Source organism: Ailuropoda melanoleuca, chromosome 16, assembly GCF_002007445.2.
Source record: "Ailuropoda melanoleuca isolate Jingjing chromosome 16, ASM200744v2, whole genome shotgun sequence".
In the NCBI taxonomy this organism is placed as follows: Eukaryota; Metazoa; Chordata; class Mammalia; order Carnivora; family Ursidae; genus Ailuropoda; species Ailuropoda melanoleuca.
This window is the reverse complement of record NC_048233.1, coordinates 59,636,058-59,708,146: the sequence shown is the minus strand read 5'-3', so window position 1 is coordinate 59,708,146 and position 72,089 is coordinate 59,636,058.

Sequence of the window (72,089 nt, the reverse complement as noted above, 5' to 3'; positions counted from 1 at the left end):
GTGATCATCAAGTGCATGAGGGGTCAGAGTTACATGATTCCCTGCCTGTTCAGCAAGGAAGAGAGAAGCATACTTTGTGAAGGGAACATGGGAAGCTCTCTAAAAAGGAACTGAAGGTATAAATGTGTGTGTGTGTGTGTGTGTGTGTGAATATAATTCAGCCATAAAAAAGAATGAGATCTTGCCATTTTCAACAACATGGATAGACCTAGAGGATATTACTATAAGTGAAATCAGTCAGAGAAAGATAAATACCATATGATTTCATTCATATGTGGAATCTAAAAAACAAAACAAATGAACCAACAGGATTTAAATACAGAGAACAAACTGGTGGTTGCCAAAGGGAAGTAGGTAGGGGGATGGATGGAATAGATTAAGGGGATTAAGAGGTACAAACTTCTAGTTATAATATAAATAAGTGACAGAGATGAAAAGTATAGTATAGGAAATATGGTCAATGATATTGTAATAATGTATGGTTATTGGTGCCTACCCTCATTATGGTGAGCATTGAGTAATGCATAGAATTGTTTAATCAATATGTTGTACACCTGAAACACTGTTTGTCAGTTATACTTTAATTTAAAAAGGGGACGGAGAGAGGAGACATCATTAGTACAATGGGCATCTTCACCCATTCAAACTTTATATGCCATCTCCATCATTTGTACCCTTCATGGAAAATACTCAAGGAAAATACTCTTGCACTGTTTATGAATGCCCTGTGAAAGGACACACTGTCCTAGGATTTATCATTCCTGCTCGCTTGTAACATGTTCAATATAAATCATCAGATGACCCATCTACATACAGACACTACCCTTTAGGACTGCCACAGGTAAATCAGCATGAAATGTGGCAAAGAAAAAGGGACGGCATTTATGTCTCTAATTTAGTGTTCACTAAATGAGCAACTACAGTGAAGAGAAACAGATCCAATAAAAATTCCTGGCATTCTTCCATACACCTGTACTGCAATTAAAGGTACCAAAAAATCTCCTTTAAAATATAGAACCTTTAAAAAAAAGGGTGGTTCATGCTGAACCAAATATAAAGATGTCTAGGCAGCGCCTAGGTAGCTCAGTTGGTTAAGCATCAGACTCTTGATTTTGGCTCAGGTCATGATCTTAGGGATGTGAAATTGAGCCTGTTGTCAGCTTTCACACTCAGCAGGGAGTCTGCTCAAGATTCTCTCTCTCTCCCTCTGCCCCTCCCCCCCAAACAAATAAATCTTAAAAAAAAAAAGCTGTCTGGAATATGAGTCATGTGGTGCTCAGTAGATTATTGATTCTTGCCAACGGTGGTAATGTTCAGAATTTTTAAAAATATTTTGATTTAGTTCATTTAAACCTTGCCTTGTAAGAGCTGAAAAGAGGCAGAAATCTGAGGGGGGAACAGATCATGTGTAATGGAGCCAGTTCCACTGTAAAAAAAAAAAAAAAAAAGCCTCCCAAGATACTTCTAACCATGATAGGTGTCAGGATTAGAGGAATTAGAAACGTGAATAGAGAGAATGGTCTTTATATGTGTCCCTGCTTCTCAGAGGAGTCTTATAAACAAATGGGAAGTAGGCAATCAAGCAGGAATGGAAGGGTTTGATGAACCTCATGTGGAACAGAAATGGCAAGGGTGGACCACTCCAACCACCACCCAATCAATCTAACCAGTAAAACCTTTAAGACCTTCCAGGAGGCAATGTACACAAATATTTGTTTCCTAAGGATTCATAGAAACAGCAGCAACCCTAACCTTATCAGCAATAGCTCCCTCATTTTACAGGTAAGAAAAATTGAGACCCAGAGAGATGAAAGAACATCATCTAAGATTACAGGTAGTCACAGGTCAGCCATGAGAGCTGAATACAACCACTAGATCTGAATACACCCCATGGTAGGCAGAACTCTGAGATGACCCTCTATGATCCTCATCATTATATAATTCTCTTCCTTTTGATTGTAGGTGGAGCCTGTGGATACATAGCACTCCTGTGATGATGCTACATTTTATAACAAATGGGAGATTATCCTGGGTGGGCTTGACTTAACTAGATAAGTCCTTTAAAAGGCTGTTCTCTGCCTAGTTGCAAAACAGGAAGTCAGAGAGACACATTCCGGCTTCCATAGAAGAAAGCAGGTATCTACTTTAAGAGCTGCCTGACAGCACCATGTGACAAGGAATGGTGGTCTGTAGGAGCTAAGTGCTATCTCTGGCCAACAGGTAACAGGAATATGGGAACGTCAGTCCTACAGCTGTAAGGAAATGAATTCTGCTAGCAACAAGTAAGATTAAAAGAGGACTCTGAGATCCAGATGAGAACTGAAACCAAAGCCAACATCTTCATATCAGACTGACAATACATTGAACAGAAAATCCAACCATGTCATGCTCAGACTTCTGACTTAAAGAAATTCCAAGATTACAAATGGGTAATGTTTTCAACTGCTAAGTTTGTGGTAGTTTGTTATGAAGCCAATAATAATAATAATAATATAACAAGAAGAATAATTAATAATAATAATAATAATAAATTCCCCAAGAACTTCTCTGGATAAGGCTTTTTTTAGTTAAATTTTTTTTAAGATTTAATTATTTATTTTGAGAGAGAGAGAGAACACGTGCCCACATGAGCAGGGGAAAGAGCAGAGGGAGAGGGGGAGAGAGAATCCCAAACAGACTCCCCACAGAGCCCAACATGGTGCTGAATCTTACAACCTTGAGATCTTGACCTGAACCAAAACCAAGAGTTAGATGCTCAAATGACTGAGCCACCCAGGCACCCCTAAAATTTATTTCAGAGTTGAAACTTATCACGGGCAACTGGGTGGCTCAGTCAGTTAAGCATTCATCTCTTGGTTTCAGCTCCAGTCATGATCTCGAGTCAGAGGATAGAGCTCTGCACGGAGCTCCACTAAGTGTGGAGTCTACTTGTCCCTTTCCCTCCTCCCTCCCCTTCTGCTTCTCCCTCTCTACTCCTCCCTTGCCCCACTCCCTGCTCCCTTGTGCAGGTGCACTTTCTCTCTCTCCCCCTCTCTCAAATAAATAAATTAATTAAAAAAAAAAAGAGTTGAAAATTATTAAACCAGCTTAAGTAGAATAGAAAATGGTGGTAGGGGAGGAGCAGTTATAATAAAGACACAGAAATCTCATAGAATCCAAGAAAAATAATATCAATAAAAGACTAAGCTTGGTTTCTTGTAATAGCTTTTACAACTGAATCAACGACCTCATCCACTAATTGTACTATGAACCCCATGTTCCAGCCACATGAACTATTCCCAGTCATTTAAACATACTTCCCTGCTTCTATGATGTAATAGTAAATAAATTTTGTCTTGTATACTCAGTCTGCTAGACTGGTCATAGCTATCTGTAGTGTTGTATTGAGGAAGGTTTTGAGAGCAAGGTTTGGGATCAACGAGAATAATGAAACAAGATAAAATAACAGGTAGTGAAAAAAAATTTTTAATAAAAAAATAACAGGTAGTGGCTAAGCCAAGGCAGGGGATGATAGCCCATGTAGCATCTATTTGCTAACTCCATGTCTGCCATTGCTTATTCTGTATCTTCAGCTTGAACTAGCTGCTTCTTATCCTAACCTGCTAGCCCAGACTCTACCCATCATTCAAGACTTCTCCAAGAAGCCAATCAAACTCTCTTTACTTTAATCCGTTCACAATTAAGAATTACTCTCTTCTTCCTCTTGGTCCCAGAATACTTTCTCCCTACCTCTATTTTCAGATTTAATATTATTATGAGTTTGAGTTTTGTCCTCCACAAAGATATTTAAATTCCTAACCCCTTGTACCTCAAGGGTCTTTTCACATGTGATTAATTAAGGTGAGGTTATACCGGACTAGGGTGTGCCTTTAAACCATTATGACCAATGTCCTTATAAGAGAAGAGACACAGAAACACAGATACCTTGTGGAAAGACGGCCATGTGAACACAAAGGCAGAGAATGCAATTATCCTGCACAAACTGAAGAATGCCTTGGGTTAACCGGAAGCTAGAAACTTCAGAGGGAAATTGATTCTGCTAACACCCTAATTCTGGACTTCCAGCCTCCAGAACTGTGAAAGAATAAATTGCTTTTGTTTTAAGCCATCCAGTTTGTGATACTTTCATATGCAGTCCTAGGAAACTAATACAGGTATTCTGTCGGTTTTGTTTAAATTTCTGTCTCCCTCCTTAAATTCTAATCTCCCTGAATACAGGGTCTTTGTTCTATTAATCGTTTTATACTTCATGACAGATATGCTCAGTAAATTTTGGATAGATGGATAAATAGCAGATGGATTTATTTATTAACCCATTAATTAATTCAAATATATACTGAGTATCTACTATATGTTGTCAGATACAACTCTAGGCCTTTGGGTATGTAGCAAAGAACAAAATTAATTTTTAAAAACCTGACCTCAAGAAGCATATAAATGAATGAATTAAAGATGGATGGATGGATGGATGGATGGATAACGAACAACTGCCAAAAGAACCTTAGATCTTCTCGTCTGGACAGGATTGGTCCAGACGTCTGAAATAACTAAATTTGCAGAATGAGTTTACTAAACTCAGTTTCTAAAGTTAAAGCATTTGTTCTGAACTGGGAGCAATTTTGCCCCACCCTCACCTCACCCCAGGGGGTGTTTGGCAATATCTGAAGACATTTTTTGTCTTTGCATCTGGGAGGGAGGGTTACTGGCATCTAATAAATAGACGCCAAGGTTGCTGTAAACATCCTGTAATACACAGGACAGACCCCACAGCAAAGAATTATCTGGCACAAAAGTCAATAATGCTGAGGTTGAGAAACCTTGAGTTAGAGGAGGCCAGGGAACCTAGGGAAAACAAATCTATAGCTTCTCCCATCAGCTAAGCACTGTGCTGAGATATTTACATATGTTAATGTTTTTAATCCCATTTTAGAGATGATGAAACCAAGGCTCAGAAGTTAAATAACATTCCCAAGAATAAACATTGAGTAAGTGGTAATACCACCATGAACCCAGGTCTGATTTCCCCCCAGTGTTATTTCCCCCTTAGCACAGCTGCTTCATTCAAAACTTCCCTGATTTGAAATTGGAATTGAAATTGAAGCCTGGGGCTGGGGGAGGGAGGAAGGGTATTAAATCCCAATGAGTAGACAAAAGTTCTGGGGGCATTGTTATACTGCTAGGTCTTTAAGAGAGCCCTGCAGGGATTCGGGCATCATGGAGTGGGCAACCCAGTGGTGAGGAGGAAAACAGTCTTGGAAACAACAAATGAAAGGGAAAGTGTGGAGACTGAAGATCTGCCCTTCCCCTAAATCCATGAACCAGATAGAGACATAGGTAATGAAAGGTAATTTTCTAATAATACAGAAGTTCTATAAAACTAATGAGAATAATTGTTGGAAGAGGAAGAGAAATCGTGAGAATATAAAAGCTACAGCAAGTAGAAAAAGATAGACACAAGAAATAATTGGGAAGAGGGGTTGGAAACGCAGTGTATTTGTCCATTCAATTGATGTCTAGTAAGTGCCTACTTTGTGCCAAGTAATATGCAAACAGTGGATTATATATTGGTGAACAAATAGATGTGATCCCTACTATTATTAAGTTTATTGTCTGGTAAAATACATAGATCCACTATCCCATAGTAGGTGTGTGTGTGTGTGTGTGTGTGTGTGTAAATATATTTAGTCTCAATTAGATTTAGTGGCAGTCAGGAGAAGCAAGAGGCTATTTTGCAATCTCGAGTTTTCATGTTTTCTTAAATTATGCATCCTCTGTCAGTCTCTTTACATGCTTTCTTCAAGGGTAACAGCATAATGATGATAATAATCTTCTTTCTTGTGTTCAAAAAGATTGCTCAGCAGCCTCTGATGAGGCTTAAGGAGTTGGGGAAAAAAGAAAAAAGAGGACTGGATATGGAGTGGCACATTAAAGGAAATTATCTAGGCGGATTAAGCTCTTCAGAAATACAAAGGCTCTTTCTACAGTGACCTAGTTGAAATGATTTAAAACATAGTTGGCACTCTAATAATATTATAATCCTAATTTTCTTGTTGCTTTTCCCTGCCCCACATCCTCCTCCCACAGAGAGCTTCATAACATTCAGTTAACAAGTGATTAAGGAAAATTACAGATTATTTTGGGGAGGTCTTTGATAAATCTATGAGGCAGGTCAGTTGTATCTTCAGAGGCCATTCATGCCCAAAGCCTGGAAAGCCGAGTCCACTTATGCACTATGCCAGCCCATAATAAGTACTTGCTGAATATTTGCTGAATGAATTAATTAGTAAGTATTCCTTTCCTTCAGGAGCTCCTCTTATCCTTGCAAGATATTCACTTCCCTCCCATTCATTGATGACTGGAGGGCGACTTTGTCATTCCTGATACCAATCATTCATTTATGTATTTAATGAGTACTTACTGTGTGTCAGGAACTTCATGATAGAAGCATTATTACGGCTATTTCTCCTATTAGGTTATTTAGCTGTGTCACCTAGGAAATGATGTGCACTCAACAATGGAAAACATCCATCTTCTTTAAATGTAATATATTTCAGGGGCACCTGGGTGGCTCAGTCGTTAAGCGTCTGCCTTCAGCTCAGGGCGTGATCCCAGCTATGGGATCGAGCCCCACATCAGGCTCCTCCACTGGGAGCCTGCTTCTTCCTCTCCCACTCCCCCTGCTTGTGTTCCCTCTCTCGCTGGCTGTTTCTCTGTCTAATAAATAAATAAAATCTTTAAAAATAAATAAATAAATGTAATATATTTCAGCAAGAGGTCTTCCTACTAAAAGGAACAGCCCTCTCCCTTGAAAGAAATACAGCAGAGAATACATTCTGCCAAAAGAACACATCCCACAATTACCCACTACCCCCCCCCCACCTTCCCCAAAGTTAATTACAGGAGAGAACAGAGACTGCGACAACCTGGAAAGGACTCAGCCTGGAGCATGCCTTTACTATGCAGGCTAAATTATCTGGACCCATGCCTCCTCTGTCTGGCCCACATACCACAGGAGGTAATATCCTCTGCCTTACACATTCCAGGGTCAGGTATCTAGCAACTAGGGACAACCCCTGTAGCCCAAAGCCCACTGAAATTTTTCAAACTAGCCAGTACCTTGCCCTGTCCTGCCTTGTCCATGGAAATCCCAATAAGGGCTCTGACCTAAACCTTTGGCTAGTTCTAGTCTTCTGCCTTCTAACCACCCTGATATTTCCCCATGTGGCCCTACATAGTGTGCCATGCCTCCTGTCTCTAGGTCAAAGACATTTGATTGACATTATCATAAAAGCATACAAAACATAGAACTCAATTATTTATTTCTCTGATTTTTTTTGCTAACTACTCTCCTCACTTGAACTCTTCTCTCCAGCCCAACTGAACTACAAACAATGCCCTGAAAGCACTGTGATCTTATTTATATCTTAATTTCTGTACCTTGTCTTGGAATTATTTCCCTACTGCTTCCTCTTTCCCCATCTAACACAACATAACATCTCCTGCTTGTTCTTAAAATTCTGGTTAGATATTAGTGTATTTGGAAGACTTTCCTGTTGCACTACTCTCAAGTCTGGGTAAGGTATCCATCCTGGGTGATGCATAATAATCTTTTATATACTTTTCTATAGCACTTATCATTGAACTATAGCTGCCTGGCTTAATTTTTCTGTTTCTTGGGGCGCCTGGGTGATCAGTCAGTTAAGTGTCCAACTCTTCATTTTGGCTCAGGTCATGATCTCAGGGTTATGAGATCGAGCCCCATATCAGGCTCTGCACTGGGTATGGAGCCTGCTTAGGATTCTCTCTCTCTCCCTCTGCCCCTCCACCTTCCACTTGCCTGCAACCACGTGAGCTCAAGCCCTCTCTCAAAAAAAAAAAAAATCTGCTTCTTGCATACATAGGAAGTTCCAAGAAGGCAGGAACTGTGTCTTATTCAGTGTTATATCCTCAGCATCTGACATAGGGCTTGGCATAAAATCAGTACCTAATAAGTATCTGTTGACTACATGGTAAGTGGTACAGTAATTTGAAAAAAAAACATTCTATATGAAAGTTGATAAATATTTTCTCCTAAAGATGAGAGTCAACCTTAGCTGCTGCCTCCCCCAGAGCTAAGATCAGGTCTCATTGCAGTAAAGGGAAAAAATAATCAGGAACAGATGATGCAGCATATGCAGCTCCTTGCTCTTTTTCTGCAGCAAAAATTCACTTTCACTTTCAGGTAGGCCCAGGCTGCTGTGCAGTCTATTCCATGGACTCCTCCGGGAGCCCAGAGAGAAGACAACTTGGCACTGAGTGAATGAACTGCATTCTGATGAAAAAGGGGGGATTTTCCATCTCATTGTCAGTCTAGCCACACTGCCAAGTACCCGAGTTTGTTGAGTGATGGGGGGTGTTGTAAGAAAGACTAACAGACCAGCCCTAGCAAGTGGTACAGTACAGCTTCCAGGAAAGAGAGCAACAGATTTCCCCTGACCACACACAGAAGGAAGTGGGTAGGGGTGTAAGGTGGGTTCTTTAGAGAGCTAATCTTATCTGCTCTCTGGGCAACATAAGCCTTTCCATGAAAGTCTGTTCAGAGAGTGCCCTTTGTTGAGAGCCTACCCTAAGCCCACTGCTTCCATTAAACCTTCCCTAACTCTCCAGCCTACAATAATCCCTCTGACTCTCTTTATCAATTACCATAGCACTGATTGACCATACATCCATTGCATTGGTACTAAGAACTAGACACTTTGCCACACAGAGTACTGGCTGAGTAATTATGTGTGAGTAATTATGTGATTTAACCACTAAAACAGGTTCTGACTTACCTCCCCAACTAAACTGAAAGGTCAAGGACCATACTGTGCACTTCTTTATATGTCCTTTAAATATTCACAGCGTTAAGCATAGTGCTAAGTTTGTGATTAAAATATCAAAAATCACTCAAGAGATGAATGAATAAATCAGACTGATTTATTCATTCATTGAAAGGTTCACTACAGAATATTCTACTAAATGGACACAGGAGAGGCTTTCTATAGGAATGCAGCTTCTCCTGACCAGAAAACACAAGAGTATCAGTGGCAGATATTCACTTCACCCTCAACCAAATGACATCTGATAGACTAGATCAGGTGCTGGAAAATATGAGCTTCTCCATGGATCCTGTATCATATGCTACCTATATCCTCTTTTGTTGACAGTTTGTTCATAATCTGCAATGCTATCCCCAGAGCTCCTGGGGTTAGGGTTAAGTGCCACTGCTATTAGTCCCTACCTGACTTGAATGGGATCAAGATGTAGGTTTCTTTTTTTTTTTTTTTAAAGATTTTATTTATTTATTTGACAGAGATAGAGACAGCCAGCGAGAGAGGGAACACAAGCAGGGGGAGTGGGAGAGGAAGAAGCAGGCTCATAGCAGAGGAGCCTGATGTGGGGCTCGATCCCATAATGCTGGGATCACGCCCTGAGCCGAAGGCAGACGCTTAACCGCTGTGCCACCCAGGCGCCCCAAGATGTAGGTTTCTTAAGTCACAGTGAGATGTCCATTGGTCCAGAGAATGAATTTGAACTCTGTTCACTTGTCAAGTGCAAGTGGGCCCCACCTTCCTGTGATACAGGAATCAATGTATAATATTTAAGGCTCCTACCATATTCAAAGAAGCATGTTATAAGACCTTAGGGCTTCAAGGACAATCAAAATATTGGTCTCCACTCTCAGAGAAATTATAGTCAAGAACTTGTGCTTAGCGAAGAGTGAGTTGACAATAGTTCAGAAAAGGGAGCAAGCACTTCAAAGGGGAAGGGACTGGAGTTGAGCCCCAGTAGATGCATGGGATTTAGTTAGTGAAGTGGTCAGTAAGTTAGTGTGAGGTCATTCCAGGCCAAGAAAACTGAGATAGTCAAGGTTTAAAAGCAGAAATGTGTTAGACTCTTCAAGAAATAGTGTGAAAATTAATCATTTGCAAAACATATATGTAAATGGTTAGTTATTCCTGCAACAAAAATCCACCATAGGAGTCTCTTTAACAGAATTTGAACCTACTACTTCAGCGGTTTCAGGGAGCTGTTGGAAATCTACACTTCATCTTTTAGGTTTTACAGTAAATTTGTGAGACATGGCATTTAGTGCTGAGAGTCGGAACAGTGCAACTTGAACTTTAATACATATATGAGTCATCTAGGGGTCATGTTAACATGCAAACGCTTACATTTCTAACTAGCTCCTAGATGATATGGATGCCCCTGGTCCATAGATCAAAATTTGAATAGCAAAATACTACAACATCATTCATTTTGTTGAAGTAGCTCCTGTTTTTTTTTTTTTTTAAGACTATATTTGAGAGAGAGAGAGAGAGAGAGAGAGAGAGTAGGGGGAGAGGGAGAGGGAGAATCTCAAGCAGACTCCCTGCTGAGCGGGGACCCCCCCCCCACCGACATGGGGCTCAATCCCAGGACCTTGAGATCATGACCTGAGCTGAAATCAAGAGTCAGATACTCAACTGACTGAGCCGCCCAAGTGCTCCACTCCTGTTTATCATCACAGATTTCTCACTAAACAACTAAGTGATAGAATCTTCAGGAGAAAAGATTAGATCTTGTAAATTGTATACAATGATAACTATATAATTAACTTTAAAAATACATGTACAATAATAATTGTAAAATCAATGTTTTTAATGGCTGCTTACCATCAAATATAAAGTTCAATCAGAGCAACAATGACGGATTTTTATGGCCTATAACAGAGCTCAGCAAACTATCACCTATGGGCCAAATCTAGGCTACCAGCTTGCTTATAGTTTTATTGGAATACAGTCACACCCATTCATTTACACAATGGCTATGGCTGTTTTTATGCTACAATATCAGTTAATTACTTTAGACAGAGACCATATGGGCCTCAAAGCCTAAAATATTATATGGCCCTTTACAAAAATGTTTGCTGACCCCTGGCCTATAAGATTGAGGACATGATATTTGAGTATCTCACTTGTTCTGAGCTTAGGCACCTACAATGCTCTTAAAGCTTTCTGCTCTGAAATCCAAATGTCTTTCCCAGGACACTGCTTTGAAGGAGCATGAAGTCCTCTCAAATTCTCTTGATAGGAGAGGAAATGGAGTTGCCCAGGAAACCCCCATATCATGTGGCAAATGGGGAAGATCTTGGAAGACCTGAATTAGGAGGGCTTACATGAAACTCTCAGCAAAAGTACAAAAGCCTTGCAACACACTTAATCCTTGATATCAGTACAACTTGTTCATGGCTGGTGTGCTGATTCAGGTGTGTGATGGCTCTCATCCTTCCCAGAATCCAGACCAGACTTTGCGATCTGGCCCACCTCACTTAATAGAAAAGCCAATCCTCCTGAGAATCCTTGTTTCAGATTAGATAGCATCTCTTCTAAACTTGGCATAGAATTGTAAAAGCTTCAAAAACATAGGAAGCAAGCCCCTGCCAAACTGCTTGGGAATTTGAATTGTCCCAGAAAGGAGGCATTGGTCTGAACTAGCCTGCGGCATTCACCTAGATTGGTAGAGGGTAGAGATCGAAAGAAAATTAGGAAGGACACATGTTAAGGTGGGATGGGGACAAAAGTAAAGTTCCCCTAAGAGCTTGGTATGAGGAGAAGTAAAGGCCTCCTGAGAGTTGAACTATAAAACCAACAGAAAATGAAGCAGAGTAAAAATGTGAGAAGTCAATTAGAGATTCAGGAGAGTTCTTCCAGGCCTGTACTACGTGACACTAGCCCACATGAAATTATTAGCACTTTGCATCTGGTAACAGATGGGCTGCTCAGCAATAGATGCAGAGAGGGGAAAAGGTATGAGGGGTTAATACTGGTGGTGCCCATCTTTGCCCCTACCAGAGAAGAGGGTGCACAAGACAAGGGGCTTAGTGTATCTTTTTTGGAAATTTCTTCTTCCTCTCTCCCTTCCTCTCTCCCTCTTCCCCTCTCTCCTCATTTCTTCTTTCCCTTTCTCCTATCCCCCTCTTTCTCTCCCTATCTCCTTTCCGCAAATATATATGAACTATGCATTCTGCATCAGGCCCTATACTATAGAGTCTGGGAACACAATGTTCAAAAAAAATTGACAGTCTTTTCTCTGAAAGCTTAGACATCTAGTAGAAGAGGCAAGCATTAATAAAGTAATAGTACATATAAATATATAATTACCAGAAATAATACTTATGACACATGTTACAAAGCAATAGACAAAGCACAACCCTACCTCAGGGACAATTTTCCTCCTGATGAACTTAAAGTCTTCTCCTCACTTTCTTCAGGTCTCTGCTCATACCTCTTTCTATCAGGGAGACTTTCCCTAATAACCCTATAAATAAAATGCAACTTTCCCTCCCCCATTATGTTTTCTCTATCATACTTATCAGTTTCAAAAATATATAAAATATATTTTTAATTAAATATTCAGGTATTTTATATATGTTTTTATATATATATACATTATACATATATATTTATATATACACATTTATATTTGTGTGTGTGTATGTGTGTATATATACACACGAATGCTGTGTACGTAAAATATATTTTCTTTTGGTCATTGTTCCCTATTGTATGTCTGTCTTCATAGAAGACTAGAATGCGTGGGGCGCCTGAGTGGAACAGCGGTTAAGCGTCTGCCTTCCGCTCAGGGCGTGATCCCAGCATTATGGGATCGAGCCCCACATCAGGCTCCTCTGCTATGAGCCTGCTTCTTCCTCTCCCACTCCCCCTGCTTGTGTTCCCTCTCTCACTGGCTGTCTCTATCTCTGTCAAATAAATAAATAAAATCTTAAAAAAAAAAAAAGAAGATGACTAGAATGAGAGCGCCATTTTGGGGCCTTTTGTTCACTACTTTGCCGTATCCCCAGTACCCACAGTAGGTACTTCCCAAAAAAAAGCTACTAAAAAAATTTATAAAACAACGAATGATCTAAGAGCGTACATCACACACATTTATGTAAAGAATGGTAGGAGTTAACCAGACTAAGGGAGAGAAAAGCCAGGCAGGAGGAGGAGAACAGGAAAGAAGGCCTTAGAGAGTAAAAGCCAGCCCAGAAGCTAGAGTAGCAAGAAGGTAAAATCACGTTGGAACAAATTACATATAAAACAAATTATTTTTTCCCTTTGATTCCAAGAGCAATTGAAAAACACTGAAGTTTTTAGGCCAAGAGATGATATGTTCAGATTTGCATTTTTAAAATACATCCTGGCTACCCATTGGATAGTGAATCGGAGCTATCAGCAAGGTGTCATACAGCATTGGAATCATGCAGCAAACTGCGCTTTTTCTGATCCATGCTCACTAAATTCTTTTCTGATTAGAATTTGGCATTCTTGAATTTAACACAGAGACTATGACACATTTTCTAATATACATGAAAGATAAATGTGTCAATACAAATAAATGGATATTTCATGTTATCTCTCAGTCTCTTTGAGCTTAGTTTCTGTGAGACCCTCCTGAAAGAAGAACCCTGCCTCTTAAGGCTGACAAACCAGGACTCTAAGGCAATAAAACTGAGGGTCAGACCTGGGACCTCAGCCACTTGGCCAAGTTGAATGTTCATCTGGCAGGCCCTTGGTGGCCCACCAGCAGGCCTGTCTTAATAAATCCCCAACCTCCAACCCTGCCCTCCACTCAAACCTTTGGACTTCCAAGCAGAAAATCATTGTGAACCAGACTTGTGAGGGCTTCCATGAAACTCTGAGCCAGTGTAAAACTCAGCTTAGCTGGAGGCTGCCCCCAAAGAATGAGAAGCCATGTTGAAGAAAATGTGGTGGTTCAACAACTGTGGATATTTTGGGGGGAGCATCCAATGAGCGCCTATAAATATCATTATTTTGGGGTGATGGAAAGGTAACAAATAAGGCATTTATGTGGTAGCAAATTAAATTAGTCACTTTGAGGCTCTGCAGAGCTTATTTGGAAAGACATCGGTATGCTGAAAATGTGAAACCCAGACAGTGAACTACCCATACCCATGGAAGCAATGAAAGAGCCTACTAGACAACAATGTACAAATGAAAGTTTTGAAAAGCAAACAACTTATTAATGCAGTTCCATCCCACTAGGTTCTTCCTGCCTGAGCATCTAAAGAGAAGAGCGACTGCACAGCTTCCTAGATTCTCCAACATAAAACACAGCCAAAGTGTTCCCGGTCAGCAGGACAACTACATGGTCTGCTACACCAAAGTAACCAAAACAAAATGTAGTGAATTCTTTTCACATGACATCCATGACAATCATGTCTGCGTGGTTTTGTGTTTGTGTGTTTGTTTACTTCTAATTACTAAAGAAAAAGCTATTTCTTCCAAGACTGGGTATTAAAAGGCATTAATTCTATCCCCAGCTTTGCTACTGGCTGGCTATGAGATCTTGAAAAAGATCTGAGCTATAGTATGTGATATTCATTTGTTTATTCATTCACCGCCTTTGATTCTTTAAACAATGTCGGGCCCCATGCTATGTTCTTAGGAAAGAAAGATGAATAAGAGAAATCCTTCCCCTCAAGTTGTTCCAAGTTCCTTTGAGGTTTTGAGGAGATAGGCAAGGAAAGCAAGTATAACAACAGTAGCACAATAAGCTCTATACCAGAAATATGTACGGGGTATTAAGTGGGCTTAGAGGCCAATGCAACTCTGCCTGCAGGAGGCTGGGAATGCATCCAAGGCAAAGTTGTAGCTGAACTGAGATTTGAAAGAAGAGTTGAAATTCACAAGGGCAGTTGGGTGGGCCTTAGGGAACAGAGGATATTCCAAGGCAAAAGACACAGAATGGGCAGTGGTGTTAAGATAAGAAAACAAAGGTTTTATTGAGAGAGGCTGTAAATCTTTAAGAGAACCAAGGGTATGATGAATTGTGCAGAGTGACAATGAACACAAGTAAGAGGCCAGAATGTTGCACCTTACTTCTGGGCACCCGACCATATCCACTTGGTATTCATTATGCCTATACATACTGACTACTGTTTCTGCCCGTACCTGTGAGTCTGCCTGGGTGCTTTCTCTAGGCTCAGAAGCATGTCCTTTCCATATACAAGATGGGGAAGTACTGAAATTTTAAAGCCACCAGTCTCAGCCATGCACCAACGGCAGATGGGAGCTGGCTGATAAATGCCCAACCAAATCAGTCTCTGAGATTATCTCTGCATAGTGCCTTGTGGTCTTCAGTGTGGTCATAAGCACACATACGATTTCCTCCTTTCTGTCTCACTTCCCTTCTTGCCTAGCATTGCTTCCTGGGATCACTTCCCAAATAAATACATTACTCTCACTGAAATCTTCATCTTACTTTGGGGTTTCTGACAAAGATTTCAGTGCAAGACAAAGATTTCAATACAAGTAGTTTATTTGTTGATACCCATAGCCTATGTAGCACCACAATTATTGAAATGTTCACCTCTTGAGGATTGGGATGGAATATAGGTAGAACACTTATGCAATAACTCTAGTATTTCAATGACATGGAGGCAATATTAATTACAAAGATGGTGAAATTGTTTGGCTTGTTTTATAGGCAAATTTCAGAGAGCCTGAAAGAACAAATGACACATCATCAGCCAACTATCAACTCAGGGAATGATGAGGGATTCTAGCCCAGGGATGTCTCCATGGCAGCATTTAAAGAGACTTAATTCCTTTCAGCCAGAAGGCAGACAGTGCTGAAGACCAGGCCCAAGATTTGATTGTAAGAATGACAGAGTTACAAAAGACGCTGTTCAGAGATCCAGCAGGTTCCCTATGTGAGGGTCAGGGAGGAGTGAGACCCTGAGAACAGGAATGAGGGTACCTGGGTGAATCTGCTTGAGAACATTTAAAACTCAGATTCCCCTCAGCCCTCTGGGCTGGCAGAAGAAGCCACTTTCTTATGGATAGAGAAAAGCCTGGAAACCCTTCCATTGCCTGGAAACCATGCAAGACGCCTCATTTAAGGTAGACTCCTAACAAGATGATATCCTCCTCAAAATCTGCTCTTCTCTCCCCTCATTGCTTTTAAAAGAATGAGAAATGTATTTCACTAGTTAGAAGATTTAGTTAGATTAGTTTTTACTATACTTATGACTTTTGCTGTATACAACTAAAAGAATGGTTTTTAAAAATATTCTGTATAAACTCGCTGGATGTTAAAACGGATTTTATTATAAAACTTATACCCTGTGCTTTACTTCCTTAATGAAGGTGAAAGGGGATTAAAAATAAACACAGCCTTAATGAGTTTATTTTTCAAATAAGATAGTGAAATAATGTCAAAATACATAGCACATTTGACCATTATAGAAAATCCTATCAGATTACACTGATGATAAATAGATAGAAAAAATATATAGGATAAAGTCTCAGCATGGCCCAAGCAGTGACTTATTGAAATGGAAAGCAACGCCAAAATAGCAAATGACAATCACTTGCGGTTGCAGGTGATTACTAACAGACTGAATGTTCCAGAATCAAAATAGATGGGTGGCCAACAAGGATACTACTTATCTAACAAAAAATAAATAAATAATAAAAATACAACTCTCAGGGGCGCCTGGGTGGCACAGCGTTTAAGCGTCTGCCTTCGGCTCAGGGCGTGATCCTGGCGTTATGGGATCGGGCCCCACATCAGGCTCCTCCGCTACGAGCCTGCTTCTTCCTCTCCCACTCCCTCTGCTTGTGTTCCCTCTCTCACGGCTGTCTCTATCTCTGTCAAATAAATAAATATAATCTTTAAAAAAAATACAACTCTCAAAAATCAAAAATAACTCTCAAATATACCAATTAAAAATGAGCAAAAGATTTGGACAGATGCTTTGTCCAGGAAGATACATGGGTGGCAAGTAAACACATGAAAAGATGATCAACATCACAGTCATTAGGCAATGAAAATTAAAACCACAATAAGACATTTCAACAATGTTTATTCTTCCAATCCATGAGTATGGAATGTTTTTCCATCTCTTTATGTCTTCCTCAATTTCTTTTGTAAGTGTTCTGTAGTTTCTAGAGTACAGATCATTTACCTCTTTGTTTAGGTTTATTCCTAGGTGGCTTATGGTTTCACTCATATGTGGAACATAAGGAACAGTGTGGAGGACCATAGGAGAAGGGAGGGAAAACTGAATAGGAAGAAATCAGAGAGGGAAACAAACCATGAGAGACTCTGGGAAACAAACTGAAGATTGTGGGGGGGAGAGGGGAATGGGGTAACCGGGTGATGGGTATTAAGTAGGGCATGTGTTATCATGAGCACTGGGTGTTATACGCAACTGATGAATCTTTGAACATTACATCAAAAACTAGTGATGTACTATATGTTGGCTAATTGAGAATAAAAAAAAAAACCACAATGATATAGCACTACACACATACTAAAATAACTAAAACTAAAAAGATTGACCACACCAAGTATTGAAGAGGATACAAAGCAACTGTGACTCTCATGGAACAACCACTTGGGAAAACAGCTGGAAGTTTCTTAAAAGTTTAAATATATACTTATCATGTCATGCAACCATACATTCCTAAGTATTTACCTAGAAGAAAAGAAAGTGTATGCCTTTACAAAGACTTGCACATTAATTTTTAAAGAAGTTTCATCTGTGAGAGCCAAAAACTAGAAACAGCCTAAATAATCCATCAACATGTGAATAAACCATGGTATATCCTTACAATGGAATATTACTTTGAAATAAAGAATGAACTATACATACACACAACAACATAGATGAAGGAATTTAAGCTCAGTGTTCCTCAACTACATTACAAATGTATTGTGTGTAGGTTCCCTATATCATTCCCGTGGGATTTGAGCAGTGATAGTGTCAGGAATAGAGATTGTGCATGGACCAAGCAGCACATTATCCCCTCACCAAGGCTGATATAATTATACCCACTGCAGAATATTCAACCTGTCAGCCTCAGATGCCAATAGTGAGCACTTGATACAGTACTCCTGTCTCTCAAGATCAACCAATCAGATTCCACTCTAGAAAGGGCAATAATTAATCTTAACTGAAATTGATAAATATTCTGGGTATATATTTTCCTTTCCTTCCTGTAGTGTCTTGGCCAGCATCACGCTATTGGAGGGTCCACAGAATGTTTAATTTAATGACTATCACTTCAGATAAAAGATTCACTTTAAGACAAAAAAATGTGAAAATGGGCAAATGATGGTGTGATCAATTTTTTCTACCATATACTATATCATCTGGAAGATTCTGGTTTGATAGAATGTTGGAATAGCTTCTAAAGTTATAGCCAATGGACCAGCTTGGGGATGAACCCTACAAAATTGGGGTGTTATTCTTTAAGATGCAGTACATACTGGTAACCAAGGGCCATTATATGATGCTGTGTTTCTAACAGGTAGAATAAAAGAATCTGGGAACTCAGGGGTAGGGAAGAGGGCCTCGGAATAATTATTTCCAGTGACCTACCAGGTGAATTTGTGCTTCTCATTTCCACAATTTTCAGTCCTGCTGGTTTCCAGGTGGGGAAAATACCTCAACCAGTAAACACAGAAAGATCCTTCTAACTCTAAACGTGTATCTGCTACCGATCATTTTGCTTCTTTATTGGCAGAGACATTCGACAGTTTCTATGTTGTCAGCAGTAATTAGCCCTAGTTATCATGAGAAAATAAGACTACTGCTATATAATTGGGATAGTATAAAGAGTATACATGGAACTCAGTAATTCACTAGGGCTTCGTATTTCCAGACTATTGATAAACACGGAACCATTAATTTCTGCAACCACATACTAACAAGGGCCTACTAATGAGGAACCTGAAACCTTCAGGGATGAAGTTCTGGGTCACTCTATAAAGCAAGCAACCTAGACAAGCAGAATACTGACTGAGGGGGAGAGGACTCCAGATGGAGGTAAGAGAGGAAGGAGATAATAAATATCAGTAGTAGCTTCAGGGCCATCTACAGCAGTGGGGACTGTACCTTAGGCTACTAATCCTGTTTTTATTTTGTTAAGAAAATATCACCATTCACCAACCTGAAGAATCAGTAAGAGAACAGAATAAACTTAGAAGAGGACACTAGTCAATCTCAGAGGGGAAAAGGGTGGTCTGCAACAGATGCTGTTCATCCCTACCCATATACCACTGTATTTATTGTTTCCAGATAAGCCAATAGTTTTTACTGCAAGCTTCTATGATTTTGTCTGATGACTTTCTTTCAGTGTAGCAGTATGCCTGATCTATGCGTGGGTTAGGATAGAATTGTTGGAGAGTAAACCCCCAACCACAGCAGTACTCCTTTACAAAAGCAGACGGAAAAATATCTCAGCCTCCTGGCCCTTCAAATATAACAAATCTGAAGCAACTCCAGCTGGTCTCTCTGAGGCCCCCTGCAACATGGAGCACCAATTGTGCACAGCAGTAAACTTTTCATTAATCAACCTTCTATTCTCTTCCTCTCCCTCCTTGTCTTACTCCCCACGAGGTGAGGAATGTGAAAGGCTGCATGAAGGTGGTTGAACTGGATGATTTCTACATTCACTTCTACTCTGAAGCTTATAGTTTGAAGACTAAATTCAAGACTCAAGCCCTTCAGGACTTTCCCCTTCATGAGCTCCATACAAATTGAGCACATCTTAGTTCTCCTACACTGGCAGTATGGATTACTTTAATACAGACTTATTTTGCTTTCCTGTTGTGTTAGAAATGCCTGCCTGGTTCCCCCAACTAGACTCCTTCTCAAGCCATATCATCTAAAGTAGTGAGTTTCCAAGTATTTTATCCTCAAAGTAATAATAATAACTTCACTCAAGTACTCACAAAAATCCCAAGAAGTAGGTTCTATTTTTATTGTTCCTATTCTGTTTAAGTGTGAACTAAGACTCAGGGATATTAAGTCATTTCCCCAAGGGCACTCACCTAGTAAGTGGAAGGGTCAGGCTTTGAACTCAGGCACTCTGTCTTCTTAACCATTATCCTCTACTGCCTCTCAAGGACTATTTTTAATCATGTTTTTCGTTCATGAAAACCTTATTTTGAAACATTTGTCTGTATAAACTAATTAGCTACAATTTACCCAATTTTCTAAGTAGTGACTTGCTTTTTTCTTATTTTTTTAATTAGTCAAATACATAAAGAATTTCCAGCCATAAAGTTGAGCTAACTAGTGTGCTAACTAGACTATGTTCTCTATAAAAGCTGTTAGTGGAATGAATGAATGAATGAATGAATGACCTTACCTTATATAATTTCAGCCAAATTGAAATATACTTGATGTTTAAGTTAGCCTGTGCAGCTTGGAGGTAGATAGCTTTGTATTAGGCTATTCCAAAATCAAATAGCAAAAAACAAATTTAAGGAATCGCATTATTACCTTGTGGACTTTAAGTGATCCAAGGATTCTAAATGTAACTCCTCATCTGCTAGGCTTTTGCTTTATTATTTTTTGGCTATTGTTGCTTTGTTTTGTGTTTTTAACCTTTTGTTCTATTGAAAAACCTCAAGTTTCTCCACAAAGGACAAAGTGGACTCCTCAGGAATATTCAGGCCACATGGTAAAGAATGGAGCATTGAATGTCATTTGGACTACTCTCAATATAACTAATTTCTCTGATTTTCCACTCCTCCCTGTACGACATAGGTTTAATGTTACTTAAAAATATAAACTTATCACTCCACCACACAAAACCCTCATGGGACTGCCCATCATACTTACAGTTAAACCTACATTCCTTTCCATAGTCTATAAGATTCCATGAGACATTCTTTCTAAGAAAAATACTGGATGATTCTTTTTCCCCTTGGTAAACTAAATAACCCCACCCCCCGAAAATCCATGACATTTAGTGGATCTTCCTATCAAAACAACTCATGCACCATTCAATCACGCAATAGTAGTCCATTGATTCATTCCTTAGACACAGAACTTTCAATTGGTTTCTAACGCTTCAACTTGAACATGAATTGACAGTAAAGGATTAGCGGGCATTTTAGAAAAGCTTTCAACATGAAAGAAAAAATTCCAACAGGCAAACAAACAGGAACAAACACATTTATCTTTAATATCCTCACAGTTATCAAAAGATATTGATGATTTTGCCTCTAGTAAACAAGGAGAGTATGCCATGAAAAAAAGGAATAAGTAGAGAAGAATGCACTCTTGGCAATTAAAAGTATCCAATGTAAAACATTCAACAGGAGGTTTAGAAGAGAGTGAAGGAATCTCCAACAAAGTACACAAATGAATAAGAAGAAAATGGAAAAGGAGAAAGAAAAACAAACAAGAAAAGTAGAGGGTATATACTATTGATGTGGACACCAGGGAGACCTGAAAAATAGGGAAGTGATGAAATTATTTGAGAAAGGATATAAGGAAATTTCACAAAACTGAAAAACATGAATCTCTAGAAAGGAGGAACTACAAGAAAGCTAAATCTTAATTTACCTTAAGACAGGCAATTAATGTCTAAAATTAACAAGCCAAGAAGTAGCAATATAAGCACGTTATTCAGAAATGTGTGGGTAACTAGCAAAATAAACAGATATGACAGTTGAAATGAATTCCTCTGAGAAGTAGATCTGGAGGTTAGTAAAGGGTAGGCAAAAGTAGGGTATAAAGCATTGCTAGTTATATATATACATACATATACACATACATTATATATAGAATAGATATAGAGATATATGAATATATAAAAGTATATGTATCTCATATACATATATATTCAAAGATATGTATATATATGTACATATATATATTCAAAGATATGCTCTTTGGATCTTAAAATATGCATTAAAATATGTATTACTTTGATAAAAAAATAAAATAAAGATACAGTAGATAAACTATTAAAAAAAAAAACACACACACACGTTTTTTTCCAAGGCATTTTTTTTTCCCTCCTAAGCCTATTGGTCTTTTAGTGGCATCTTGGGGATGCTTGCATCATGGCATTCCTTTGGAACTGATGTGATTAACATAATTTGAGGTATCTTCCTGATGTGATTCTTATGGAAATGATCTAAGGACTATGCTTTGGGAACCTGGTCTAGGCCAAAGAATTCCCTGCAACTGCAAACATTACAGGTAAGCTAGGGGTACAGCCACGTAATTTAAGGCAAAAACAAACAAAAAGCTGTTGTGTGGGGGCGCCTGGGTGGCACAGCGGTTAAGTGTCTGCCTTCGGCTCAGGGCGTGATCCCGGTGTTATGGGATCGAGCCCCACGTCAGGCTCCTCTGCTATGAGCCTGCTTCTTCCTCTCCCACTCCCCCTGCTTGTGTTCCCTCTCTCGCTGGCTGTCTCTATCTCTGTCAAATAAATAAAATCTNAAAAAAAAAAAAAAAAAGCTGTTGTGTGATTTTAACTGGTTCCTTTCTTTGTCCCATATCTTTCCTGGGAACTTTGTAAAATTAGCTGTGATTGTGGGAAGTGGCTGGTTATGTGTTCAAGCCTCTGGCTACCATCACTCTTTCTATCCATTTCTTGTAGATGATTGACAGTATCCAACACAACAGTTTTTCCAGTATTAACAATTTAGAAGTTATTCAAGAAATGCTTATGGAAAGGAGGAGAAAACAGAAAGAAGGGATATGGGAGAAGCAACCAACTCTTTTTACATATGAGCTGATATGAAATTAACAGCAATCTCCCAGTTAGAGTTTGGGTGTACATGTAGAAAACAGTCTGATTCTTTTGACTTTGATAAAAGACCCTCAGTCTGTAGTTACTGAGCATCTAAGAGAGTGTCCAGCACAAGATGTAGAAAAAAACAAACATAAGCAATGACTAATGCCCACAAGTACTTTAAATCCTCTTCTGGAATACAAAATTGACAGACATGAAACAAAGAGCAAGCAATTGCATAACAACTATACACTGTCAAACAGACAGCAAGTGCAAAAGGAATTGGATGTCAAACAGGCCAGAAATTAATGGACAAGGAACTTTCAAGAAAGAATTCGATTTGAGAATAATATATGCATTCCTATAATGTGAAGCACTTTTCATGTATTCTTTTACAGAGTACTCATAACTGTAACTTACAAGTAATTTCAGCCATTACCTCCATATGAATGAGGAAGACTCAGAGAAATTAAGCAACATGCTCAATTCACACAGCCTGGGGGGCAATGGAATTTGGTCTGAATCCAGACTTTTCATGTTTGCTTTCTTATTGCATACAATTCTGGAAAAAAAGGGGTAAAACATGGAGAGGTAGAGAAGAGGCCATTGTAAGTGAGAAAAATAAAAACTTGAGCTGAGATGAGCGCAGGAGAATGTGCAGCAGAACCAACACAGGCAAGCATTTGATAGAGAAGAGAGCCTGGACCAGCTGAGAATTTATGGGCTTTGGAAACACATAGAGTCAGAGATGAATTACCTCTGCATCTCACTGACAGCAGGGGAGAGGGCAAATGTTCCCCAGCCTCTGCTTCCTCATCTATAAAATGGGACAACTCCCTCCAAGATTAGTTGTAAGGTTTCAATGGTACAACTTATATTTTTTTAAAGAACACCCAGCAAAATTCTTATTTCTTTTTTTCCTGATAGTAGAGTATTATTTATGGGGAGAAATAGTAGGGGTTGTTGGTCGCAAACACTAGGTCTAATCATCAGTCAAAACAACCATCTGAACAAAGCAGGGCTGTACATTATTCACTGGATTCTGACAGGTTCTTTGGTTGTTTTCTTTTGACCAGCTCAAGTCAGTCCAAACCGTTTGTGCAGCTCTAGGAAACAGGCTGAGTTTGGCCTGTGCATTTTGGCATCCTGGACCATGGGATCAAGCGGGGGGAGGATGGAAAAGTACCCGGCAGTGCCTCCTGACTCCAACTTCCTGCTGGTGACATCCACCTCTTGCTGACTCTGAGTCACCAACAGCATGCCTTCCCTCCCCTGCGGCCCATCCGCCCATTAGGCCCCGGCAGTTCTCTTCCTATGCTGACTTCCCTTGCTCGCTCCCACACGTGTGCTCAAGGTGGAAACAACCCTAATGAGGAAGCACAAGGCAGCTGCGGCAGAAGGTACTTCTTCCTCAGCCAGCAAAATGAGGGCTGCCCGGCCCTTGAGCCCTGCAGGTCACCCCGCAGACACAGGATGTTCCCACCCCTGTGTTTGGGAGTTCTCCCAGAAGATGGGGAACCATATGAACTCCACTGGGCTTTTAGAACTCAAAAGCACCAAAACTACCTCCCTGGCAAGAAGAACCCCTAGGAACTCACTCTTGGGAACTGTCCTGTGTATTCCCAAATGTATTGTTAAAAACGAGCTTCAGGAAGAAGTCACCAAACTCTCCTTGAAATTACTGTTCCTCAGACTGGTATTAAGGTTCTCCATAAGGCTGCCTTTTCAGCCTATTTTCCAAAATGTCCCTCTGCTCCAACTCAATGTTTATTATGAATTTGGCTCATCAATCACAAGGCTTCCCTGGAATGCTTCATAGAAACACAGACTCCAAGATTCTGATTCAGCAGTTTGGGGTAGAGCTCAAGGACTTTGTACAATAAGAAATATTTCAGGAATTCTAAAATTCAGTAGGAATTCAGTGATTCTACTGATCAGGTGATGAGGGAACATGGTTCCCTCATGGCTCAGTGGTTCTCAGTGTCCCCAGGGATCAGTCCTCAGGTTCAGTTAAAATATTTCAGGGGTCATTTTAGGAGAGAGGAGTCATGTAGGAAGGGAAACTCAGAATCTTAAGAAAGTTCCCTCTTATGTGTTAAGTTGTGTCTTCCAAAAAGATAAGATGAAGTCCTAACCCCAGGTAACTACGAACGTAAGTAGGGTCTTTATAGATGTAATTTTTTAGGATAAGTATATTGAATTAGGGTGAGCCCTAAATCCAGTAGGACAGGTGTCCTAATAAGAAGAGGAAATGGGAGATTCGGGTGCAGAAATACACAGAGACAGAAGGGAGAAGGCCACATGAAGACAGACTCAGAGATTGGAGTTATGCTGCTATACACCAAGGAGTACCAAGGATTTCCAGCAACCAGCAGAAGCTAGCAAGAGACAAGAAAGGATTCTTCCCTACAGCTTTCAAAGGGAGCCTGGCCTTGCCAACACCTTGATTTCATACTTTAAGCCTCCAGAACTGTGGGAGGATAAATTTCTGTTGTTAAACCACTGAGTTTGTGGTAATCTGTTATGGCAGCCTGAGGACACTAATATAATCCTTCTGTTTGTGCTCATGTCTCTCTCCTTCTCTCTTTCTCTGTCTGTCTCTCTCTCTCTCTCTCTCTCACACACACACACACACACACATGCACACACTTTAACTAGAGCAGCTTGGTTATTTTGATTTATGTTATATTTCAGAGTTCAGCTTAACATTTCATTTGGAGAAGGAAAAAAAAGGAGTTTTACTACTAACCAAAGTTTGAAAACCCACCTCTTTGGCCAAACTGAACCATAAACCATTCCCTCCAGACATACCCTGAAGGTTTTTGATGCCATATTTGTATTCATGTTGTTCTTGACATCTAGACACTTTACCTACTTTCCACCTGTTAAAATATTAGTCATTCATGAAGCTCAACTTGTATGATCTCTTCCACAAAGTCATGCCTCAATATCCCTTCCATTAGATATGATTTCTTCTGCTTTTGAATACCAATTGAGTTTTTAGATCTTCCTTATAAAATTTACCTTATTCAACATCATGTTCCAGCCATGCATAATATATTTTAGTCCCCATCTTGACTCCATTCTGGGCCCTGTGTTTCACCCATTTTTGTCCTGCTTCCCAATCCCATCCAGTGCCTTACAGAGTGTTTTCCACACTGCAGTTGGTATTCAATGAGCACTTATTCAATAGGAGCTGGGAGTAAAATTTTACAAAGGGTCCTATTCATTTGGTTTAAGTGCATTATTTAGGTGTGAATGGTTTTTTGATGTCTCACACAGAGTAAAATGCTATAAGTTACTTTATTATAACCCAGGGTTTTTTTTTAAACCTCCATACCAATGAAAAAATTAGCTGAATGTAGATTTTGTAAAACAGAAGGAAAAGAGAAGCCCAAAGCATAGGTGTTTGTCTGAGTGAAGGAGAATCCAAGACTCTGAGGAAGGAGAATTAATGCAGAGAGTGTTAAGAGGGAAGAAAGAAAAAAAATTTTTCTCTAAGTTTTTAATCTTATTCTATTAAGGAATTTAAAAGCGGGAAGGGAGACTAGAGTCCTTTGAAACTAAACAGTATTCATCCAATATGACCCATTAATAAAACATAATTTAAAAGTCCCAATTCCAGTGCTTATAATTTAAGGAAATCACTTGGTACGATGAAAACACAATATATATTATCAACTTTTTCCATGCTCTCATGAGAAAATAAAACTTTTTCAATATTTCTCAAATATATAATAATCTCAAAATCCTAAAAACTTTTTTTTTACACAAAATATGCCTAGATCTCAAAAAGTTTCTTTGCAAAGTTTCTTTGCTAAAAGATTGTGTGTGTGTTTTTTTTCTTCTTAAAAAGTGGTAGAGGGGCGTCTGGGTGGCTCAGTCGGTTAAGCATCTGCCTTCAGCTCAGGTCATGATCTCAGAGTCCTGGGATCAAGCCCTGCATCGAGTGCCCTGCTCAGTGGGGAATCTGCTTCTCCCTCTGACCACCCCCCATGCTCTCTATCTCTCACAATCTCTCTCTCTTAAATAAACAAATAAAATATTTTTTTAAAATGGTAGAAATATTTTATTCTATCTTAATAATTTGAGACAATGGGTTCTTACCATTAAAACCAAGCAAATAATAATAATTTAAAAATTAACCCAAGAAATAATAAGATTGAACTTGAAGTCAATACTATCTTCACTATATTTTAATATACACTAAGCTTAACCAGCCAGAATCTAGCTAACTATACTCTTCTATCTGACATATTTTGTTTGCATATTTAGGAGATGGAGTCTGATGATCACAGAAGATATTATCTTTAGGTTTTTAGGCTAGCTTCAAGAATGTGTTGATTTTAACATATTGTCATCCCAATATCTTTAGTTCCAGTAGCTACTTTTATTTTCCTTGAATGCTACAAGGGCAGGTTTCCCAGCTTTAATTCATCCACACCCATCATAAAACCTGCTACATTGTAATTTATCAACAAAAATCTATTGAATGGATGGAGTCTTTACTAATCCATAGAAATCTTGAAGCCTAGCTAGATTTTCAATCCTCCATTAGACTGAGATAGAAAAGGAAATCTGGACATTTGTGAAACAAGATAAACAAATCATCAGAAAATATAATTGCCCAGAATTTCCCCAGTCTTCAAACATTCAAGAAACTGAGGTGTTCTGTTACCTGAAGATAAATGAAGTAAACTCAAAAAGGCCTCTTGTTGTGGAGAACACTGTTTTACATCAACGTGCTGCTGATTGAAGGGATTCTGTTCTGGTTAATTGGCTAACAGCACTAGTTTTCAGGTATCAACAATATTCGCTATTTAGTCATCGAATGATCTCCATCAGGTTACCACGTCCTAGGGCTATTCTATTTTCATAAGTGTTCTTTCGTCACCAACACATTTTCATACTTCTTAATATTTCCAATGGCATCACTTCACTCCACTAACGTAAAAAACAAGCAATCTAAAAATTATCCTCTGCTGTTTCCCACTCATCCACAGAGAGTGAAGTTGCCATTTACGGACACTTGCTGTTGCCATGCTTTTCAGAAAGTTTGCCATTCCACAAGCTGTTTTTAGCCCCCATACCCACGACACTTCTACAGGCATTTAGTATTTCTTTATCTGATGCTTTTCCAAGGCAATACCTCCGCCTCCTCATTGAATCATGCGGGCTGTCTCTTAATCAAATGATATTTTTTGAAGTGTTTCCTCACTGGAGCCCACAAGGTTGTTTCTCATATTTTCCCCCACACCTGCTTTGTATACTAAGCTAAGGAGAACTACTTACATGGCTTATTGTCCTTTTTGGAACAGAAATATGATATTTGTCATTTCCCCATTCCACAATCTGGCCCAACAGTTGAAAGTATCTAAAAATATCAACTAATATTTCTTCATTTTCTTGCTTCCCAGAAAATGATATATTTTCTCTGTTTATAGCTGGTGTTCCATAAAAGATTGGCCAGATTCAAAACTGTGTGGTGCAGTGAAAACAGCTTAAAAATTAGCAGCAGAAAGAAGGGTTCAAATTCCATTTATTAAAGATGTGACTTCAGACACAAAAACATCTGAACCTCAATTTTCTCAACTGCAGAATGGGGAAACAAGGATTTACCTAACAGAGTTGGGTAAGAGTTAAATGAGGTATTATAGTATAAGTCACATATCTAGCATACTGTGTGACACATAATAGTGAACCAACAATGTCTCCCATTGTAGAACTGCCATAACTGTGGCAAGATGGTACAGCAGGTATCTGTACACAGGATGGCTGTTCAACACCCATGATATTTTAGTGTTGAGATAAAAAGAAATTACTATCTTAGGGTTAGAAACAGAATTCTCCTTAAGAAGAAAGCAGTTTTTATTAAAGAAAAAAAATCTTTAAAAATGTTTAATAGCTAACATTTATTATATTATTTACAATAACCAAGAAAAAGAAATCTTGATATGTCTCTTGGGAGTAAAAGATAAAACCTATCACAGAATGCAGAAAGAAATTTTTTTAAAGTAATTCAACCACTCAACAAGAGGAAGAAATTGGAATTTGGGGTTCAGGAAAAAGCAAAGAAGGAAAAGGAGAAGAGAGAAAAATGAAGAGAATAGAGTATTGTGGTGAGAGATTGGCATCTACATTAGCCAATGTGGTAAGAGGACATTTTAAAGAAGAGAAATGTGAGAATGTCCAATAATGGATTTCAAGTTCTTTTTATTTTGTAATATAAGTCCCTTCCATGTCCTCAAAACCTAACTGTCCCACAAAGTTCTAGAACAATGCTTGTTAACTTGCATTTTGTTTTAACGGTTATAGACATCACAGAGTGGAGCAGAATTTTCCCTTCGTGAAAACAGTGCAGAACAGGTAGACCATGTATGGGATGGTGAAATAATCCATCTGTGAGTACAAGGACTCAGATCCAGGGAGGATCATGAGAATATAAGCCCCCTGGGGGTTTGCAGAAAACATATGGAAGATAATAGACTTTTCACAGGATGGAGGAAGGGAGCTCAAGCACTCTTATCTAGACCAGAGATGGCAAATGCTTTCTCTGAAAGGTCAGGTAGTAAATCATCTAGGTTTGTGGAACATATAGTGTTATAGACTGAGCTGCTCCCCCCCATAAATTCATATGTTGCACCTCTGGTTAGATAGTCAATATAATGATATTTAGAGGTGGGGATTTTGAGAGGTAGTTAGGTTTAGATGAGGTTATGGGGGTAGGGCCCTCATGACAAGATTAGTACCTTTATAAGAAGAAACTCCTGAGAGCTTGATTTCTCTTCTCCTTTGTACACACATTGAGAAAAGGCCATGTGAGCATACAACAAGATGAAAGCCATCTACAAGCCAGAAAGGGAGTCCTTGCCAGAACCCATCCATACTGGCACTTTGATCTCAGATTTCCAATCTCCAGGGCAATGAGAGAATGAATTTCTGTTGTTTAAGCCATCCAGTCTATGGTATTTTGTTATGAAAGCCCAAGTAAAATAGGAAATATGGTCTCTGCTGCAACTACTCAACACTATCATTATAGCAGGATAGCAGCCATAGACAATATGTAAACAAATAGGCATAAAGCTGTGTAAATAAGAATTTTATTTACCAAAACAAGCGTCTGGCTAGATTTGGTCCATGAACAGTAGCATGTCAACCGCTGATCCAGATCAGGGGTCAACAAACTACCTTACACAGACCAAACCCAGTTACTTTCCTGTTTTATTTATGTCCCTCCAAGCTAAAAATGTATTTTATATCTTTAGATGATTACATTTTAAATTATTATAAGTATCTACATCATATCCAATATTGTACTTCTTGTTTTGCAAAGACTAATAAATATTTACTATCTATTCCTTTAAGAAAAAGTTTTCCAACCCCTGTTCCGAAACATAAGGTCCAGTTGATACCTAATTCCATATCCATTGGGTCTGAATTTCTGTCCCTTATGTTAGGACTCAAAGTTGACATTTGGGGGAGGGAAATATTGAGGGAAATTTTTTGTGAACTCCTAACTTTCCTCCAAAACCTATCTTCTGCATTTCAGTAAAAGGTACCAACACACAGGTAAGAATGTACATAACCTATCTATCCTAATCCAAGATACCGAAATTATCATTGATGTTACCCTAATCCATGCTATCATCCGCCTCTCACCCAGATAATTATCACAGCCTCCTTCCTAACTACTCTCTTCTTGGTCTTCCTTCCACCAACCACCACCTACTCCATAACAAAGCCAAATGAATTTTTTAAAAATTTAAGTTCCATCTTACCCTATACATAAAATCCTCCAGTAGTTCCCCTTTTGCATTTAGAATAAAAATCCATACTCTTGACCATAGCCTGCAGGATCCTGGAAGATCCGGCCCCTACCTCCCTCTCAAACACCAACAAAGTGACCTGAACCCACTTCACTTTGGTCCAGTTTCCTTTGCCTTCTCTCTGTTTCTAGGATTGGGCCACACTCTTTTTTCAAACAGGCATTTTGAGTTTCCTATTTCTTTTCCCTGGAATAATTTTTTCCTGCCTCTTCACACTGATGACATGCCTTCATCATTCAGGTCTCAAATTAAATATCACCTTATCAGAGAAGACTGTCATAACTCTCCAAAGTATATGCCCCCAATTATTCTCTATCACAGCACTTTGTTTAATCCTACACGATGAATTTACTTTGTTTTTAAACCCATGCATCGTATCCACTTCACCTGGAGCCATGCTTGGCACTCCGTAGTAGGCACTTGATTAATATGTACTGAGCAAATGATGGAATGTGACAGAGGTCAAATTAATAAACATAAAACAACCCAACATTTGTATTGCAATTTGGCAGTTCATAAAACCTTTTCAGATAAATTAACTCATTTAATTCTTGTGGAAAATGTACAAAGTCTCAGGCGTGTGCAGCTTAGTATGAAAGACTAAAATAACTAATAACAGGTAGAACATGATAAAGGCACTATCAGTGGTACAAATGAGGTATTTTACAAAGAGAGAAAAACTTTGGGGTTCAGGGGCATTAGAAAATTGTATTAGGGGCGCCTGGGTGGCAGAGCGGTTAAGCGTCTGCCTTTGGCTCAGGGCATGATCCCGGCATTATGGGATCGAGCCCCACATCAGGCTCTTCCACTATGAGCCTGCTTCTTCCTCTCCCACTCCCCCTGCTTGTGTTCCCTCTCGCTGGCTGTCTCTATCTCTGTCGAATAAATAAATAAAATCTTAAAAAAAAAAAAAAGAAAATTGTATTAGTTTCCAAGGGCTTCCATAACAACGTATCAAAAACTGGGTATATTTTTACAGTTCTGGAGGCTAGATGTCTGAAATCAAGGAATCAGCAGGACTCTGCTCCCTCTGAGACCCTGAATAGAGTCCTTTGCCTTTTCCTAGCTTCTAATTGTGCCTGCCAGTCCTTGGCATCCCTTGGCTTGCAGAAGCATCACTTCAATCTCTGCCTCCCTGCCCCTGTCATCATATAGTGATTTCCTCATGTTTCTCTGTCTGCATTTCTGCTTTTCCTTCTTATAAGGACACTGGTTATACTGAATGAAGGTCCAACCTATCAAGTACAACCTCATTTTAACCTGATTATGTATGTAAAAAACTTATTTTCAAATAAGTTCACATGCAAGGAATTGGAGGTTAAGACTGCAACATATCTTTTTTAGAACACAGTTTAACCTGTAATAATCGAAAGTTTTCCAAGGGGAAGTAAAAAGACAATTATCTTGAAGGTATTCATATTAAATGAGGTATAAAAGAAGATTTTATCATTCAAGTTTCTGCTATGATAAAGCTACATAATAAACAACTCCAAAATGTCAGTAACTTATAACAATAAACATTTCTCACTAACCAGTCTATGAGCTGGCTGAGGCAGCTCTGCTCCAAGTGGCAGTTCAGGTTCAAGTCTCTTGTTCTAGGACCCATGGTTGCCTGGGGCTTGCTCTTCTCATGGTAGTTACTACCCAAAGTGCAAGCACTCCAGGCAAGCGTGTATAGAGCTTCAATTGCATCACTCCTGCTGACATTAACTTGGCCAAAGCAGTTCACTGGACCTACACCAATATCCAATGGACCCAGGAAAGATACTCTGACTACTTTCATGGGAAACCGTGGCAAAATGAATGAATAATTAAAAACAATTATCCAATCTTCCAAGGGATTATCACCAAATTTGCTCATTATCTCTTGGACTCTGATACTCCCCAAGGAGCTCAGAGATAGAGATCCTGACCTAGACTTTTATCTAGAAGACTTCATGAAGTTGTCACATATGGAGATCTTTATTTATGTTGTGCAAAAATTACATGTCTCAGATGAGAGCTGTCCCAAGAATTTAGGTGTGATGGAGAACTCTCTAGAATTAATGAGAGACCAGTTTTCCCATGTGCTCACACTGTACATTTTTATCTTAAGTAATGGTCAAAATGGGCTTTGCCAGTATAATATACAAGATGGGCATTGGAGGGATGTTCCAAGAGGCCAAAAGGAAGAGAAGGATATCTTACATGGGGCCATTGGAAAGAGAACAAGCCAAAGAAATAATATCCAATCAAAGCACTTAAAGAAATATTGAGTCAGAGTCAGGTGAAAACTATTACATTATCAAGTCTAAAACAGGGGATGGGTTCAAGGGGAAAATAGAGTGAGAGGAGTCCTAGAAAATTGCCCAAAACCTCTCAAGCATTCTTAGTTCCCCTTCAGTGACTGGCATGAGTGTGGCCCCATGAGCATGTCAGACTAGCTGAAATAGAGATTTAGGGTACACATGTTACATTGGAATACCCAGATTGCAGAATAACATGCAATCCCAATTTTGTTTTGCTCAAAGAATCCATTCCACTCAGGGAAAGAATTCACTATTAGAAGGTGATGACAGGATAGAGTATTAGTGGGGAGAAATTCTCTGTCAGTTAGTATGCAATGAGTCAAGGGGGTTGAAATGGTTCAGAAACTTTGAATTTTTTTTTAAAGATTTTATTTATTTATTCGACAGAGATAGAGACAGCCAGCGAGAGAGGGAACACAAGCAGGGGGAGTGGGAGAGGAAGAAGCAGGCTCATAGCAGAGGAGCCTGATGTGGGGCTCGATCCCATAACACCGGGATCACGCCCTGAGCTGAAGGCAGACGCTTAACCGCTCTGCCACCCAGGCGCCCCAGAAACTTTGAATTTAAATAAGGAGGAAGTTAAGCCATGTATGGACAGAGGAACGTCGTAGGGCCAATGAGGGCAAACTCTAGGTTTTCCAAGGAATTAGAAGATGAAATAGAAGAATGAAGGTCCTAGAAACTGGCATCTGAGAAATGCTTAAAGACACTGGAGGTATTTCAACAATGGGAACCCACAGTGAATGTCTGTGCATACATAAAGGGCTTTTTGATGGAAGAGGACTTGTTTGTTCTATATGTCTCCAAAAGGTAGGCCAATAGGTGAATCCTACATTATCAGTTCAGCCTATAAAATAAAACTGGTGAGTTTTCTAAAAAACCTATACCATGGGGGAAGGTGGGATGGGATTTAGGAGTATAATTCAGTCTGAGTCTCACATTCATAAGACCCTTGAGTCAAAACTTTCAGCATTATCTCGATATAATGTTGTGTTTCCTTAGAGTTTTTAGGTGTATATCAAAAAAATATTCATTTAGTGTTAAATATTATAAATAAGTAGCCCTATCTTGGCATTTAAAAAATATCTTAGGAAACTGCAAAAGAAATTGACTACGGTATCTCTTAACCTTCGAGAACTGCTGTTCAAAGAAGGAGGACAACAATTTATCTAAGATGCAGTCTAGGTATTTTGTGTGGCAGGCATAGCATTGGACTAGAAGTCTAAGATTCCATTCAAGATTGACAATCTTTAATTCTAACTTCTTTAGGCTGTACTTTCCTTGTCTGTAAATGCAGGAGGTTGGACTAGCTCAGCTTTCTTCATGTGGAGTCTGAAATAACACTACGGATTCCTGGAATGCTCTTTGACCTCCCATCCCCCTTACCCACTTCCCCATACCACAAGAAACTAACTCATATTCTTCCTTCTGGTTTTAATTTGAATCTCAGCTCTTCAGAGTAAACAACTAATTTTCAGATTAGGCTAAAACCTCTGTTAGACAAACACCCACCTCACTTAAACTCCATGAAGCCCTGGACTGCTCTATCATTGTGCCAATATTCAGTGCACAACATAGTGTCCTACAAACAGCAGAAAGCTCAACAAATAGTTATTAAATTAATAAACAAATTACTTGGAATTTTTTTTGGAGGGGGGCAAAATGGTGGTTTATTAAAGCACTGGGACAGTATCCGTGGGCAGAAAGAGCTGCTGCACTGCGGTTGTGAGGGATGGCTGATTATACACTATGGGGTTGGGGGAGGTAAGGAAAAAGGAAGGTTTCAAAATTTCTTGGATTATTAATAGGTGTTAAATGAAAAAGGGCTTTAGTGGTAAAATTCATTTGAGAAACACTGAACTAAATACTCTTACCAGATTTCTCTGTTATCATTTTCAAAGTCTTTAATATATAAACAACTATGGAAAGTAAATACAGTGCATTTGCTCAATTCTAAGATTTACTTTTAAAAACCATTTTACATTTCTTAAATTCTGTTTCTTATAATACAGTTTTTAATATGCTTCTTTCCCATGCTTCCTTACAGCTCCACCAAAATCTATTATTAAATCTTAATAACTATTTCCTACAGTTAATGGTGTCAAAGAATTAAGAGAATCCATTATTATAGAGTGTTTCTCAAATGTGGTTGATTATGGAATCTCTTTTTTGCAAAGATTTTCCTGGGACTAGTGTGTTATGGTGTACATTTTAGGAAATACTGGAATAGAAGGCCACCTCCAAATTTACTAAACTTTGAGACTACTGGCCAGAATTAGGAAGCAATATGTTACAGGTGAAATAAATAAATAAATTTAATTAATTAAATTAAATAAATATATATATTTAAAAAATATGACCCCTGAGGATTGAGTATTCCAGGACCTATTTAGTAATCTCAAACAAGTCACTTAAGCAAGCTGACTCTCAAGTATTTTATCAGTAAAAGAGGGACAATGGCATCTTTCCTGCTTACCTTATAAGACTATTATTAGAAAACAACAGGAAAGGTAAATGTAGAGAGGTCAGATCCTGATTAAAGAAATTAGAATGAACAGTTTATGTTCTGCTCTTCCCCAGAATACACCAAAATGACAGTAAAGTGGTCTTTTAAAAAGGGCTAACCACACACACACACACACACACACACACACACACACACAGAAGCAACATTTTTGAAGCTGGAAGGCAGATGGACGAGTGATAATTGATTTAGCAAATTGTAAAATGTTGAAATCTTTAAAGGAAAGCAGATAAACAACTTTATTTGCACCACTTAACCTCTGGATGTATTTGTAGAAATGAAGTCCTTGAGAAGACAAGAAAGATGGGTTCTAGAGCAAAAACAGGGCCTGAAGTTCTTCCCACTTAAGGAGAAAATGGAGAGAAGGAATTACCCCCTTCCAAAAAAAAAAAGAGTAAATAAAAAACTGACATATGTTCTTTTTATTGAAAGTATCTGCTGGATGCCCAACACACTGAATAAAGTAGAAATACTACCACTACACATCATCATAAAATTTTGGGGAATATAATGATAACCCAGAAGTTCTCCAGGGTGGGGGCAAGGAGAGAGGATCAGAATGGAATCTAATTTCTCAATAACAATAATTAAGTTGACAGTTTTCCCATTGTGTTTGATCATATAAATAATAGAGTTTCTCTTATACAAGGGTTTAGAGATGAGTTAATGACAGGTACATAGAAAATCAAAGAAAACCAAGACAATTATTTATCATGGAAAATAAAAAATTTTGACAGAAGAGACTCAACTGTAAAATGTGTTCATAAATTATAGTAGTATAAAGATGGAACATAAATTTAACCATAAATTTCGGTGTAACTATATTTAAAGAAGGATTTATTTTTTTTCTATTGTGTTGTATCACAAATTATCACATTAGCAGCTCAAAACAAAACACATTTATTCTTTCATATTTCTGTGGGTCAGGAGTTGAAGCACAATTTAGCTGGGTCCTCTGCTTAGGGTCTCACAAAGCTATAATCAAGGCGTCAGTTGGGCTGCATTCTCATCTGGAGAATAATCCACTTCCAAGCTTATTCAGGTTATTGACAGAATTCATTTCCTTGTGACTGTGGTATTCATAGCAGCTTTCTTCTTCAAAGCCAGCAAGGAGGGAGAGAGTGGGTCTGCTGGTAAGAGGAAGTCTTATAATATAACCATGGGAGTGATAGCCTATCACCTTTGTCATATTGTATTGGTTAGAAATAAAACAAAGGCCCTGCCCACACTTCAGGGGAGATTATACAAGGATGTAAACATCAGGAGGTGGGGATCATTTGGGCCACCTTTATGTTTAAAATATCAAACAGCATAGAGGCAGCTTCTTTTTTTCCAATAACCCATAATAACATAGTATGTTAGAGTTAGATCTGGATGGTAGCCTAGCTCCTCCATTTAAAAACATAACAATTTTTTGTGTGAATTTACAAAGTTGTGTAACCATCATCAAAATCCCATTTTATGGGGTACTTGGGTGGCTCAGTCTGTTAAGCGGCTACCTTCAACTCAGGTCATGATCCCAGGGTCCTGGGATGGAGCCCTGCATTGGGCTCCCTGCTCAGCAGGAAGCCTACTTCTCCCTCTCCCTGAGTGCTTGTGCTCTCTCTCTTGCTATCTTTCTCTCTCAAATAAATAAAAGTAAAATAAAATATTTTTTAAAAATCCCATTTTATATCATTTCCATTACACCAAGAAATTTCTCATGCCCAATTTGCAGTCCTGTTCTTACCCCCATTCTTAGACAATCACTAATATGCTTTCTGTCCCTATAGATTTGTCCCAGATCCTTCATTTTTGTCCGCCTAAATGAGCCAGTTTTATGCCTACTTGCTTTCAGAACCATCCTATTTCCTGTATCCTCTCCAATGGTATCCTGGAGTTGTTTCTTACCAACTCATGGGAGTCAATTGTTAAGTATTCAAGACTTTTTCAGTTCTGTTGTTAAGACACTGGTAGCTTAAAGATGGAATTTTTACACCATGGCAAACAACACAAATCATGGTATTTTTGTTTTGGTTAATTTTTTAAAGAGCTGGTTTATAAGTACACCACTGTTTGGCTACCTATTATTACTAATCTCTGGGTTACCACCTGTTAAGTAAGGTGTCTGGCAAAGATCTTTGCCTCCTGGTGTTCACATCCTTATCTAGTTCCCTCCCACAATTAACAGTGTGATTTGTATTACCATTAAATTATTGCAGAAATAATGTTTTCCTACCAGTGCTAGATCATAAAAGGTATTGAGGTTTCTGTCTTACTCTCACATGTAAGGGGCTCAGTCAGCTGCTATGTCATGAGTAGACTCAAGTAGCCCCCTATGGAGAGCCCTAAGGAACTGTGGCCTCCTTCTAAAAATCACATGATTGAGCCATTCTGGAAGCAGATCCTTCAGGCATGTCCAGCTTTCAGATTACTGTAGCCCAGGCTGGCATCCTGACTGCAACCTAATGAGAGATCCTGAGCCAAAATCAAACAGCTAACCTGTTCCTGAATGCCTGACCCACAGAAACTCAATGAGATAATAAATGGTTCAAGTTTTAAGGTAATTTGTTATTCTGCAACAGATAACTTAGATTTTGGCACCAAGAAGGGGTGCCACCATTACAAAACTTACAAGATGAGAGTGGCTTTGAAAATGAGCAGTGGGCAGAAGTTGGAAGGACTTTGAGGAAAGCATCAGTGAAAGTCTGAAGAATCTGTTAAGTGGAAGCCTTGTCCAGGCTGCAGGTAAGGTCTTATAGGAAATTAAAGATAATATTATCCACACCTGGAGGAAGGAGGATCCTTGTTATGGAATCGTAGAAAGTTCAGTAGTACTGTCTTCTTTGATAATATGAGAAGTAGGAAATGAACCTAATGAACTGGGTGATTTAGCTAAGGAGATTTCCAGGTGAAGTGTTGAAGGTGCTACCTCCCTTCTTCTGCTGTTCATAGAGAAATGCAAGCAGAGAAAAAAAGCTAAAGAAAGTACTGATAAAACAGAGCAAGAATTGTTGAGTTTAAAATTCCTCAGCCTTTCCAGACAGCCTATGGTGCTAAAATTAAGAAATGGCTTCTAGGCAAAGATCAAATCTAGGACACATTCAGGAAAACGTAGTCTAAATATGAAGCCAAAGGTGTAGCCTTGGGAAGATTCAAGCCAGTATGTTATAGAATGACTCAGTGAAATAATAGAGCTTCTTTTTTTTTTTTTAGATTTTTTATTTATTTATTTATTTGACAGAGATAGAGACAGCCAGCGAGAGAGGGGACACAAGCAGGGGGAGTGGGAGAGGAAGAAGCAGGCTCACAGCAGAGGAGCCTGATGTGGGGCTTGATCCCATAACGCCGGGATCATGCCCTGAGCCGAAGGCAGATGCCTAACCGCTGTGCCACCCAGGCGCCCCAATAGAGCTTCTAAGCAGCTTGAGAATATTGACCCTCAGCAATCTCAACAGAAACCAAAGGAAGGGAAATCCTTATCTTAGAGAAATTTGCAGATGTGGCTTTTGTCTATCTAATACCTCAGAAGGAATAAATACAAAGTGATCTTCATTACTTGGTCCTATAACAGTGCTTACATCCACTCTGATTCAAGATGTTGACCTGAGGACTTTGCAATCCATCAAGAGACTTCCATCTCAAAGGCAGCTGAACATTGTATGCCTTGAGTAACTCCAGTGGGCCTGGGACAGGGGCTCTACCATAAGTGTATATTTGCTTCTCTCCTATGCTTCAAGAATGAATTTTTAGTTTGTTACGATAACATAAATTCACTGGCAAAGGGGCTCATTCCAACCACTGGCCTTTCCCTCAATGGCCCCATTTCTACAGTAAATGGAAGGCACCCAGCTAATAGAAGGAAAAGGTCATTTCCTTACAGCCACAATATTTTACTTATACACAAAAGTGAAACAAAAACTACATTGCTCCCAGAAATTACAGAGATAATTGGATAAAAAGAGGGGAGAAAGCAGAATGGGAGTTCTTAAAAATTTAAAAATAAGTTATCACCACCCTTACCCTGTGTAATTCCCATATATGCTAGGAGTCTCTGAAAGAATCAATTGGATTTAACTCAAGAGTAATGAGATATCCAAGGAAGTTTGAAATTCAATGGATGAAAGGAAAGTTCTTAGAGAATGTAGAGTGAGAATATATAGGCACCGTGTTTTCCTAGCAAATTACTGCATAAAATAGAAAGTCTGCCTCAAACGCCAAAATAGAAGGTTACTGCATGCAGGATCAGTAAATTATCTCAACTGAGTATGTGCAATAGAACAGGTGTCAAGACCTATTACTTGAATAAAACACTAACTTAAAGGCCTAGCTGCATATGGAGGGCTCTCTTCTGGATATAGAGTTGAATGATAATTTCCTAAAATGGCTAACATATTTCTCAAAGTCTTGCTTCTCTAAGGAAAGACTATCTTGTCCATAAGAACATAGAACTTCACAGAACTGCATGGTTTTATAAATAAATTACACAGGGGTGTAAATTGCCCCAAGATGACCTTAAATAAGAATGGAGGTCCATAGAATAGCCAAGTAGCAATGGCCACTGTATGAAACCATGAAAGAGGAAACCCTTGGGCTGCTCAGATCATTTTCACTGTCCTACGTAGCAAATGGTAAGCATTTGGGAAAGCATTTCCATGGCTTAAACTCATTATTTTTTATGAATAATAATAATAATAATAATAATAAACAATTTATGTAATACTGAATATGTGCTAAGCGCCCATCAATCCTCACAACCACACAATGAGCAAAGTGCTATAAGGATTCCCAGTTTTCATATAGGAAGATGCTTGGAAGTTAAATAACTACCCCAACATCACATGAGTAATAAATGGTCAAGCCAGGCAATGAACCTAAATCCATGCTCTTAACCATACCAGATAGAGATGTAGTAAATAAAACTAAACTTTGAACAGTTATACACAGAAATATCAAACTATTCTACAAATAAAAATTAGGGCTCTGGTATGGGAAGGAACAAGTTAAGTATGGAACACAGAAAGGAAGATAAGCACTTTATGGTTTTCATAACTATTAGATGTAAATTTTAGTTCACTGTATAACTACAGAAAGGTATGGATTGCATCCCAACATACAGATCCATTCACTTATACACAGTCTATCTTATTGTCCTCATAAGTTCTGAATTCAAAATTGCTCAAGGTATTATTGTTGCCTTTATATCTGAAATGGATAAAATAATGAGGATGACTACTAACTACTATAGTTAAGATTATGGTGCCCAGATGGGGCAAAACCAAGAACTCAGCTACACCTTATAGGATGCTATCTCAATGAACTTCAGTTTTGTCTGAGAATATAAAACAATGCAGTCTAATCTGATGTAACCAAAATAAAGTGCTTGTTTTTCTAAATTCATTTAATTGAATGAGCTTATACCATTGACAGAAAATACCCTATTTTTACTGATTATTTCTACTGGTGACATGTACTAAAATTTAGCATGAAATCTAAAAAGGTCTATACAAATTCCAAAACTATGTAGTATTTGAGCTACCTTCCGAATTCATGACTATATGAATCTAACTTGTTATTTCTCTAATGAGGGCTTCCACACAAGTAAGACTGGTCTCCTAAATATACCTTGCACATTCTTAACAATGTTCCTTTGTGCATACCCTCTCTGACCCTAAAGGTCATACCATCTCCCCTTATGATTGGATAAATGAGGAAGTAATACAGAATCTCAATGAATCACTGTCAAGAGTTGTCTTCAACTTCCCAATCCTCACGGATAGAGACAGGACCACTCAGAAAGTATGTATGGTAACAACTGAGCATTTTGGAAGAAATTCTGCCACGTTGTAAAAGGGGCTGTCAGAATGATTTCTATCCCATCCACTCTGTACTAGAAAAAAACCAAAAAGTGTACTTGACTTTGTACTAATGGGGTGGTGTAAATATTTTTTTTTTTTTTTTGGTGTAGGGGGGACTAATCCAAAATTGAATGCAGGGGCACCTGAATGGCTCAGTTGCTTACTCTAGATTTTGGCTCAAGTCATGATCTCAGGGTTGCTCCACACAGGGCTCCATGCTGGGCATGGAGCCTGCTTGGGATTTTGTCTTTCCTTTTCCCTTTGCCCCTCCTCCTGCTCTCACTCTCTCACTCTCTCAAATAAATAAATAAATAAATAAATAAATAAATAAATAAAATTTAAAAATAAAATTATAAAGATAAAGTCGAATGCAGATTCTAGTGAACTATTAAACTCCTCTAAAAGATAAGATACTTTGAGACAATAGATACAGGGATGTATATTTCAATTCCTTTTCTGTAAAATACTATGGCTATGTTAATACAAAATTTGTACAAACTAAAACATCTAATTCTTTTATGAAAAGGAAATAATGTTGTTTAGGTACTTATTATGTGGGAGGTATAGAAGTGGGTACTGAGGGCTATGGCAGTCATTAGATAGTGAGCTCTTTAGGGGAGGGGACAATGTCTGACATAGTTTTGTATCCCAAGTGTCTAGTACCTTGCTCTGGAATGTTTAGTCAAGAATAAAAAATAGTGGGGTGCCTGGGTGGCTCAGTTGTAAGCATCTGCCTTCGGCTCAGAGCATGATCCCAGAGTCCTGGGATCAAGCCCCACATCAGGCTCCTCCACTGGGAGCCTGCTTCTTCCTCTCCCACTCCCCCTGCCTGTGTTTCTTCTCTTGCTGGCTCTCTCTCTCTGTCAAATAAATAAATAAAATCTTAAAAAAAAAAGAATATAAAATAGATAAAAATTCTCCCTAGGTTTAAAACACCTGGTTATAATTTTTTATTATTATTTTTAAGTGTCAGGTGAGATGCAGCTTATTTTTCAGAAGGGTTTTAATTGGTCCTTGAATCCTTTGACACAAAAAAGGAGAATCTAAAAAGTTGACAAGATTGGCCTTGGTAAGATACAGCCTAAAGGCATATTTGATGGATCAAATTCTTTTTTATCTTACTTAAAACAGGAGTGCTCAAAAGAATTTGCCCTTGGGAGATTATTATTGAGACACAGAAGTGCAGCTCAAGAGGTTGACTCTTGAGAGGACAAGTAGGACAAGCATGGTCCTGCTTTGCTTCCCACTAGCAGATCTCCTAGAGTGCCCAGATTTCAGAAAAATCACTAGAGTGCAAAGGTGTAGCCCAGGGACCCTGTCTGTACCTTCCCATATCTATGGGATGCATACCTGCAAATTTCTGTGAAAGTAAAGAGTAAAAAACAAAATACTTGTGATTTAAAGTGGTGGCAGGAGGGGAACAATTAAAATATATGAAAAAGCTTAAACATGACATTCTTCTGAAATACAGGATTTTTTTTAGGTAGTAAAACTTCATTATTGTAAAGAAACTTACTACACAATGGTTCAATTGTCCCTACGTCAGGTTGTCCTGAAGGGATATAGAATTGAATACTCACCATGCGATCACTCACTAAGACTTACGAAACCTGAATCACATAACATCCTTGCCCTGAGTACAGTTATATTTAAGGTTTATACCCCATCAATTCCAAAAAGACTTAAAGCAACTTACTGGCTAATATACAATATAACTTAACTTAAGAGATTCCCTTTAATTAAGTATGATTTCAAGACAAAGATGTTCCTGTTTGTTTTTTAATAGGTTGGACAAACATTCTGATAAATTTGACAAAATTTGGCTCTAAACATTCTGGTAAATCTGACAAAAATGCAAAAACATTGAGCTATAAGCAGTCCCATATCCTGTCACAGGCAAGAATTAAATCTAGGTAGAGTCAAAACTTCTCCTGAAATTAGAATCAAGGAGGAATTTTTCATATAAATCTAGCAAGAGAAATGTTGCATAATAACAGCATGGGTGCTATCTTTCACCACTGTTCTAAGAAGTCAGAGAAAGGCTATTCAAATGGATAATTTTTATATCAAACCTCTATAAAAATAGAGAGTGTCATAAACTAAAAGTCTCTAGGGTATTTCTGCAGAAGAATAGAAATAATATAGTTCAAATATTTTGCTTGACTAAATAAAGAGATAGCATATAAAGTCTCTAGTTCCATAGGTACTAGACAAGTTTATTTAAATGTCAGCTGCCTTAGGAGAGCATTTGACTAATGCTAAATTCATAATCAAATATCCTAGTAATTGTCAGGGGTATGAAAAGTCATATTACTAATTAATGACAATGGTAACTAACAAGTATAGAGCTTTGGGGGTTTTGTTTGTTTATCAAGCACTTTTTACATCCATTATCACATTATTTTTTATTATAACCCTAAATAAATAATCAAGAAAGTATCAGTATCATCCTTCCTCTAGGGATAAAGAAGGCAGGCTCAGAATTGTTAGGTAATAGGTCAAGATAGGAATAGTCAGAACTCAAACCCAGGTTTTGAGTTCTATTTTATGTCCCTAAAATTATTCGTCCCTTTTACAATGTATTTTCTTGTCAACCCTAGTTAAATATCAACCCAAGTACAGTTGAAACAAGCAGATTTGGTTTGGGACAAGATAAAAGCCTTACTTCACCAAGCGTTAGTCAACAAGGTGAAAGAAGATGGGAAGAGGAAGGAAGAAGGACCTGAAAATATAATTTGCTGGGATATGAACCAGACCTTGACAGATCTCAGATCCTTGTAGACCACTATAAGAAAGAAAATTTTTCTCTTCTCATTGAGAATGCAGTTTTATATCATATAATACAGACCAAAATATTTTCTTAAAATTGCTTAAGGATATTAAAACTATCCATTTTTCCTTTATGAACTTCATCATTACTTTTGTAATCCTGTAATATATTTTTATTGCAGTCAGAACCTCCCCTCTTAGCACAATTGATGGTAAACCCTCTTGGGGTAGACATAATTTTCTAATTCCATTGGTTAAGAGCAAAGGGAGGCTCTGCCATGTGATGAACTCTCCCTTCAGTGGTCCTGATGTAATTCTGGCCAGGACACTGGTGATATTTATTCCACCAGTAGACTTTCAGAGGTGAAGACACAGTTGGGAAATTTTTGCCCTAAATTTAGATTCCTCTTTTTATACATTCACTCATTTATGCTGCTAAGTCTACCAGGATGGGTTAACTCCAAAAGACAAACTAAATATGTGATGCTTGAAGGGACAAGAGCTACTGATAAACTGCTCTTTAAGGCCTATACTTGCTATAAATAATAAAACTGCTTTACCAGTGTCCAAGGATCTAGTCTTCTTAGGAGGGAGTGTGGATGTCAGGTACTTGGAGCCTATATACTCCAATGCTATAAGTGCCAGAGGATTGATCAAGGCACTTGATGATTTGAGACCATTATATAGACAAACCAGCTGATTTTTTTTTCTCTTTTGACAAGGCAAATAGAAGGAATGACAAGGTCAAATGGCCTGAGAATATTTGTGAAAATTCTCCCTGGTAATATGAAAGTCCTTGTGAATTTCTGAGAAATATTTAAACAGAGTCATTTTGGATGGTGGAAATTTTCAAGGTATAATCCTGGAATATTATAACCATTTTCCCACAGTTTTGCTGGTGATGTCATCTGAGGCATATGACCTCAGTATTACTTGTAAGAGAAACAACTTGATTAACTTGACTCTGCTGAGTGACCTGATAATAAGGGTAAAAATAGATTGCACTAGAAGAAGTCACTGTAAGATTTACAGAACAATCATTTAATAATGCAATCAACATTTATTACATGGGTGATTTTAATGTATGAGCACCAACGCTAAGTGTTAAGGATACAGAAGTGAGCCAGACAGATGAGCTCTTTGCCCTCACTGAGCCTATAGTCTAGTAGGAAAGACATATAAAAGCAACACAGAGAAGCTATACATTTAGAATTGTATTGAGTATTTTCATAGAAAATTAGAAAGGGGTTATTAGCAGATGAAATCTGCAAGACATAACTTAGACTGGGTGTCTGGAAAACTGAGTGACAAGACAGGCCTTCTTGAGAAGTTCCTTTTGCAGGAAAGGCTAAAACAGTGAGTAGGAGTTAGCTAGGTGAGGAAGGCAGGGATGTGCGTGTGCCCATATGCGCTGGGGCATGCATGGAGGAGGTGAGAAGATGCACCTTCCAGGAAGAGGGGACAGCGATGTTTGATGACACAGTGGGAAAAGAGAGAAGCTTAGAGTGAATATAAGGAAACCAGTTGGAACTATTGCTAGAGCTCATGCAAGAGATTGTTATAGTTTCAACTGAAGTTGTGGGACTGCAGGTGGAAAAAAGTAGATGGACTCTAAAGGACCTGGGAAGGATAGGATGTGAAGTGATAAGATTCTTAGGTTTTGTATATGAGTAAATCTTTGGAGGGAGGTGCCATTTAAACAGTAAAAGACACACAGGACCCAAAAAAGTCCTAAAAGAAAACTATAAGTATATATACGGATATACACATACTCATACATGTGCACACACAAACTATAATTTTGCTTAGATAACAAAGTTATAAAAATATTGTATCCAAAAAGAAGCAATACTAGAATGGTAAAATAAAAGAAGTAGTGTATCAACACAGAACCAATCAATTTAAGGGTCCTTTAACAAATATTTATGAGTAACTTGCTTTTTAAAAGTGCTATTCTAATATGGATATTTGTTTAAAATTTCTCTAGAACACTTTGAAGTATTCCCCAATTAAAAGAAAATATGAAAGGGCTTTAGAACTCTGTGTCAGGTACCAGCTTTCCAGATGAAAGAGACTTGGTCTTTCCCATTTCTGAGAGGAATGGCAGATCTGGTCTGAGAAAGTTAAGATTGGTCTGACCAATTAATATATTTAATTATCTTGGAGATGTAGCCTCCAAAGAATGTCTTCTGTTGAAAGTAGCGTTTAGACTTCAAAAGGTTATCACATAACCAGGTAGCTATTTGACAAAATGACCAGGACCTGGTCTTTGAATATTAGGTGGACTAGGTTCCTAGAATTTGGGCATGAGTTAGAAACAACAGTAAAAGTTGTAAAAACTTTACAACTTATAGGAACTTCATAGTTTCTAGAATATTTTCATCTTCATAATCTTATCTGATTATAGTTGTTTTATTTCTCATGGGGAAAACATAATGATAAGCTAAAAATTCTATAAAATGTACTGAATTCTGGAACATTGTAACTAATTTGCCCTCTTAAAACTTGGAAAAAACAAGTAAGATAAGGATAAAGACATTTTACTCCACACGGTGGATAGCAAACTTGTCAAACCAAGAAACATTTTCTCCCAAGAAATAGCCTAGGCCAAAATTTATTTAAAAGACTGAAATAGATTAAAAGATGACACATCTACAGTGACTTATTAAGGGAAACCCAGGATTTCAAGAGCAAGGTCCCTAACATTAATGGTGGATGCCAAGAAAGATTTAAAACCTACTCTCCCACAACACAGCTGTTGGTGCCTCCATCGTCAATAGTTCTAGGCTAGATGGACAAAAGGTCTGCTCCAAATTGGCAATCCTTATGTTCTTATTATGCATGTTTCATCACTGCTCTAGAAGAAGAAAGACCATCACCACCAACCAACATCTTCCCATTCTGGTGTCATCTAAAAATACCTGCAGACAGTATTACCCTGCAATTACCTCACACTCCTGCCCATCAGCCATAGCCACCTCCTACCTCCCGCTCACTAATAGCACAGTCCTGTATCACCTCCCACTCAGCCAAGCAACACTACTGTAGCTGCTTTAGATACACTCATATCTATATATATAGTCTCATATATAAATATATATTCAGACATATACTCATGTGCACACAAAAATGCTTTTACAAAAGAAAAAGGGAAAGCTAGTTATGTGAAAGTAACTGCACTTTGAAAAGTTAGTATGATATGCCATTTGGGAAATAGTTCCTGTTCTGTCTCAGTGTCAACCTAAATGCCTGTAGATGGGCATTCACTAATCCCAGACAGGAGAAGTATTTGGTTTTATTAACCCTTGATCCTTGAGCAGTTTGAGCCTCCATTTCCTGTATCTATTTCATTACACTTTATACTTCCCTCTTTAAATATTATAGTATAATACCATAAACTTAACATTTAAAGTACAATATAATTTTTAGATCAGTCTGGTACATTGTCTATTTTAAGTGTATTTTTATGAATATTGTACTCAGCATTCAACAAATACCTATTCTACTACTCTTTCTGTTTACTTTGTTTTCCTTTTTTATTATTATTACTTAGCAAACCCATGAGGTATTGGTATGTCATTTGGAGACAGAAATGAGTGGGATAGAGAGGACTCGGGAACAGAAGCGAAACAAGAATGAAGAGATTCTTCTTCTCTCATAACGGCAGAAGCAAAACCACTATTAGCATAATCAGAGCAACCAGGGATTGCAGCTGGGAGCAGGGATCCCGTGACTCTTCAACTAATCTGCACCTAGCAACAAGCCCAAATGAACACCATGGAGTAGCACCTAGGGCTGTGAGGAGTAACTGAGATCACAGTTGGGGAAGCACTTTAAGGGTGAAAATGACATGGAATGCAAGGGAAGGTTTTTATTACTGCTGCATCATGTCATCTGCACTGGTCATCCAGCAGACTGTAGAGTGGACTGAGGAGAGAGGATTAGGCTCCTTATCAGAAGCCCAGGACTCAAACCCTGACTGACACCAACTTGCTCAGTGACTTTGAGCAAATCTCTTTGAATATCTGAGCCTCAGATTTTCCCATCTGGCAATAAATACCTCTTCCATCTGCACTACAAAGTTACTATAAACATTTAATTAGAATTGTAGGTGAAATGCTTTAGAAAGTATAGCACAGGATAAGGCTGTGTGATTATGACTGAAAAACTCCACTTGGATACCATCCATATCCTCAAACTAAAAGTATTTGCCAGTCTCCCTGCCTTGATCTTGTCTTCCCTGTCTCAGCAAATGACACCATTTCAGTAGAATGTAAGCTCCATGCGGGCAGGTATTTGGAACAGTGCTACGCACATAGTGGGCCTTCAATAAATATTCACTGCATTAGAAAACAACCCAAATCTATTCAATTACGCAAACGAGGATATGTCATCTGTGATGCATCCTTGTCCTTCATGTTAACACATCTAATAAATCACTTCCAAGTGGCTCAACACCTATCTACCTCAGTCTCTTCCACTCAGTGATGTGCTGGCAAATGTTTAACAACCACCTCTCAGGGAAACATTTCTGGCATTTGGCAGTTTTAGTAGTTTAAAAGTTCCCACTGTAGCCAATGTCAAGCCACCAGCATGATAACATGTTGAGTTGGAGAGAGATGCCTACAATCAACTCTCAGGGCTGGTATGAGACAGCTCCAGCTCACCATGGCTTCCACCGTTCTCATCCTAGTCAAGATCCTCAGCCCTACAAGTATGGTTTGATTCCTGGATGGTCCTCATTGTAACCTCCCATGCACATTCCCTATAGCATGATCTTTTAAACACATACATCTGATCATGTTGTTATCCTACTTAAAAACCTTCAGTGCATCCATCCCTCTTGCTTACATAATAAATGCCAAATCCATAGTATGTGAGACAACACACTTCCTAAAACTGAAGGCAGCATACTGAGACCCTCTTCAATGCCAGCACGAATTCTAGCCACACTGACCACAGTTTCCTCAACACCCTAAGCATTTGTATTTCTCTCTGTTTCTGCTCATGCTATTCCCACTTCCTGGATAGGTACTTCTCTTTCCTCTCCACCAGGAAGACCACCTACATATTCTCTAGGCCCAAATAAAGGTCATTTCCTCATCAAAGCTTTCTCTGATTACTACTTATTTCTTCTTTACCCATCACTTACCTATCATCCTAGGCAGAACATTTCTCACTCATACATCATTATATCATTATAGCCATAGTCTTATGATAACAAATATCAACTTTTCCTAGAGTTCTTTGCTTATTTCTCTCTTTTCTGCTGGTCTGTGAGCTCCTCTAAAGCAGGAACTGTCTTTAATGAACTTCAACAGATGTTGAATCACTTAACTGATGTCTTTCAAAGCATTGCTACTCAAGTGCTTTGTGCTTTTAATAAGCACACTGAAGTTTAAAAAGCCATACTAAAGTTGGATAGGCCCAAAGAAAGACAACTTGAACTGAGGAAATACAGCAAAAATACTATTCATAGGTAATTAATTATATATATTGTATATTCATAGGTAATTAATAATTCTCTTAGCTTGGGTGAAAGAGTTTAAAAGGATGGGATTAGAGCAGTGGTTCTCAACTGGGGACAGTTTGTCTCCCCATTCCCCATCAGGGAGTATTTGGCAATGTCTGGAGACATTTTTGGTTGTCACAGCTGGAGAAGTACTACTGGCATCTAGTAGGTAGAGGTCAGAGATATTATTAAACATCCTTCAATGCCCCTGACAATGAAGAGCCCTCTAGTCCAAATGTTAATAGTGCAAAGTTTGAAAACCCTGGAATAGGTAAGGGAAAGACAGGAAACTAATGAAATTATACAGGCATGCAGTGATGAACCATCACTGGTGTTGAGGTGGTGCTACGTTATCTCAGAGGAAGGTGAAAAATAGAGTTGCTCCTCAATAAATTAACTGAATTTAGTGATGAAGGCCAAAAGAGAGGGAGGTAGAAGACAGATCTCAGTTTTCTCTTTTGAGTAAATGGGAAAATGGCAGCGACACTGCCAATACTAGAAAAAACCGTCACTTCTCTTTTCAACAGAATAGATGCATGGAAGCAAGACTCAGAAGGATTTAGGCAAGTCACAGAGATCCTGATTTTACGAAACTTACTTATTGAGCACCGAAGTTCCTAGAACTGTGCCCTCTCACACATCTGACCTTATGTAATCCTCCAATAACAACCCTTAAAATAGCTATTGGTAGATTTTCCTGCTGAAGAAACTGAGGTTCAGAGAAGTTGCCTAACTTGGTGAAGAAATAATTAGGTCCCAAACCCACAACTTCTGATCCCCAAATTCAATAATCTCCTTTCTAACAAACATAACAGAATTTTATCAGTTGCCTCTGATTCATCATGACATGGCTGACTATGTGAAAAGGCATCCACAGGCATGTCCCGGTTCATCATCAAAGAATGTCATTATCAGTTAGAGATGCCTGTCATGGAATGGGAGGGAGGCATAGGGATACATATGCTGCATATTTGTGCTGTTCATTCCATACTATGTGAACTCAGAATCACAGACTGTAGACTCAGTCTTTCATTCATTATAAGGCCCAGACATACACACTTGAAATTAAAATGATTACAGTTCTAACAACTAGTGAAGATTGTTCCTATAAGATCACAAAATTCATACCTATTTCTTCTTACAACCAATGAAAATGAACAGAAAAAAAAGGTTGCATTCAACACACATATTATTGTCATTTAATATTGACATTATTCATATTGAAAAATTATTAATGTCATTGAATAAGCTCAAAGTTCCAATCTTGCCTGATTATATACCTTATTCTTTAGATCTTTTCTATTAAAATAAAACCAAAATTATTTTCAGTATATGTCAACACTGATGATTAGAAGATGAACCCCCAATTGTGGGGTTAGGGAAGAGATCTGTGTCAACATAAAGGAAAGGGGAAAGTTGAAGATATTTTCCCTTTCTATGCTTCCTTCTCCCCATAAACTTGCACCCCAATTTCCTGCCTGACAACCCTTATTCGTAGGTCAGGGCTAAACAAAAATATATTTCCTTTTTGTCTCTTTCCTTGACCCTTCTGGATAGAATTAGTTTTTCTCATCTGGGTTCTCATAGCACAGAATACAGACTTCTGCATAATACACTATATTAATGATTTATTTACGTGTTTATATCTCTACTAAGGTATAACCTGAGGTAAGTAAGGGGCTGTTTTGATTCATTTTGTAGCCTTAGCACATAGAACAACACCTGATTCTCAGGTGGTACTCAATTAATGCTTGTTGAAATCACTTAGTATAAAGTCAGTCCCAGCAAATGAGTGTTTTAGATTGACCTTTCGCTGCATCTTTTGCTCCTTTCAAATGTACTTCATCCTCCTAAGCTGTTTGCATTGATCTACACAGTTTAAATTGTTTAGTGAAGAGCAAAGACAGATGGGTGTCTGGTTTCTTTCACTTAGCATGATGATTTCAAGGTTCATTCACATTGTGGCATATATGAGTACTTCATTTCTTTTTATTGCTGAATAATAATCCACTGTATAGGTAAATCACATTTTTTTAAATCCACCTGTCTGTTGATGGACATTAATTTGGGTTGTTTCCATCTTTTGGCTGTTACAAATATGGCTGTTATGAATATTCAAGTACAAATTTTGTTTAAACACCTGATTCCATTTATATGAAATATCCAGGACAGACAAATCTATAGAGACATAAAGTGGATTAGTGATTGCCAAGACCCAGAAGAAAGGAGGAATGAGGGCTGACTGTTTAATGGGTATAGGATTTCTATTTGGGATGATGAGAAAGTTCTGGAACTAAATAGTAATGTTGGTTGTACAACATTGTAAATTACTTAATACCAATGTTTACATACTTGAAATTTTTTAATGGTAAATTTTATGTTTTGCTTTTTACCACAATAAAATACACATAATATATATATGTGTGTGTGTGTATGTATGTATATATAATTATATGTATATATGTATATATAATTATACATATATAATATACTTTATATAATATATATATTATATTTTAAGAAATGGACAGAAAGACAACATAATTCGACCAGGATTAGCTATCAGGAGCAAGATCCTTTCATTCATGAAAAACATTTTTTCTTCACATCTGCAGTTCCCCTAAGTTTCCATGCATAATCTGAGATATTATTTCCAAAGCTGATGAAACCCTTTTCTATCATATCTGGTGATGACAGTGCAATAATTTTGTACAGTAATTTTATAATACATGGCAGGAACCATAACAGTGTTCATGTCATTTAAACTTGGAACACTTCTAAGAATTTACCTTAAGGAAATAATTCACAAGAATAATATATCTATGTGCATAAGAATGTTTATTACAAATATGCCTATAATAACCAAATGCTGAGAGGAAATCTTTGTCCAATTGTTATTTAACACATGCAACATTAACATGATAAAACATCTATGGGAACTATTTAAACATGTCATGTTAGGGGAAAAGAACAGAATACTAAGTTTTAACTCCCTAGGAATATAATTTATTTAAAATATATTGCAGTGATTGACATCAGAGAGTTGCACATTGAAATGGAAAGTGAAATAGGACTTAAAATGACTTCTTTTTTTTCCCCCTTTAAAAATTCCTTTACTATTCCTTCTATTATTCATTCATTCAGAAAGTATTTTTGAGTAACTACAATGTGCCAGGTATTGTGTGAAGAGTTGTGGCCACCATGATGAAGACAGATTCCCTGCCTTCAGCGAGCTTTCACTCTAACAGAGAAGATAGAGCAAATAATTACAAAGTTAATCATTTAATTGCAATTGTGACAAGTGGTATGAAGGAGATGTACAAGGAGTCTAAGAACATGTACATGTTTCATTTGAGGTCCCTTGGACATTCAGTGTTAATATCTAGTAAACTATTAAAAATAAGTGTCTAGAGGTAAGAAGGGACAGAGGAACTATCAATACAATGCGGGGGATTATTAGCATTTTGATGGTAATTTAAGCCATGGCAATTGCTGTAACTGCCTAGAAAAGAAGCACAGACAAGCTAAGAAGTTTTAAGAATAAGATCCTGAGGAATTCCAATAAACAGAAGCAGTCTAGAGTAGATGTCAAGAATAGGGATTCTGGAATTGCATTTCCTAGGTTAAGTCATCAGCTCTGAGAGTTACTTCTCTCTGTGTTAATTTTCTTATTTGTAAAGCAAGGATAACTTATCAGGTGTTACAAGGATTTATTGAGATAATATGCACAAGGTGCTTAGAAGAATGCCTGGCACATATTAAAAGCCATGTAAGTGTTGGCTATGTGCAGGTAAGATATAAGATGAGAATCTCCCAAACGATCCTAAAAAAGAATAGCCAAAGAAGTAGAAGAAAAAAGTAAGAAGAGTAAGATAAAAAGGCAATGAAAAAAAAAGGCAGTGGATAAGTGTGTTGAATATTGCTGCAAATTTATATATAATGAGGAATGGAACAATTTACAGTTCATTTATGTTACAGAGATATTAGTGGAGCAGAGGACAGGGGTGCAAGACTGATGTTGGATAAGGAGGGATTTCTGATTTGTTGTCTCCTTTTCCTAACAAAAGATATAATATTGTTATTATTTTTTAAAGGAGATAAAGGGGGTGAGGGATGGGCAAAATGGGTGAAGGGGAGTGGGAGATACAGGCTTCCAGTGATGGAATGAATAAGTCACAGGAATAAAAGGCACAGCATAGGGGATACAGTCAATGGTATTGTAATAGCATTGTGTGGTGACAGATGGTAGCTACACTTGTGGTGAGCATAGCATAACCTACAGGGAAGTTGAATCACTACCTGAAACTAATGCAATATTGTGTGTCAACTATACTTCAGTTTTTAAAAAAGAGAGATAAAAAGGGAAGCAAAGAAAACTTCATGGAGTTAAAAGTGACTTACATACTATCATTCTAGAATGATGTGAATCTATTTACTTTTAAAGTGAGTTTTATACTTTCATATATTTTCATGTTGCTAATTAGGGTCCTTTCATTTCAGCTTTTTTAAGAACTCCTTTCAGCATTTCTTATAAGGCAGTTCTAGTGATGATGAACTCCCTCAGCTTTTGTTTGTCTGGGGAACTCTCTCTCTCTCTCTCTCCATTTCTCAAGGACAGCTTTGCCAAGTTTAACATTCTTGGTTGGCAGTTTTTCTCTTTCAGCGCTTTGAATATATCATTTCATTCTCTCCTGGCCCATAAGGTTTCTACTGAGAACTTCACTAAAAGTCTTATGGCAGTTCCTTTCTATGTAACTAGTTAATTTTCCCCTCCCAGTTTCAAAATCCTCTCTTTGTCTTTGATTTTTGACAGTTTGATTATACTGTGTTCTGGTGACGACCTCTTTATGTTCAGTCTATTTGGAGTTCTTTGGGCATCATAGATCCACATGTTCATTTCCCTCCCAAACTTTGAGGAGTTTTCTGTCGTTATTTCTTTAACTAAGCTTTCTCTCTCTCTTCTTCTTCTCTGCTCCTTTTGGAAAAAAACTTTCAGTTTTGTAAGATAAATAAGATCTGGAGATCTACTATACACACGGTGCCTATAGCTAACAATACAGATTGTATACTTAAAATTTTCCAGGAGGGTAGATTTATGTTAAGTATACTTATCACACACACACACACACACACACACACACACACACACAATCATGATAATAATAATGAGATAGGGAGAAACTTTGAGAGGTGATGGATATGTTTATGTCCTTGATGGTGGTGATGGTTTTGTAGGTGTACATATTTTCCAAACTCATTGAGTTATATACATTAGATATGTACCTATTTAGCATGTCAATCATACCTCAATAAAGTGGTTTAAAATGAAAAAAAAATTCACAGAGAGTACCTGACACAAATTACCAATATGGCCTCCAATCCCAATGTCACATAAACTACAATAGCATATAAGAAACTACTCTTCAGGATAGTAATTGTGTAGACAACATTTTTGCTCTGCCACCAGGCCTAAATGCAAAGGCTTAAATATTTCTAATACCCCCTTTAAAGGCCAGACCCTTAATTGCTGTCCTGGCTCTTCCCTAAAGCCCCTACAATTCTCTTTGTTAGTGTCCAGCTGATTGAGTTACAGAAGAGCTGGCCAGATTTATCATCACAATTGCTCTCCCTATAATCACATTTGGACCAAAATCTGACTAGAGTGAAAGTGTGAGAATTGAGACCCTTTTGTTAATAATGAGGAATGCTTTGGGCATTTCTAGTTTGAAAAAGAAATGCTAGCCATTGATTGCCAAGAAATAAATGGGGTTGCATAATATAAGAGTGGTAAATAATGGCAGTGATGATGTTAGCAATGGACAACACTCAAAATAATGGTGCTTGAACCTAAAAGGGCTCTCAAATACCCTAGGATGAGCAGCCATGTAGGGACAGGTAGGAACTAGAAACATGTGGTCCTGGGTGTCTGGCTGGGGCCTAAGGGTCCGGCATCAGCAACATCAATAGGGCAGGTCAAGGCAGGGAATCAAACACTCACAGATCAGACTAATCATATCCACTGTGGAAATGGAGTCCAAACAGGCACTGAGGCACAAGACCTGACCCAAAATTTTCAAAAGGAAAGGAAGGGAAGAGAAAAGAAGATGGAGAGGGAAAGAAAAGAGAAGAAAAGAATTGAGACTACCAAGAGCTTAGACTGACTGGTAGCTTGAGCAGTACAGACCTGCTTGTTTATTATTTAACCTGTTTTCTCCTTTGTAAAATGGGAGTGATGTTGATGACTACTTCAGAGGATTGCTGTGGGAGAATTAAATAACATAGGGAAAGTACCTGGCAGATAGGCACATCAGATACTGGTTTTCTGCCTTCCTCAATGACAAGTATTCTTCCAGCAGCTGCCTGGAGATTTTACACTGTTATTTTTGTTGAGGCATCCAGGCCAACCTGTTGGTCCTACCAGAGAGAATAAATTTTAATTTTAGAGAAGACTTAACCCAGATAAGGAATTTGCTGCACTGGCTTCAAAAAACCTAACAATCTGCCCTGTGGCACTTGGCTCTTCTCAGCTAACACCACGTACCCCTCCCCTGGCACTTCTCATGTACCATAGACTAGTGGAGGGAATGCTATCCTTACTTACAGCCATCTTAAGAATCTCTGAATGAATAGCTTAGAGGTTCAACTTTAAGTTATCCTGCTAATGATCATGCTTTAATCTTATATACAGTGCCCTTTGAATGTGTCCTTGTTTTACTCTTCTAGCCTTGGCTTCATAGGGTCTTAGATGAACCAGTAATTTTATTAATTTTCTTGATACTCATACTTCTTTCTTAGAGTTCTATCCAGGCTACAATGTTGATCTATTGATATTCATACCATGTTGTTATCTTACTCCTTCATCATGGCTGATTGGACCAGTGGCAAACACTTGCCCAAGATGGGCCAATTACATCTCCTCTTCTATGCATTTGGAATCTAGATCCTAAAATGTTACTATACTTTGTAGCAAGCCAGGGAGAGAGGTCATACGGAGCAAAAACTGCCGATTAGGGGAAGCATGAACTAATTGCAATAAATGAGTGGAAAGGATCAATCTGCTGGGAGAGAGGATGAAAAATCTGCTTAGAGAAAGAGATGAGAGCCGGTGTTCAGAAACAAAGCAGGGACAGAGAAAGTGAATGGCTGATGATTTTCCAGATCTCTTGAGGCTTGGGTGTAATTCCAACATTTTATTTATGGGTAATTTTCCTATGACCACACAATATGTTCCCTTGTTCTTAAGTTATATGAATGTATCTCTTTTGTTGTTATTGTTTTGCAAGACACCAGGCCCAGGATCCTATCTTTTAATCAGTCTTGAGTTACTGTCTCCTATCTTAACTCCACCTCCCACAGGCCTACAATAGTTTCTTTCCAAAGGCAGCCACTGCCCTGCAGGAGAGGTTTACATAACAGAAACTGCCTTTATAACAGAAACTGCCCACCTCCTAGATTTATTACTGTTGTCTGCTATATTGGTCATTCTCTTAATAAGGCTATGGATGATGGAAGGTGGGATCGCATTTTCAAAATGGAAACTTCTGAGAGTTTTCAGGATATAGAAAGAAAGGGTATATAAACACACACATACACATGCATTGTAATTTTCCTGTTCAGGAGGGAAGTGTTGAGAATTCCAAGACAGTGGCTTTCGTTCTAATTCTAGGCTGCTGCATCCAAAATAATGTGACTTTGGGCAATCACTGCCTAGCAAAAATTCAGCGTCTTAATCTTAAAAACAGGGATATTACCCATCCCATGATTTTACTGCAAGGATAAATGAGAAAATGAATATAAAAATACTCTGTAAACCATTCTGTGTTACGCAAAAATAAGGCACCATCATTTTCTCAATAAGAAATATACTTAAAAACCCAAGATACTATTTAAGTATCTCAAATAGTAATACCAGTAAGCTCAGAGGCTTACATTTTTTACTGAGATATAACTGATGTATAACATTGTATAAGTTTAAGGTGTACAACTTATTAATTTGATATATTTATATATTGCAATGTGATCAACACCATAGTGTTAGATAACACATATCACATCACATAACACACATAACTACCATTTCCTTTTTGTAGTAAGGTAATTAAGATCTAGTCTCCTAGCAACTTTGAAGTTTATAATACATTATTGTTGACTATAATCACCATGCTGTGCCTTAGGTCTCCAGAACTGATTTATCTTCTAGTTACAAGTTTGTACTCTTAAACAACATTTCTCTATCCCCCTTACCTCCTAGCCCCCAGTAACCACCATTCCAGTCTGAGTATGGCTTCCTAAAATTCTACATAAAAGTGAGACCACACAGTATTTGTCTTTCTGTCTGGCTTCTCTCACTTAGCATAATACTCTCAAGCTCCATCCATGTTGTCACAAATGGCAAGATTTCCTCCTTTCTTGTGGTTAAATAATATTCCATTGTATATATTGGAGAATCAATTTGTAGATTCCTTAAGGGCACCACATTTACTTTGCAAACAGCAGAGATTCCCTCTCCTTTCACCTTCACAAAACAGCATCTTCAATGACGCACCAGCTTCTGCTCTTTTGCAGTTTACACTGACATGAAAAGTAGGAAAAGAAACTGAGCTTCTAGTACTGATACATAATAGTCCTGAAAGAAACAAACTAAGTAAAAAAATATTTATGAAGTTTCATTAGGCAGTGATCTCTATGACCTGTTCAGTTATTCATGCATTAATTCAAAAAGAATTTTTTAGCAGCTTAAAGTGATCTCAACTCCATAATAGGCATAATAAGGAAAAGAAGGAAATGATCCAGTTCTTTTCCTTAGAGAGCTTTTGCTCAGAGTGAGAAAACAAGATGAATTCACTTTAATTCAGCATTCATTCAAACATTCATCACTCATATAGTCAATCTTTCAATCAACTAACATTAAGATTCTATTCTGTGCTAAGAGTAAACTGCTTCAGCTAAAGTGATTTTTTAAAAACATCCCAGTTCCTATTCTCAAGCATCTAATAGTCTAGTCAGAGATAGAGGTAAAGAAATAATTACAATTTCTTCTTTTCTTCCCTGTTCCTTTCTTTCTCTCCTTCCTTTCCTCTTCCTTCTTTTTTCCCCTTTCTTCTTCATCTTCCTTCCTTTCCTTTTTCAATCCAACCACTATTTATAACATCTCTACTATTGGACAAGCACTGGGCTCTGTGCTTGTGGTCAACAGGACAGACAAATGCAAGTATAGGCTGTGATAGTTAGCCTCCAAGATGGCCCTAAGGATCCTTACCTCCTGGCATTCACACCCTTCCACACTTATCTGTGAAACCAATAAGATATCGTGGAAATGATGGTTTGTGACTGTCAAAGATGTATCTTAAAGGACATTTTCATTTTTATCTTGCTTTCTTGGATCACTTGCCTGAAGCCAGCTGCTGTTTGGTAAAGATACTCAAGCAGCCCTATGGATGGGGCCACACAGCAAGATACTCTGGCTTCTTGCCAACAACCAGCAGTAATTGGCTAGGTATGTGAGTGAGCTACCATGGAAGCAGATCTTTCAGACCCACTGAAATCTTTAGATGACTGCAGCCTCACCTGACATCTTGACGGCAACCTCATGAAAGACTCTAAACCAGATATGCAGGGGAAATGCAGACATTAGATATATAATTACAAGTGTGAGTAGTAGACACACTATGAGATATATCATTGTGGAAATAGGAACAGAGTGCACACACAAAAGCATGTTACCCAACCCAGCTCAGCAAAATTGAAGAATGCATCATCGAAGGAGGCAGAGTGAGGTCTTGATAACTGACTTAGTGTCCGTCACATAGTGGGACCCATGTATGTAAAGGTATACAGTTGTGAGTAAACTTGGCAGCATGCAATTTATAAGAGTGCCCACTGTTTTTGAAAGGAGAGAAAATAAATTGCTCTCTAGGCATTAAGCAATAAAATCCACATATTATGAAGTGGGGTTGAGATATTCAAAATGAACTTTTAAAGAAAGAATGACTCCCATATCTATAACAAGATTAGGAATATTAGCACATGTAAAGAAATAATCATAGGATGTTCCCATATGATGAGTAAGGCAGTAAGAGGTCAGTGCCTATCTAAGTCTTGTCTACAAGGCTGGGGAGGGGAGGATGTTATTGGGCTACCACAAGTACCCTGTCCACCTCAACTCTATATCCCAATAGTGGAGACAGTGGAGACAATGGTGGATACAGCAGACTATCCAAACTTGAAGTTACAAAGCCCATGAGAGTTAGAGATCTCATTGTGATTTAGTAAACTGGCGTTCTGACTTTATACATCAGGTCATTGTGACTGTGGGTAGGAACAGCACTGAGAACAGATTTCTGGACCTACAAGGATGCAAACCAGATTATGGCCTCCTTAGCCACCTGATTGTGTAGTGAGCTGATCTAAATACATTCTCACTTTTCCAAGCCTGGTAGCAAAAACCATGAAGTCTGGAACCAACATTACTTGGATTTAAAATTAAACTGTATGAAATTGGGCAAGTTACTTAATCATTCTGTGCCTAAGTTTGTAAACCACTCTGTGCCTTGTGTGTAAAACGGCGATTATAATTAGTGGTACAGACCTCATAGGGTTATTATGAAGACTGAATGAGTTAATAACATACATAAAAGGCTGAATACACTATCTGATTCCACATTTTTCTATCCCAACTTTCTCTAATGGAAATTTCAGAAACTGCAAATAGCTCAATTCACTTCTAAGGTACAAATGGGAAGAATAGAAGACAAATGATGAAAGGCCACATATGCAGGGCCTTGAAACTTAGACATAATTCTCTAGGCAATTAAGGCCATCAAAAGATTAAAAACTGAGGATTGATGATTAGGGTGTACCATAGAAAGCACATCGTTATAGCAGGTAGAGGATGATTTACAAGGTGTAAAAAACTGAAGGTGGGGAAAGTAATTAGACAATCATGGCCATAGTTACATGAGATGGCAGTGGGGATTGGAAAAGGGTACAGATTTGAAAGCCATTTAGAAAACAGACACGGTGGTCAATTAGATATGGGGTTGAGGACAGCTCTGTGTCCATGCTGAGTTTAAATACAAGCTGCTCTTCATAGGGCCATATGCCAGTATTTAGTCACTCTGTGCCTCAGTTTACTCATCTTTAAATAAGGACAGTAACAGTACTTATCTCACAAGATTATACGACTATTAGGGTTTCATTAAAATGTAAAGTGTGAATTATAAGGGTGTAGGCCTCATAGAGTTGGTATGATAAAGTGCTTAGAACAGTATATGGCACAAAGTAGGTGCTTATGGGAACAAGATGAGCCTAGGGTGCATCTTTTGTCATTGGCTTGTGGTAATATAAATAGATAAGGAAGGAAAAAAAATAGGAACAAATACTTCAAGATGATGACTTTGAGGTGCCTTAGGCTGTCCAAGTATATATAGGTTTAGCATATATATGTATATGTGTGTGTGTGACGCTCACTAGTGTCACACTGTGAAAAATCTTTTGCGTGTACTATCTTATTTCAGAAGAGGTAGCTATTATGGAAATAGTAATTACTATAAATAATACAGTTTACAGATGAAGTGAAGACGTTAATCAAGCAATATAGTATCAACCTTGTAAGATTGTTATAATGCTTGAATAAGAGAGTATATATAAAATATTTGCACAGTTGCCTCGCATACAGTAAGAACTCAGAAAATGTTCGTTATTAACAAACACTTACTATGGTTGTGTCGTTACTAATGTGCTTTGCCTAAGGTTAGAGAGCTATTGAATAGCAAGAGTGGCATTCTAATCCAGGACACTTCAAATGCAAAGCAAGGGCTTATAATCACTGTTAGCGTATAGGTCTGTGGTCCCTACAATGTAGATAGCTAGGAACTAAGTCTTCTGAAGGATACACACAGACTGAACCATACAAAGACCTTAAAGTCTTAACAGTTGTAGCTGGGCAATCTGGTTGAAAAGAAGTATTCAGTGTGGGATGAAGATCGCCTTGAGTAGAACAATGAATCATAAACTAGATTTTAAAACTCAACTGGGTGAGGGGAGTTGGAAGAGTGCCCTAAGCAGGAAAATCAGGGTGAGCAGAGTCCTACGGTGTGAAGGAATAGGAGACGTACAGATGATACAGAGAAGCTGTGCTAGAAAGTGTCAGATCCCCAAACAGATTTGCAGACCAGTTGGATGCTAACCTAACTATTCAAATGCTCTACAATTAAGCCCAAGCACTGCCTCTAGGTTTGATTTGGAATGAAACTTTAGTTGTCAAAAGGAAAGCAGCCAGAGCTGTGTTTGCCTGGTGCTGCTTGCAGGAGTTACACTCGTAAGAAATCGTGGGAGGTGCACATGGAACTCCCCACCCACTGGGGTTGATAATCCGAGCTAATTGTACACACTTCCAAAGCCTCCCGTGTGAGAAGGAAAAAATAAAAATGTTCTCTCAACATTTTTGAAGTTCATAAATGTGGCAAATGTTCAATAACTATATTTAACTCCTGTTTCATATTCGCTGGCTCTTGAAATATATTAAACCAACAATTTCATGCACTTGGCAGGACAGATACGCTTCCCTGCTCCTTTGTCTTCCACCTGTCTAGGTGACCACCCATGTCTACGACCACTTTGAAGATCTGGCTCAAGATTTACCTTTTCTAAAAGTTGTCCCTGATGAAGCATGCCTCTCATCAAACTCTTCCTTCTTTTGCTTAGCATTTTGGTATTGGAGGTGAGCAAGGTCCTGGGGAGCTAGCAGGGGGAATGGAAAATTGGAGGAAAAGATGCGGGGTGCTGAACATCCGCAAGGCAGAAACTCAGAAATAAACAGTCAGAATCTGTTGCCCCTTTATTTGCTCCCATTGAACCTTATACATTGCTCTAGGTTCTTGCCCCTGAAACTAGGGTCCTTGTACCAAAATCATCATAAACACCTAGGTGCTTGTAAGAAATTCAGACTCTTAGGTTCCACTCCAGACCTACTGAATCAGTCTTCATTTGTACAACATGCCCCAGGTGACCTTTACGCACATTAAAATTCTAGAACCACTGTGCTAATGTAGACTTATCATACTGCATTACAGCCGTTTGTTTCCTTGCGTGTCTCTCTCTACACTGAGTTCCTCTAAGGATGAACTGCATTTTATGGATCCCTGTAGCCCAGCACCTGGCCCAGTGTCCAGTAAGAAGTAGAAATAAAATAGCTACCCCATATTCCATGCTTATTATTTGCCAGGTATACACACACACACACACACACACACACACACACACACACACGTACTTTCCATCATTTAATGTTTACAACAATCTTATGAGAAGGTCGCTGTTATTTCCATTTTGCAGATAAAGAAATCCGTGCTCAGAAACTATAAGTAACTCCCGTAAGGTCACAGAAATAGAAAGCAATAGAACTGGCATTCAAAAAAAAAAAAAAAAAAAAAAAAGAACTGGCATTCAGATGAAGCTCTATCACAGAGCACAAGACTTGCTCTTAACCACTATTTTATACCACTCCCCTAGATGCTAAACAGATATTATGGAATTACACAGAATTTGCTGTGCACAATAACAGCTGAGTCTTTGCTTCTTTCTGTCATGAAGCGAAAGGACTAGGGCTGCAGTTTTAATTTGCCACGCAGTTTCCAAAGTGCAGAAACATCATGTCTGCCTTCACAGAAATGGCCTGTAACTATACTAGGAATTCTGCACCCCCCACCCCTCTCCTCTTGGAAGATCTGCAAGTGTTAGTAAGCCCTCCAGACAAGCAATCCGTCAGGCAGAAGGCAGCCCAGAGCCCTTAAATAAAACATTCGAGCAGCCTTCCGTGGAGAGCATGGAGACAAATACCGCGGATGTGAAAGGTGTCGCTGGGATTACCAATGACGTGCTAATGGCTGCTCAGGCAATCTCCGTGCCTCCTGCGCTCTGAGTCACCCGCTCCCTTTGGAGCCTGTGCTCACGTCATTAAGGGACTGAGAGCTATTCACACATCACTGACTAAAGGCAAGCTTGAGCCCGGCCTGCACCCCACTGGCCCTCTCCAAAGGACTAAGGTCATGGACAGGAGGCCCTGGAGCTTTTTATCATGGCCACAATGAAGAAAGAAGGAAAGACAGACCTTTCTCTCTTACTCCCATCCATTCTTTTAGCTGTACTTTTGCAAATGCAAACTTTCCTCTTGTTCCAGAATGTGTTGGAAACTCTTTGCAGGGGACAAGCAGAATCTTGAGAAGGGCTTTATACTTTTGACAGTTATTCTAAAAACACTTTCTGATGTTATTTTAATTCCACAGACATTTCATTACTAATCAACCCTGGAGCTTTCGGTTTCTAGAATACATATACACATTTCCTTTTTTATACTCTTTGTGTGACTGTTTGGTTGAATTTATTGTAATTTCATTTGTTTGTTCTTGCCAAAGTAAGAGCAATTTAAAAGACTAGGAAGTTTAAGTGTAACATATCCGGCCACCACAGTTTCCACTACCCTAAATCCTTCAAAATAAAACATCACTTTGTTTTCCCACTATGCACCACTCCCTGAAATAAAATCACATGTGTGCTGTGGTCATTCTGTCAATATCTGTGACACTTAGATATTTCCAAGTCAACTTCCAGGGAGTCACAATTTGGCAAATCTAAAAAGTACCATATGTAGTTGCAATTTATAAATGATTTGAGAATAAAGATCAAATCTCAAAAAGCAGAATGGAGTAGAGTATTTTGGGTAGGGGAAACAGGTAACAACTACAAAATTATTTTTTCCTGAATAAACCAGAATCTGTTTGCTGGTCACTTTTATCTTTCTCAAAAATAATCTAGTGACTTATATAAGTTTGAATTCTTCAAGGTTAATCACAGGTTTTACCTTAGAAGATAATTTTCCTCATTGGCAGAAAATAAAACTATTCATTATATAAAGCAAATAGGTTGGCAATACATTTTAGCTCAATTTACTTTCATGCTAATATCAAAATATGTGAAATAAAGCATTTAGTCAACAAATATCATGCTGATCAGTTACCAAAATGACTTTTTTTAAAAAGGGAGCAATTTTTTTCTAGATTTCTTGTGCTCTGATATCCAGTTTGAGAGTGGAGTACTCTGCATTGATTGCATTGTTGAAGCAAAGAATGACCATGGAGTCAAAAAAAAAGAAAAAAAGAAAAAAAAGCAATGTGTTTCCCACTTCTGTTAAATAAGAGCTAAGTTTAATATGGACACATTTTCCCTAGATGTGATCCACAGAATATCTCCTTTGTAGAAAATAAGACATATTTTGAGCAAATACAATTTTAATTTATAAAAGAACTTTTACAAAGGTATAATGGGATCAATTCTACTTGTGATCATGGGGACATGATCAGTTTATTTAAGGAATTTGGAGAATCTGGTGTGTTGAAGAGCATAGGGCATCTTTTATCAGTTACATGGTTTATGATTTTTGGTCCTTAGGTTTGTTTAAAAAACAAATACATATACACCCAGATTGTAAATTTTAATTCTTTTAAAGTTACGTATATTACAGAGGATCACCAGAATTTATGTTCCATTCTGTTTTCCCCAGTGATTGATAGGTCCTGAGAATAAAGTCATGTTAATATGCAGCTTCAGACTGTTCTGAAGTCAACTTGAGGATGATGCCCAAGTGGTTAGAGTGAGAGCAATTTTGTACAACTCATTGGTTGACAATGAACTAATTTGAAGTGGTTCCTTGGAAAACCACCAGGATGATGGGAAAATGAAGTATCAACAAAGTTATCTTGACATGCAATACTAAGGCACAGCCACTAGAAACCCAGGATACTTGTCCTCTCTGAAGACCTGAGAAAGAAATCACCACCAAGTACTTACAATGTGCCCACATTGTTCTACACTCTTATCCCCATAAACTTACTAAATCCTTTCAATAACCCTATAAGGAAGACATTATTATTTCCATGTTCCTTGTGAGTTTAGAAAAGTAATTCATAAGTCATAGGTAGTAAATATCTCAAACCTACTCTGAGGAATGTGCATATGTGTGTGTTTTTGGATGTGTAAATGGACATGGGAGGCTGTTTATAGAACGTCCTGGAAGCCCCTTACCAATATTTCTCTTGATAAGAAACCAGCTTTATTACAGTAGTTGCCTAGAGCATTTTTTAAGCTTATTTTAAATGCATTAGCTCAGGAGAAGAATTTTCTAGCTGCTTCACTGTTAAAAAATAATAACTGAGGGGATCCTGGGTGGCTCAGACTTTAAGCATCTGCCTTTGGCTCAGGGCGTGATCCCAGGGTCCTGGGATCAAGCCCCGCATCAGGCTCCCTGCTCTACTAGGAGCCTGCTTTTTCCTCTCCCACTCCCCCTGCTTGTGTTCCCTTTCTCGCTGGCTGTCTCTCTCTGTGTCAAATAAATAAATAAAATCTTTAATAATAATAATAATAATAACTGAGGGTCACTTGGGTGGCTTAGTTGGTTGAGTGTCCAACTCTTTATTTCAACTCAGGTCCTGCTCTCGGGGTTGTGAGTTCAAGCCCTACATTGGGCTTCACACTAGGCATGGAGCCTGGATAAAATAACAAATAATAATAATAACTGAAATTTATCTTCAATTATTTTATCACTTACCATCTTTTCTACATGTTTTATATCTATTCTTTTATTTTTTTAGAAGATTTTGTTTATTTATTTGACAGATATAGAGACAGCCAGAAAGAGAGGGAACACAAGCAGGGGGAGTGGGAGAGGAAGAAACAGGCTCCTAGTGGAGGAGCCTGATGTGGGGCTCAATCCCATAATGCTGGGATCACGCCCTGAGCCGAAGGCAGATGCTTAACCGCTGTGCCACCCAGGCGCCCCATATCTATTCTTTTAAATAGGGAAGAGGAAGTACCTGGGTAAGGGAATGCACCTATATATAGTCAGAGTCCCAATAAAAAAAATATTAGATGGAGAAACCAATAATAATTGAGGCTTTATAATAAGGCAAACCTGGATTCTATTTAACTATATCCTTCATATCTTAGTGATCCTGCTGAAGGTTATTAACCTCTCTGAGTATCGGTGTCCTCCTCTATAAAATGAGCAAAATCATAATACTTATTTGTGGAATGATTATAAGAATAAACTGAGAAAATGATATACTTTAAAGACATTGTGTTTTTGCTTGATATATGTCAATTCTTTTCTTTCTTTATTTCTTGGTGGGTTTGTTTGTTTGTTTGTGTGTGTGTGTGTTTTGGATCCAGTGGCTGCCAGGTCCCAGAACCAGACCTAAGAAATGGCTCTCAGAGAAACCTTAACAGATTCACACCCCACTCTACTTTAGCTGAGCTCCAATTCAAAATTCTCCCCCGTGGGAACAGAAAGCTCTGGGGGTTTAGAGGTTCATAATATATGTTCCAATTTCTGGTGACATCATAACAGCGTCTTTAATTTTATATAAAGGTCTTTTAGCTAGCTTGAGAAATGTTGGAGATTAAATGATTGGAAATAATTTTGTCAATGATTTAACCCTTTACCACAGAAGATGGGAATGTTAACTCTCTTTTTTTATGTTATCATTGTAATTACTGTTATATTTATTATTATTAAAGGTAAGTGGGCAACAATAGAAAGAAAATACATTTTTAAAATTAATTTGTTCTCGCAATCTGAAAAAGATGAGAAGCAATTCGTGGTCTAAATAGAAAATCTTACATCTCTGATGATAGAGTGTCATGGATGCTTCAAACATCAGTTCTTCATTGTTTGGTTCCACATTACAGATTGATATTTTGGGCCAACACAAGAGTGTTTATCTCTTAAATATACTAGGATCTTCATCATGACTGTCCCAACATATGGCCATGGTCGTGGGTCAAACAGAGGGGCAATGGAAATAAAAACTAAAAATAAAGTAAGAATCATTCCATGTTCCTAAGTAACACCATGAGTTCCTGAAACATAGAGGACACTTTTCATTCATTCTTCCATTCAGTCATTTAAGAAATAAAAAGGAACTTTCATGTTCCAGACCTTGTACTGGGGATTCTAAGAAAAGCAGAACCCTGACCTCAGGGAGCTAACATTCTGGAGATGCTCTCTCTAAATCAGAGTTTCTCAAAAAATGGCACTATTGACATTTTGGGCCAGATCATTCTTTGTTGTAAGGACTATGCTGTGCACTCTAGTGTTTTTATCCCTAGCCTCTACCACTAGTGCCAATGGCACCTCCCTTCCCAGTTTGACAACCCAAAACATTCCCAGACATTGTTAAATGTCCCCTAGGAGGAGGTTGGGGACAAAATTGCACCTAGGTGAAGACCACTGCTCTAGATTCATATACCAATAAGTAACTGACATTGGTGAAAGCTCCCTATACTATTCTTGGTCCAAGTCATCCAAATTTCCTGGTTCCAAAATGAATGCTAGATTATTTTTGGTTTCCTGGAAAAGTTTATGACACAACATTTTCATAAAATTCATATAAGGTCACACGCACACACTCGTGAAATTCAAACCTTTCCCAAGCAACTGATTATTTTCAGAGGAAAAAAAAGACTATTAAATTCAATTGCTTGGGAGGCTTTGACATCTATCAGATCCATTAATGAACACAGTTTAAAGGCCACTATTGTATACAATAGGGCTTTTGCAGGAGGCATCATAGATAGACAAGTATCTTGCAACCATTGGAAAAATTGTTTTGCCCACCCATACAATTCTATAATGATTCATATATATCCTTCACCTGGGTTCCAGAAGTTTCACATAACTTAACATGTGTTATCAGTCACCTGAAACTAAAACAAACAAACAAAACCAGAACAGAACACCTTCGGAAAATTCCTCCATAATTTAGGATCATTTAAGTGTGAGGTATATAAAGTGGGTTTTCTTTCAAATGTCAACTCACATCAATTGGTAGTGGCTGCCTGGAATGCTGGGTTCAGGAAAGTTCTAAGACCACACGTGTTAGCAGAAAGAATGTCATGTTTGATTAGTGATGTCTATTCTGTCCACTGAATAGAAGGGTAAATTGTATATACCTGTTTTTTGCCACCCTTGATCCAGATACCTTTCCCATGATGGTGTCCATTATTTATACAAACTGGTTAGCTCTTTAGCTGACTTCTATGAATAGAGTTGTTGTATCCAGTCATATCTAACTCTTCAATATTATAGATGTTATCTTACTTGTTTCTACTGAACAATTTATAAGACTGTGTTTTTCTTTCTAATATGTTAAATAAGGATCAAGTAAAACTAAAGCTCGTATCTAAAGAAAATGATTAAGGGTAAGATAAGGCTTCTCTCAGGATTTATTGATCTTTCTTCAGTTTTTCATTTTAGAGACTGGTATAACCTATGGATATAGATACATGCTATTAATTTCTAGTTTCTTCTAGATTAGTAATGTTTAATTGAAGTCTTTTTAAAAAAGGATTTAATTTATTTGTCAGAGAGAGAGAGAGCACACAAGCAAGGTGAGTGACAGGCAGAGGGAGAAGCAGGCTCCCTGCTAAGCAAGGAGCCCAATGTGGGACTCAATCCCAGGACCTTGGGATCATGACCTGAACCAAAGGCAGACACTTAACTGACTGAGCCACCCAGGCATTCCCTGAAGTCTTTATAACTCTCCCTCCATTTAAATACTTACCTACTAATTTTTTCATTTAGTAAATATTTAAGGTCATCAGTGTACAATTAAGATGCCATATGATTGCATCGGATATGAACTCTTCCCACCAGAAGCTTAAAATCTGGCATAAGAGATAAGAAATGCAGACATTGTAAGGTTAGAAAAGATAAAATGATAAATACCACATCAGAAATTTTATTTTTTTAAATTATAGGAAGATCTGAAAAGTTGAGATTCATTTCCAAGCAGGAAATCAGCAAAGTGTTTGCCTTTGAGTGGGCCCTAAGGTACTGGTAAGATTATACTGGCAGAGATAGAGGACATAGTAGCAAAGAAGACATTAGTAAAAGGACAGAAGGGGATAGTTCTGCAGCATAGATAAGAAAAACAGCAAGCAGCTTTGTTTGAATGAAATACAGTATTAAAAAGGAAGTAGCAGAAGATAAATTTGGGAAGACAGAGTAGACTCAGACCTACCCTGAGTCGAAAATCAGAGTAGATACACATGATGAAATTCCAATTATACTTAATTGGAAGAGAGAGTTGGGTCATAACTCCCTTCTTTTTGTATTCATGTCTCATGAACACGATTCAGCTGTTAGAAGAATGGGCTGTTTGCCCGCTTACCAAAGGAAACCAAGCATCCTCCACTATGCTGACAACAGTATTATTTTTATAAACCGGGAGTGGCCTTAAGAAAAGAATGGATTCTTTTAGCTAATTACAAGAGACATTATTTTTAAATATATTATATAAAAATAGAAATCACGTGTTTGGCATTTAGTCTTTCATTTTAAATGCAGACTTAAACATTAAATAACTCTATACAACAGGACAGTTTTTCAGCTAGCTGGGGGGCATTTGCAGTCTGTTCTTAAAAAATGGTAGAAGCTATTTAGATATTCCCCAGGGACTATACTGGGGTAATTTTACAACTAAAATAGCTAGAAGATAAAATGGTAATAACTACTGTTATTGAGAGCCTACTATATGATAGACATTGTATAAATTATTCATTCTATAAATATTACTGGAATAGCTACTATATAGAAGACGTGGTGCTAAGCACTGGGGATAGAATGGCTGGCAAAGACAAAGAACTAAGTGAATTTATCAAATGATCAGAACAATAATATATAATTACAAATTAACATACCTATAAAGGGACAATAACAACATACTCAGAAAACACATTAAAAATGTATCTGACATAGGCTGTGAGGTAAAGAAAGGCTGAATCATGAAGGTCAGTAAATGAAAGTAGAATGGGCAAAAGGAAGAGCATTCCGATCAAAGGAAACACAAAAGCTCTGAGGCAGTAAAGAGCATGGCATGTTTGAAGAATTCAAAGAAAGCCTGTGAGTTGGAAAACAAAGAGAGGGAGGAAGAAGAATGCATGATGAGAGATAGGTAAGATGAGACAACGCATGGATTTGGGTATAAATCTATGAACAAAGAAAAAACAGTGAAAGTTTTAGAGTTTGGGGAGTTTAGAAGAAGGGAATCTGTTCATATTTTCTTTATAAGCACATTACTTTTGCTGTAATGTAGAAATAGAGAAAAAGAAGGCAAAGGTGCAGGTGTGAATTCTCCTTCCAAGGCTATTACAGTAACATGGGCAAGAGCTGAGGGTCTATAGCAAGCAGGGTGTAAGAGACATTAAGGGAAAAGATGGAGATAGCTCTGATAGATAGGTAGGTGGTGACATTGGCAGAATCCAGGGACAGGGAAGATGGGGAAAGTGAGAGAGCTGTTAGGGATGATGTTCTAGAAAACACAACAGGAAATATGATGATGTCAGTCATCTCTAAGAGACAAGAAACAGTGAAAGGGGTCCAATCTCCTAAGAAGGGAGCAACAATCTCCACATAAGTCCCCTGTAGTATAGTGTGATTATTAAGTCATTGTATAGAGTAGAATCTGAGAATTCTATAATAGAAGTACCTTCAGTTTCTCTATTTCTAAATGACAGTGCCAAGATTGGAGCCTAGGTTTATATGACTCTAAAGCCTTGAGATTTTTGTAGATTAATACAGTGAGTTATGGTTTTTATGTGCAGACCTCTGGGATCCCAAGCAATTACTTATCTAAATTCTTGAATAGACAAAAACTTTCTTTAGAATAAAAAGTGTGTGTTGGTGGGGAGAGGGTCTCTCCCATTTTCCTGGATCTACTTTTATGTGAAAGAAGAATGACTTACCACTGCTTTTTCACTCATATACAATGTTGCAATAGTTACTTTAATGCACAACTCTTTAGACATATTTAGGATTTCATATAGGATTTCAATTTCTTTTCTTTTTTAATTATTGAAGTATAATTGACATACAATGTTATATTAGTTTCAGGCGTACAACATATTGATTCAACAATTCTACACATTACTCATTGTTAATTTCTGACTGCATACTCTGATGTGTGCTTGAAGATCAGTAACTTGTATGGTTGCTGGTTGTCAAGGGTGAGGTCGTCTTTTTATGTTAAACATTCAGTTGTACAAAGCAACATTTAGTAGTAAAACTTTAATACCAATTGTCTAATAGTATTACTACAAGAATTAATGTGTTTAAAATAGTGAAGCAGTAAGCTGAAAAACAGAGACAGAGATGGGGAGAAGAAGGCATGATGAGAGATAGGTGAGACAAGGCATGGATTGGGGTACAAACCTATGAACAAAGATAAAACAGTGAAATGTTTAGTAAGCATTCAATAAATATTGAAAATATTATAAATAAGTATTATTATTACTCATAGTAGTAATTTATTTATAAGATCTGGGTCTTGCTGACTTCTAGGTTGTTCCCTTATTGAAAATATTTCCCCTCTCAGAAATGCCTTACTCTTTTCCTCTATCTATCCATTATTTTTTATTATTATTATTATTCAAAACCCAGCTTAGGACTTACTAACTCAGAAAATTCTCTGCCAGAAAAATCTCATAATTTAATTCCTTTAACAAATTCATGTGTATTCCTGTTCCAAGCACTGAGAACTTCAATCAACAAAACAACAAAACAAATAAAATTGTTGTTCTCATAGATCTTACAATCTGTGAAGAAAAAGTCACTGGATCAATAAACATATAAATACATAATGTCATTTGTTGTGCAGTATAAATGCTGTTTAAAAAATAAAGTAAAAGATACAGAAAATTGTGATGG